The sequence below is a fragment of the Enhydra lutris genome, unplaced genomic scaffold (assembly GCF_002288905.1).
Source record: "Enhydra lutris kenyoni isolate GAN:26980312 unplaced genomic scaffold, ASM228890v2 scaffoldscaffold111, whole genome shotgun sequence".
In the NCBI taxonomy this organism is placed as follows: domain Eukaryota; kingdom Metazoa; phylum Chordata; class Mammalia; order Carnivora; family Mustelidae; genus Enhydra; species Enhydra lutris.
The window spans coordinates 1,184,821-1,256,909 of NW_019154195.1; the positions used below are offsets into that span (position 1 = coordinate 1,184,821).

Here is a 72,089-nt window from a genome sequence, read left to right on the forward strand (position 1 = left end):
GGATCCTAAGAGACTTTTGTGATTAAATGCCAACAAATTGGATAACCTAGAAGAAATGGATAAATTCCTAAAACATAACCTACCAAGACTGACTCAAGAAAGAAATAGAAAGTTTGAAGAGTCAAACCACCAATAAAGAGATTGAATCAGTAACTGAAACTTCCCAACAAAGAGAATCCCAGGACCAAATGGCTTCATAGATGAATGCTACTAAACATTCAAAGAAGGATCAATGCCAATCTTTCTTATGCACACCCAAAACATAAAAGAGGAAATACTTCGGTACTCATTTCATGATGCCAGCATCACCCCAATACCAAAGCCAAACAGAGACATTACAAGCAAAGAAAGGCTCAAGCCAGTATTACTAATGACTACAAATGCTAAAATCCTCAATACTATAAAAACCAAATCTAATAGCATGTTAAAAAGATTACACACCATAACCAAGTGGGATTTAATCCTGGGATGCAAGGATTGTTCAACAAGAACCAATCACTGTTATGCACCACATTAACAAAATAAAAGATTTTTAAAAAGCACATGATCATCTCGATGCAGAAAAAGCATTTCACAAAAACTCGGCATTCATTAATGATAAAAACACTCAAAAATTCAATCAAAGACATGTATTAAAAGCCCGCAGCTAACATCAGGACCAGTGGTTACCAAAGTATTTTCCTCTAGTTCTAGCACAGGCACAGATGCACACACTTACCTCTTCTATTCAGTGCAGTCCTGGAAGTCCTGGAAGTCCTCGACAGAGCAATTGGACAAGAAAAAGAAAAGGCATCCAAACTGGAGAGGAAGAGGTAAAATTATCTGTTTGCAGATGGTAAGATCATATATATAGAAAACTCCAAATAGACTCAAAACCTGTAAAAACTAATAAGTAAATTCAAAATGGCATGATACAAAACCAACAGACAAAAGTCAGTTGCAATTCTATACACAATGAACTCTCCTAAAAGGAAATTAGCACAACAACCCCTTTCACCCTAGTGAGAAAAAAGAATACAATACTTAGGAATAAACCTAACCAGGAAATGAATGATTTGTACACTGAAAATTACAAAACACTGATGAAGGTAAATGGAAAGACATTTTATGTTCATTGATTGGAAGAACATCATTAATTTCCATACTACCAATGTGATCAAAGATCCCATGTAAACTGTAAAAATAAACCAACCAAAAAAAACAATGGCATTCTTTAGAGAAGCAGAAAAACAATCCTAAGATATGTGTTGAACCATAACAGACCCAGAATAGCCCAAGCTATCAATAAAGAACAAAGCTGGAGGCATCACCCTTCATATCAAAACATATTACAAAGCTACTACAGTTACAACAGTATGATACAGACATTAAAACAGCCCTAAGACGAATGGAACAGAATACAGAGCCCAGAAAATGAAGCCACACACTTAGGGTCAACTGATTTTCCACGAGAGTGCCAAGAACGCACAGCAGAGAAAGGGTTGCCTCCTCACTAAATGGTGATGGGAAAATGGAAAAATGAAATTAGACTCTTAGCTCATACCACCTATAAGAATCAACTCAAAATGGTTAAAAGACTTAAATGTAAGACCTGAAACTGTAGAACTACTAGAAAAAAAACACAGGGGATGAAAGCTCCCTGACACCAGTCTTGGCAATGATTTCTTGGTTATGACACCAAAAGCACAGGCTACAAAAGGAAAAATAGACACTGGGAGTGTATCAAGCTAAAAAAGCTTTTGCACAGCCAAGGAAATGATCAACAAAGTGAAAAAGCAACCTACAGAATGGAAGATGATATTTGCAAACCATGCATTTGATAAAGGGGTAATATCCAAAATAGATACAAAGAATTTTTATATCAACATGGAGGAGACTGGAGGAGATTATGCTGAGTGAATTAAGTCAAGCAGAGAGAGTCAATTATCGTATGGTTTCGCTTATTTGTGGAGCATAAGGAATAACATGGAGGACATTGGGAGAAGGAGAGGAGAAGTGAATTGTGGGGAATCGGAGGGGGAGATGAACCATGAGAGACTGTGGACTCAAACAAACTGAGGGTTATGGAGGGGAGAGGGTGGGGGGTTGGGTGAGCCTGGTGGGGGGTACTAAGGAGGGCACGGATTGCATGGAGCCCTGGGTGTGGTGCATAAACAATGAATCTTGGAACACTGAAAAAATAAAAAAAAAAGACCTCCACAACTCAGTAGCAAAACAAACAAAACAAAACCCCCAAATAAACTGATTTAAAAATGGGCAAAGGATCTGAAAAGATACTTCCCAAAAAATGACATACACATGCCCAACAGGTCCATGAAAAGGTGTTCAGCATCACTCACCATCAGGGAAAAGCAAACTGAATTGGCAATGAGGTATCACCTTACCCCCGTCAGAAGGGCTAGACTCAAAAAGACCAATGACGAGCGTTGGCAAGGATGTGGAGAAGAAAGAACCTCGTTTACTGTGGGTGCAAATGTAAATTGGTACAGCTCCTGTGAAAGTCAGCCTAGAGTTCCCTCAAAAATTTACAAATAGAAATGCCATATGATCCAATAATTCCACTACTGGATATTTACTCAGGGAAACAAACTCCCATTCAAAAAGACATATGCGGGGCGCCTGGGTGGCTCAGTGGGTTAAGCCGCTGCCTTCGGCTCGGGTCATGATCTCAGGGTCCTGGGATCGAGTCCCGCATCGGGCTCTCTGCTCAACAGGGAGCCTGCTTCCCTCTCTCTCTCTCTGCCTGCCTCTCTGTCTACTTGTGATCTCTCTCTGTCAAATAAATAAATAAAAATCTTTAAAATTTAAAAAAAAAAACAAAAAAAACAAAAAGACATATGCATCCCTATGTTTATTGCAGCATTATTTAAAATGGCCAAGATATGGAAGCAACCCGAGGTCTGCTGATAGATGAATGGATAAAGATGCGGAATATAAGTATATAAATACAAATATACACATACACACAAAACATACAAAAATACACACGAAAACATACATACACATACAGAAAAACATACACACAAAGATATACAAATATATAAATACAAATATAAAAATAAAAATGAATGTAATGGATGTTATTCGGCCATAAAAAAGGATGAGATCAGACCATTTGGACAAGATGGATGAACCTGGAGGGTATTGTGCTAGTGAAATACCTCAGAAAGACAAGTATCTTCAACTTATTTTTATGGAGTACATAGGCGTTAGGATACAATTTTGAAGGGGAAAAAATATCTGCTGTTATGGGGGTTATATTCTAGTGGAAAGAGACAATAGAATTATATGGCGTATATTAAGATGAGGAAAGCGTTAGGGAAAAATAGCACAAAGGAAGATGGGAAAGTCTGCAGTGTTTGAGTGGGTCTTTTTTTGTATCTTAAAGTCTCACTTGATATCCGTATTTATGGGAAAGTATCATTTGGAGAAGATTGTGGGTTTCCAAGCACAGGAAGTTTTTGACTTAATTTAAACTGTAAGAATTCTGAATAAATGAATCCATTTTCAAATTAAGAAAATGGAGGGCAAATAGGAAATGAGTTACCATCTCTGTACTCGATCAGTGGATAAAAATCCAGGATGGTTGTATTTGGTCTCTAGCTGAATGTTCAGTAACCTAAATATTATTTAGAAAATAAGGCAGTTCATAATAGTCTCATAAAACTCCTCAAAGAAAACCTGGTGGTAGGTATTAACGAGGGCATGGATTGCATGGAGCACTGAGTGTGGTGCATAAACAATGAATCTTGGAACACTGAAAAAATAGAATTTAAAAGACACACAAGAAGACATAGGGAAAAACTTCTTGACATGTACCTTGGCAAGAATTTTATGGATGTACCACTAAAAGCACAATCAACAAAAGCAAAACAAGTGAGAATTCATCAAACTAAAAAGCTTCTGCAAACAAAGGAAACCATTAACAAAATGAAAAGGCAACATACAGAATGGGGTGCTCACTTCAGCAGCACATATACTAAAATTGGAATACAGAGAAGATTAGCATGGCCCCTGCACAAGGATGACACGCAAATTCATGAAGCATTCCATATTAAAAAAGATAAAACCATACAGAATGGGAAAGAATACTTGGAAAGGGGTTAAAACCCAAAATATATAAAGTTCTCATACAATTTAGTAGCAAGAGAAAGAGAATCCAATTTTAAAATGGGCCAAGGGGGGGCGCCTGGGTGGCTCAGTGGGTTAAGCCGCTGCCTTCGGCTCAGGTCATGATCTCAGGGTCCTGGGATCGAGTCCCGCATCGGGCTCTCTGCTCAGTGGGGAGCCTGCTTCCCTCTCTCTCTCTGCCTGCCTCTCTGTCTACTTGTGATCTCTCTCTGTCAAATAAATAAATAAAATCTTAAAAAAAAATAAATAAAATGGGCCAAGGACCTGAATAGACATTTTTCCAAAGAAGATACTCAAATGTCCAACAACTACACGAAAAGGTGCTCAACATCACTCATCATCAGGGAAATGCAGATCAAAACCATAGGGAGGGGTCACCTCACACCTTCAGAATGGTTGTCATCAGACACAAAAGGACAAGTGCTGGGGAGGATGTGGAGAGAAGGAAACTTTGCACATTGTTGGTGGAAATGTAATATGGTACAGCCATATGGAAAACTGCATGGAGGTTCCTCAAAAGATTGAAAATAGTTACCATATGATCTAGTAATTCTGCTTCTGGGTATATGCCTGGAGGAAATGAAATTAGAATCTCAGATATTGGGGCATCTTGGTGGATCAGTTGGTTAAGTGTCTGCCTTTGGCTCAGGTCATGATCCCAGGGTCCTGGGATCAAGCCCCGCATCAGGCTTCCGGCTGGGCAGAAAGCCTGCTTCTCCCTTTCCCACTCCCCCTGCTTGTGTTCTCACTCTCACTCTCAAATAAATAAATAAATAAATAATCTTAAAAAAAAAAAAAAGCAGCGCAGATACCTGCATTCTCATGCTCGTTGCAGCATTATTTACATTAGCCAAGACAGACAGACAACCTAAGTCTCCATCAGGGGATGAATGGATAAAGAGGACATGGTAGATCTCACTCTCTCTCACCAAACTATGACTCAGCCATAAAGAAGAAGACAATCTCCCCTTGGTGATAATGTAGATAGACTTTGAGCTCATTATGCTAAATGAGATAAATCAGAGGAAAGCAAATACAGTATCATCTCACTTATATGTCAAATCTAGAAAAGCGGAACTCACAGGAACAGAGTAGCTCGGTGGTTGCAGGGGTGGTGGGTGGAGAGATGGATGAAGATGGTCAAAGAGTATAGACTTCCATAAGATAAGTTCTGGGGGGTGCAACGTACCACAGAGGACTATAGTTAGCAATACTGTGTTGTGTACTTGACATCTGAAAGTTCTCAGCACAGATGTACCCCAGCTGTAAGTATGTGAGATGTTGGACATGTTAGCTTACTGCGGCAATCAAGTCACTAGATACGTGCACTTATGTAGTCATTACACTGTATACCTTAAACTTGTACGATGTTATATATAAATTATATCTCCATAAATCTGGGAAAAATAATCTTGAGCCAACAAAAACAAACAAAAAGAAAACAAGGCAGATAGAAAGGGAATGCTAAACATTGTTATATTTCTCAATATTGGAAAAAATGTGAATGTAATTGTGGTTGGCAGCTCCTAAGATGCTTTCAAGGACCTTTACCTGTGACAGTCACTCCCCTGAATGTAAGCGGCACCTGTGGTTTACTCCTAGGTGAAATGATGAGATGCCACTCTCTTGAGTTTGCACCAGATTGTGACTTCCGCCTTGCTAACAAATCCTATTGCCTTGCAGAATTTGATGAAGGGAGCTGCCATCTGTGAGAGGCCCACATGGCAAGGAATTAGGGTCCCTTCCAGCCAAGGGCCCTCTGGCTACTAAAATCCTCAGTCCAACACAGCCCAACAGGAACTGAACTTTGCCAACAACCATGTGACCTTTGAAGCAGATTCTTCCCCAGTTGAGCCTTCAGATACGACCCCAAGCCATGGATGACGTGTAGACTGCTCCCTTGTGGGAGACCCCGAAGACGACCAGATAATTTGTGGCTGGACTTCTGGCCCACATAAACAGAGTTAATAAACGTGTGCTGTTGGAACCCCATGTTTGTGGAAGTTTGTCATGCGCCAGCCATTACCTAATACAGAAAGGAAGAGAATCTTTGCTTTACGAGAATAAATTCAGAGGCCCAGGATTTGGAGCTACATGATGACAGGCTGTGAACTGACCTTTGTTCCTCTGCTAGTAATGAAAGACATGCCCACATAGGAAGAAAGAAAATACCTAAATATGAGAACAAAATTATCTCTTAGTCTGTGTCAGGTATGACAATACCAATGGTCAGTTTTTACTTAGCACTGACTAGGTCCTCTGCTGATAAGAATCACTCTGCTGATTCTTACTTTTTAGAGATTTTAAGCAGCAAAAGGATTTATCATCATTTCATTGGTCCTAGACCCTCTCAACGCAGAATTGTCCTCGACACCAAGAAAAATGGCATCCAGCTGACCCAGCTGTCTGAAGTGTACAGTCTGGGGCCCCACGCTCTCAAAAAGCTGCACGGTTCCTTCATCACCCAACTGATTTCCAAGCAGACAGAGATTTTTCAGTTTCTCTGCTGCCAAGAACCAAGGCAAGAAACCCACAGCAGATGCTGGTTAACCTACACCCTTCTAGCCTGTAACAGAGAAGCACAGGGAGGTAGGACCCAATCCCTGGGGACATGGGACAGAGCATATGGTGCATAGCAAACTCCTCCTTCACAAGTTCTCGACAAATGAATCTGCCAACCAACAGAGCAGCATTTTGGATACCACACCATTATGTCTGAGGGCTTTCACTCTCCCACCCGCTTTCTTGTACACTTATCCCTTCTTCAGCTTTCCTGAACTCCAGACAGGGAGCTCTCCTCACCAGGTACCTACCCAGTGCTCTCTAGCTCGCAGCTGGCACATTTCAAAGTATTGCACGCAGCTCTGTTCCCACATCCCCTATATTATTCCTCCCCAGGTCCAGGCTCCTCAGGTTTGGATTATCAGTCAGAGCTGATGCAGTATCTCAAGAGACATCACTGGTAACAACAACCAGACATCCTGAAAAGAAATAGGAGTTACAATCATGATCACCTGTCTCAAAGGTTTTATTCCATGAAGTGGCATTTTTGGACCTGTGTCCTCGTGTCCATGAGGAAGGGACTCGCTTTTGGAGTAATGTTGACAGTGATAACATACCAGATGTCATTCAGAGCCCTTAGTGCAGATTAACTCACACAGGTGTCACAGTGCTCTTATCATCCTGGTTTTACAAACAGGAAAACCAAGGCAAGAACATTTACAAGCATTTTTGTCCAAAGACACCCATAACTGGATGTAGATTTCTAATCCATGTTTTTGTGATACTGAACTTGACTATGAAGAATTATTTTAGACAAATTCTTCTGGTTCATTTTTCTACCTTCCAGTACTTAGGTCCCAACATCACTGAGAAGAGCCATTATACTGTTTTCATAAGAAAGAATTCTACCTTATGGTTCTTCCTCTCACTCAAAATAAAGTCCTTACCAACTTCCCAGATGCTCTCATGTGATCTGCCACCTTGTTTCACCTCTCCCACATCATCTGCTACTGCAGTTCTACTCACTGTCCCACCACATTGGCCTTCTTACTTTACCTTTAGCAAAAGAGCCCATTCCCATGTTACCACATCTACACTGTTTTTTTAAAAATTTTTCAGTGTTCCAAGAATCATTGTTCATTCACCACACCCAGTGCTCCATGTAATCTGTGCCCTCCTTAATACCCACCACCAGGCTCACCCAACCCCCCACCCCCTTTCCCTCCAAAACCCTTGGTTTGTTTCTCAGAGTCCACAGTCTCTCATGCTTCATCTCCCCCTCTGATTTCCCCCAACTCACTTCTCCTAATGTCCTCCATGTTATTCCTTATGCTCCACAAGTAAGTGAAACCATATGATAATTGACTCTCTCTGCTTGGCTTATTTCATTCAGCATAATTTCCTCCAGTCCCATCCATGTTGATGTAAAAGTTGGGTACTCATCCTATCTGATGGAGGCATATTCCATTGTGTATATTGGACAGCTATGCATGGAAGAATGAAACTCGACCATTCTCTGACACCATACACAAAGATAAACTTGAAATGGATGAAAGACCTCAATGTGAGGCAGGAATCCATCAAAATCCTAGAGAAGAATATAGGCAGCAAATTCTTTGACATTGGCCACAGCAATTTCTTTTAAGACACGTCTCCAAAGGCAAGGAAACAAAAGCAAAAATGACCTCTTGGGACTTCATCAAGATCAAAAGCTTCTGCACAGCAAAGGAAACAGTCAACAAAACAAAGAGGCAACCCACAGAATGGGAGGAGATATTTGCAAATGACACTACAGACAAAGGGCTGATAACTAAGATCTATAAAGAATTCCTCAAACTCAACACCCAAAAAACAGATAATCACGTCAAAAAATGGGCAGAAGGCATGAACAGACACTTCTCCAAAGAAGACATACAAGTGGCTAACAGACACATGAAAAAATGTTCATCATTAGCCATCAGGGAGATTCAAATCAAAACCACACTAAGATACAACCTCACACCAGTTAGAATGGCCAAAATTAACAAGAGAGGAAACAAGTGTTGGGGAGGATGTGGAGAAAGGGGAACCCTCTTACACTGTTGGTGGGAATGGAAGTTGGTGCAGCTACTTTGGAAAACAGTATGGAGGTTCCTTTTTTTAAATTTATTTGACAGAGCGAGAGATCACAAGTAGGCAGAGCAGCAGGCAGAGAGAGAGGGAAGCAGGCTTCCCGCTGAGCCGAGAGCCCGATGTGGGGCTCGATCCCAGGACCCTGAGATCATGACCTGAGCCGAAGGCAGAGGCTTAACCCACTGAGCCACCCAGGCACCCCAGTATGGAGGTTCCTTAAGAAATTAAAAGTAGGGGCACCTGGGTGGCTCAGTGGGTTAAAGCCTCTGCCTTGGCTTGGGTCATGGTCCTAGGGTCCTGGGATTGAGCCCTGCATCTGGCTCTCTGCTCAGCAGGGAGCCTGCTTCTCCTCTCTCTCTCTCTCTGCCTGCCTCTCTGCCTACTTGTGATCTCTGTTGTCAAATAAATAAATAATTTTAAAAAATCTTAAAAAAAAAAGAAATTAAAAAGAGAGCTACCCTATGACCCTGCAATTGCACTACTGGGTATTTACCCCAAAGATACAGATGTGGTGAAAAGAAGGGCCCAATGTTATGAACATTATGAACAGCAATGGCCACAGTCGCCAAACTGTGGGAAGAAGCCCTTCAACGGATGAATGGATAAGAAGATATGGTCCATATATACACTGGTTATTCATTCTGCTTGAAAACACCCCAGTATTAATCTGTATGATTCAGTCTCTTACTTCCTCCAAGTCTTTGAAAAAATTTTGGCTTGTCACTGAGGGTTACATTGACTGATTTTGCCTAAGATGGTCACAACCAACCATCAGCAGTCCTGACCACATATCCCAATCTACTTTAAAAACAGAAAAAGATTCTATAGCAATTTTTACTGTCTGATGCAAGAGTCAGCAATTTTTTCCTGTAAAGAGCTAGATGATAAATACGTTAGGCTTTATGGACCACACACTCACTGCCACAATAACGGAAATTTACCATGGTAATGTAAAAGCATTCATAGACAACATGTAAATGAATGGTTGTGTGCCAGTAAAACTTTATTTACAAAAACAGGCAGAGGGTCAGATAGTTTGCTAGCCCCTGGTCTAACACAACCTATAGTTTACTTATGTCCTTGCTTCTTTTTTTCACATTTTCCCCAAAGCCAGTGCAAAATCCATTAGGACACAGATACTTGTTTTAATCACTGATGTATCCCAACCACCTAGAAGCGTCCCTGACAGCGCACATTCAGTAATTATTTGTGGAATACTTAGATACTGAAGCAGATACTAGAAAATCTCAAGCTTATCTATTTAGTAGTTGTGGAGCATTAATCATGTGCCAGTGACCATGATAATTTTAGAACAATGATAATCTACATCTGTGCTTTCAAACTTCGCATCAAAGCGTGATAAACAGTGCAGCATTTTATATCCCTACAAGAGCTCAGAGAGGAGACCTCAACACAGGTTGGTGTAGCAAGAGAGGAAATGGAAATTTAAACTCAAAGTGATTTTTGAAGGATGACAGAAGAGTGTCTAGAATCTACAGCAGAGGACAGCAAACTACAGCACGTCAGCCAAATCCAGCCAACTTCCTCTTGTCAATAAAGTTTTATTGAAACAGAGTCACACACATTTATTTATGTATCACTCATGGCTGCCCTCGAAGGACAACAGCTGGGGTGAGTAGTTAAAACAGAGACCAAGTAGCCAACAAAGCTCCAAATATTTACTCTCTAACCCTATACAGAATAAATTTGCTGGACCCCTGGTCTATAGTATTGAGTTCATTTATCTCAAACCACAGAGCACAAAATAAGGGTCAAGGAAAAAAATGTTATTTTCTCAAGGGCAGTTTCTTGTTTCTAGGAAACAAGATTGTAGAAGGAAAGTTTCTCCCCAGAATTTTCTGTTTTCCTTGACTTGTCTACCCCCACAAAAGTCAAAAGAACCATGGATGTAAATTATAACCACAAGGTAGGAAGAAGTTTGAGTAAAACAGTTATATACTATAATGTTGGTTATTTTGTGTGTGTGTGTGTGTGTGTGTGTGTGTGTGTGTTCCAATTAAAACTTTATTTACAAAACCAGACATCAGGCTGGACTTGGCTGGAGGGCTGCAGTTTGACAACCCATGTTTTAGAACACAGATAGTAGCATCACACTGGGCAAGACTGAATAGCAGCTCAGCCCCTGACTAGTCCTGTAAATTTGCTGGTTATTTTTTTTTTTTAAAGATTTTATTTATTTATTTGACAGACAGAGATCACAAGTAGACAGAGAGGCAGACAGAGAGAGAGAGGGAAGCAGGCTCCCTGCTGAGCAGAGAGCCCGATGTGGGACTCGATCCCAGGACCCTGAGATCATGACCTGAGCCGAAGGCAGCAGCTTAACCCACTGAGCCACCCAGGCGCCCCTGCTGGTTATTTTTTGATACAAGTCTACTAAACACTTCACAGGAGCTCACAGTCAATAGAGTAGCTATTTTATGAATAGGAGACACTCTTATGTTCTAGATTTACCCTATTTATGACCCCCTCAAAACAGACATTTGAGGCGGAACACTTTCCAAGAATAAAAAAGTTAATTTTTTTTTCAGACCAGGGACAGCTCGGCATCCCTGAGGAATCTAAAAGAGCATGTTACTTAGCATCATTAAGGAAAGACACTCAGAAAGTTATAGAAGGTTATTGCCTATTCCCATGTCATTACCTATGTTTGGTCAAATGCCATTCCCCTACAACTGAGTCAGCTCAGTGGAGAAGCTCAGTATCTTTGGCCCATACCAGTGGCTCAGATAAGACCACCTCCCCCAGCTCTGCTCCCACACACCTTTTCCAGTAAGGCTATTTCTCAACACAGATGACCCCACTATTGCCTACCGCCCAAAAGATTTTCCCTTCCCCACAAATGTGTATGCGAGGTCAGGGAAGAATCTCTGGGTCCCTTTGCTGCAGCATTTTTCATCATATTCCAGCTGGGCCTGGCCCAGACACACCTCTCTGTGATGCCAGAGATGAGGGATTTGGTAAACTCTGCTTCTTCTCAGTTAAAAGGTTTTGCCAAGAAATCTTACCCTGATTGTGTGCTGCCTGTTGTTGAGAGCACATATTCTCATAACCCTTGTACACCACTACCACCACTGATATCGTTGTTAAAACCCTTATTTCTGTGGTCAATCCCACCATCCAAACCCTTACACTACATGATCATCCAAGAAAGCCTTGGCAAGACTTACTCTAGTTCCTGTAATTTACAGACTGGAAACATCCAGGGCAGAGTTCAAACCAGTGCTCCATGATTTTGCAGGTAATTCATACCCTGGTCCAGATGTTTTAGGGTTTTGCTGAGTATAAGCACTCCCCCAGTGAAGCTCCAAGTTTTAGGAAGACAACAGAAGAGGAATCTGCATGGAATCAGAGAAAAAAGCAGAGTCAACACCATATTTTAACTGCCTGAAAGAGGACCATACATGAACCCCATCCCAATTCTACACAAGTCTAGGCTGCTTGTTCCAGTCCACAGTCTCCTGCCATGACTTCCTTATTGGAAGAGGGAATAAATGGTACCTGAAATAGTGCAGAGGATGAAATACAGAACAGAGAACATGGAAGAGCGCATGAGAACAACCAAACTTCCATTTCCACTGACTGGATCCTGATAGCAAGGATGGCTCGACGTGTCCAACTCAATCAACAGGATACGTCACATGTACTTCTACAACTTGGTTTCCTCATTGCCTGGCTAAATTTAATCCTAAAATTTTCAGTTGTAAACTTCTGGCATTCTAAAGGAGTTGCTTTGCTGATTACATTGTAGGAACTGCTGAAAATTTTTAATTTTTTTTGTTATGTTATGTCAGTCACCATATAAGTACATCATTAGTTTCTGATGCAGTGTTCCAAGATTCATTGTTTGCGTATAACACCCCGTGCTCCATGCAGTCCATGCCCTCCTGAATACCCATCACTGGGCTCACCCATCCCCCTACCCCCTCCCCTCTAAAACCCTCAGTGTTTCCCGGAGTCCAGAGTCTCTCATGTTTCATCTCCTCCTCCGATTTACCCCCCGCCTTCCCTTCCTTCTCCTAATGTCGTCCGTGCTATTCCTTATGACCCACATCAGAGTGAAACCATATGATAATTGACTTTCTCCGCTTGACTTACTTCATTCAGCATAATCCCCTCTAGTCCCGTCCATGTTGATGCAAAAATTGGGGATTCATCCTTTCTGATGGCTGAGTGATATTCCATTGTGTATATGGACCACATCTTCTTTATCCATGTCTTTTTATCTTTATCTTTTTATCTTTATCCATGTCTTTCTTTATCCATATCTCATGTCTTCTGCCCATTTTTTGACTTATTTGTTTTTTTGGGTGTTTAGTTTGAGAAGTTCTTCATAGATCTTGTATTTATAATTACAGACTTACATAAGACTTATGTAGACTTATATGACTTATATACATTTATAAATGAAAACAAATCAAATAAAATACATTTAAGTCTATATAAAATTACGTATGTATTATAAGCATATTTATTGCTATAAAATCAATATCAAATAGACTTATATAACATGTAATATATAAACTTAAAATTATAAATAGGTAGTTATAAATTGAAACTATAAAATCTAATATCAAACACATATTTATAATTTGTTATATTTGTAATTATAGACTTGTATACTTTATTACATATTTATAATTATAGATTTAAATGTATATACATGTGTAACATAATTACATATTTATAGAAGCATAATTATATGTAATTATATTTCTAGAAGTATACTTATAAATATAAATTATATGTATTTTTCTTTTATCTGATAAATATTATTCTATTAGGTAACAATATAATGAACCTTAAACACCTCTATTTTCCCATTCTTCAGGCCTCTCTGAAATCACGCACAGTCATAGGTACTTACATGGCCACTCATTTCTTGAAAGGGGAAGTAGATGTTGTAGAAGTCCAACACTAAGACCATTACCATCTTTTCCAACTCCGAAGATATAGGTCCACTTCTTTAAAGCCCCTCCTTGTAAGCCTGCATCTAGAAACTTCTGGTGCCTCGCACCCTGTCCGCCTCCTGCCTTGTGTGAGAGATCCAGAGCACAGAGTGCGAGAGGGCATGCTCGGCAGTGGGACGACTTGGATTGTCCATCATTTTCCCCAGCCATGGAATTCTAGCTTTTTCACGTTGAGTCTTGCCGCCTCAGGCAAAGCATTGGTCTTCTCCGAAGAGCTCTCTTCTTTCTGCAAAATGGGGGCAAGGATTTGATTTGACAAAGTACCTACGAAAATACAGATGTCATAAAAATACGGAGCTCCGTGAGTTTCTACATACCCTGTACCCTCCCCAACTGTGGAGAGAAACAGGCACAATGGTGAGGCAAAGCTGCTCAGGACAGTTGCAAACAGACATCCACGGAAGAGCACTGACAGGTGAGCCTTGGCCCTCCTGCTTAATTCAGAGCAACAACATACTGCCTTGTGTTGAGTACGGAGGCTACAGAACCACAATGCTGAGGTCTGGATCCCGTTCCTACTGCTCCATGGCTGTGTGACCTTGGGCAGTGCATTAACTTGCTTAGCCCTCCTTGTCTTCATCACAAATCAGGTCAATAGTGGCATCTCATTAGGTTCTGACATTCTGAGGAGATAGATACCTAAAACCCACAACAGAAGGCTAGGACCAGGCACTTGGAAACTATTACTTTTTTTTTTAATTTCCTATTCCTCTTTATTTTTTTAATTTTCAGCATAACAGTATTGTTTTTGTACCACACCCAGTGCTCCATACAGTCCGTGCCCTCTCTAATACCCACCACCTGGTTCCCCCAACCTCCCACCCCCCCACCTCTTCAAACCCTTCAGATTGTTTTTCAGAGTCCATAGTCTCTCATTGTTCACCTCCCCTTCCAATTTCCCCCAAATGCCTTCTCCTAACTCCCCATATCCTCCATGCTATTTGTTATGCTCCACAAATAAGTGAAACCATATGATAATTGACTCTCTCTGCTTGACTTATTTCACTCAGCACTAATTTATCTTTTTAAAGATAAAAAGTTTGTCCCTCTCCTACGCTTCCTGTCCCAAACCCTAGTGTTCAGGTGGAATCAGGGCTTTCTATCAGACAGGACATTTGTTCTGTCCAGTGATGTGCTGGAGACCCCTCCTACCAGATCACAATAACCCCGTGTTAGCTCTTCCTCCTGCTGTGTTTAATGACATGAACTTGGCAGCTTAAAATTGGCCATGGTTGGTAATTTACACCTCAGAAATGTGCAGAGCTACAAATCAGGGCTTTTCCCCCTTCCACAAGCCAGGTGCTAAACATTTATAAGCACACACACCCCTATAGATACGTCTTTCCCAGTGGAGGTAACACCAGGTTGTTCTAGGCTTGTTCCAGGAAGAAATGGAGAAAAAAGAGCTACAGAGAAGAAACTAAAGAGGTAGAAATTCAAGAGAGCCCTTTTCTATTTTACAAAGCTGCAAAAAAACTGAATTTGATGAGGAAACCCAGAGATTTCAGACAGCTGCAGAAGAGCAAGATCTCATTCTTGGCGATTATAGGTGACTGACGGAACAGAGACAGGATGGTAAGGCAGCAGGCAAGCTGGACTCCTCCTGACCCAAGGTCACCTGCAAAGAAGTTACTGGAGCCCTTATTTGCGCCTGGTCTGTCCCCAGGAGTTAGAGTTCCTGACACGGATGTAAACCCTGATTTTTCTGGCCCCTCATTTGGATACTTCATCGACTATGTTTATATGGTTTTAATTTGCTTTGTGGCCTTGGGCAAGCCACTGAAAGCCTGCCAAGGTAAAGTTCCCATCCTGTCTCATGACAACACTTTTAAACACTTGATAAAGTCTTAGATCTTAAACATTGTAAAACAAGTCTCCAAACAGGGAGAATTATTCCATAAAAATGGGAATTTATTCCCAAGTGAATTTTAGAGACCATGATCCTTTTTCTGCATGTTTTGGGCAGCATCTGGACCCAAAGTCTAACTTTTCTGTTCATGCTGTTGGCGTCTCAACTCAGGCTTTTTCTCTTCTCTTGCCTCATGATGGTATTTGGAAAGTACTTTTTTTTTTTTTATTAATCAGAGAAGTACAAACCATCCATTGTCCTCCACCTACAAGTACACATAAAGGTAAAGATCTTTCTGACCACCCATCCTGTCTCATTCCCCTCTTCCTATTCCCCACAAGAAATCCTCAGGAGACTGACCTCTCCATTCCTTTAATCCCCTATATTCGAGTGCATTCATCAAAAATACAGCATTGACTTTTTTTTTTAAAGATTTTATTTATTTGACAGAGAGAGAGATCACAAGTAGGCAGAGAGGCAGGCAGAGAGAGGAGGAAGCAGGCTCAGTGCTGAGCAGAGAGCCCGACGCGGGGCTCGATCCCAGGACCCTGAGATCATGACCCGAGTCGAAGGCAGAGGCTTAACCCACTGAGCCACCCAGGCGCCCCAACTTTTTAAAATTACATAAAGATCCCACATTAAATGCATTCTGTGTTTCATTGTTAGTCTATCCATATTGATAAACATACGATAAACATAATACGGATAGACTGAAAATAATGCATGTCATGTAATATACACGTATAACAGAATGTGTGCGTATCTCAACATGGATAGATAAGTGTAAACACGCAGGAAGCACATGCATACAACATTGTGTGCACATGCACCACGTTCTGTGGTGAAATCTGTGTGCAGGTGTACGCGTGTCCACACATACAAAAAGGTTGAGCTACATCATAGGTATGTAAACCCTATGCATACATACTTACCAATGTCTAAACCGTCTTTCTGTAATCTGATACAATAGCTTTGTATATATGTATTTCATTGAAATGATCTATTGGTAGGCTTTTAGGTGGTTTCTAATATTCAATGTTATATGTATCACTACAACCTACAACCTTGTCAATCTCTTCTCATACATGAGCCTTGGTATTTAACCAACTAGAGATGTCCGTGCACCATGTGGAGCTACAGGGCAACCAGCAGAAGGGTAACACTGTAACAAGAGGGAGGCATCTGGCATGGGCATGGAGAAATGAGCTCAACATCCAGCACAGAAAGACTTTAGTAGACAATGTCCAAAGTCTCTATGACTAACACCAGCAAGATACGCTGCTGGTCTCAGTGTCTACATGGGGCTTCAGGAAGGATTACTCTACCAGCTGAGCGAAGCCTGTACTTATCTTCATCAGTAAAACCTCCAACATTTGATTCTCTTTTGATGGGAAGGCTCTGCTGACCCCAGGAAAGCTGGCTTCATACACCCGGATTGGGTGGTGCAGATCCTGAGTCTGTCACCCCGCCAGTCAAGTAACGATTTTCCCCCTCCCTGGCCTTTCCTCTTTCTGAACACATCCCTTCTCAGGATTCATGGCTTCCATCTCCTAGTTCAGGAGGGCGTGAAGTTCAAATTGAGTTTTATGGCACAGGGCTAGATTGTTAAATTATTGACACTGAGACTATTACATGATAAAGAAATGGCCCAGAACAAGTACTTAACCAGGTGCAGGAAAAGATTTCACACCGGAGAGTAAATCTGAACATTCGGGCTAAAACAACGCCTTATGATTCTGTCTCCTGAGTCGTGCTTGTTCAGTGGAATACACCGAAAAAGTAGAAGCACAAGATTAAATAGTATGTGAACCCCAGAGAAGACTCCACAAGTCGGCCTCTGCGGAGCTACAAAATCACCCCGTCAACAAGAGCTGCAAGGATGGCACCGTCCCCAAAGGAACACCTTAGTAATTCTCTCTTGCCATCTTCCAAGCTTGGGGTCATTTCTCCGGCATTGCTAATCTTATGTCCCTGCATGACCCGTCACGTCTCCCCCATGGTTCCCCAGATTCCCTTCTGGTCCTCCTCTTCCCGTTGCAGCCTCCGGCTAAGACCCTCCATTCTTCTTTCCCTTCCTCCAAATGAAGGCCTCCAGCCCCGTAAACGAAGACGGGGAGGGGAAGTGGAAGGAACGCTTAAGGAGTATTTCATTTCTGGGTTCCCATGCCATCCATTTAGGAGTCAAGATGAATAAAATCACCAATTCAGGTGGCCGCTGACAGAAGAATGGATGAACACAGTGTGGTCTGTCCACATGATGAAGTAAGATTCAGCCTTTAAAACAAGGAAATTCTGACACCTGTGTGTCATAGATGAACCTTGAAGATATTATGCTAAGTGAAATAAGTCAGCCAACAAGAGGATAAATACTAGATGATCCTACTTTTTTTTAAAAAGAGTTATTCAGGGGCACCTGGGTGGCTCAGTGGGTTAAGCCTCTGCCTTCAGCCCAGGTCGTGATCTCAGGGTCCTGAGATCAAGCCCCGCATTGGGCTCTCTGATCAGCAGGGAGCCTGCTTCTGCCTCTCTCTCTCTGCCTGCCTCTCTGCCTACTTGTGATCTCTCTCTGTGTGTCAAATAAATAAATAAAATCTTTTAAAAAAAACAAGTAAAAAGAGTTATTCATTTGAGAGACAGAGAAAGCATGTACAGGGGTAGAGGCAAAGGGAGAAGCAGGCTCCCCGCTGAGCAGAGAGCCTGATGCGGGGCTTGATCCCAGGACCCTGAGATCATGACCCCAGCCAAAGGCAGATGCTTAGCTCACCGAGCCATCCAGGCGCCCCTGTGTGATCTCATTTTTTAAAAATTCATTTATTTTGACAGATCGCAAGTAAGCAGAGAGGCAAGCAGGTAGAGAGGAAGGGAAGGAGACTCCCTGCTGAGCAGAGAGCCTGATGTGGGGCCCGATCCCAGGACTCTGGGATCATGACCCGAGCGGAAGGCAGAGGCTTTAACCCACCGAGCCACCCAGGAGCCCCTGTAGGATCTCATTTTTTATGAGGCACTTAGGATGGTCAAATTCATAGAGATAGAAAGTAGAACAGTGGTTGCCAGGGGCTCAGGGAATGGAAAATGGGGAGTTAGTGTTTAATGGGGACAGAGTTTCAGTTTGGGACAGTAAAGGTCCGTGGATGGATGGATGGTGGTGAGGGCTGTGCAGCAGTGTGAAGCTCCTGAATGCCACAGAACTGTCCACTTTAAAATGGCTAAAGAGAGACACGTGGAGGGGGGTGGCTCAGGTGGTTAAGTGTCTGCCTTGGGCTCAGGTCATGATGCCAGCGTCCTGGGATCGAGCCCCAGGTCAGGCTCTGTGCGTAGTGGGGAGTCTGCTTCTCCCTCTCTCTCTGCCTGCTGCTCTGCCTGTTGCTCTGTCAAAATCTTTCTTTAAAAAAATGGCTTAACAGTGAATTTGTTATGTCCACCTTACCACAAACATCACAGGAGAAAAAGAATGAGAAAATCACTTCATGTCATCTGTGGAGAAGAGGGATAACATCCTGCCAGGGTTTCTGAGAGACAGACCAGCCAGAAGAACCAAAGAACTCAGTTCCTGAGCTACATTTATGTTACGGGGACATCCATTCCCACCCGCTAGAAGACGCTCCAACAGCTTCCCTGTACTCTCAAACCTCTGTCCCTCCGAAGCAGAGGCCAGCAGAAAAGAGGGGGGAGGATGTCCAGACCAAGAACTGAGCCAGGAAGCACCTCGTGAGCAGGAAGGATCCAGAGAGGACAGGGTTGAAGGAGATTACTAACCAAAGAGCAACATTTGCAGGTGTTTACCTCACACTGTGCATTTTGCAAGTTATTTTGTGTAATTTTCGCAAAGCCCCAGATTGGTGCTATTAGACCCGTGCTGTAGTGAGAAAAATCGGCTCCAAGGGTGTAAATTGCTAAGAAACAATGGTGCCATCATGAGAAGCCACTGTGGAGGTTTCCATTCCATAGAATCTATTTGTCTCGCCAGATTCCACTCAGGGGATCCTTTTCTCAACACAGTTCCTCCATCACCTCACAAAAGGGATTCTCTCCACTCCTAACCTCAACTACACACCACCCCTGCCTTGCCCCCAGCCACTCCCTAGACTTGGCCACGTCTACTCACACTTTTAAGATGGCAAAGTAGCAGGTATGGGAAAAGAGTGGGTGGGGAGGTCTTCCAGATGAGCACAGGCTTGCACTTAGTGTGAATCTCTCCTTGCTGGGTCGCAGGCTTCATAACCCGTAGTGAGCCCGGGCAAGCAGCTCCGCCATCACAGCTCATACAGATCCCTTCCGTCCCATCTCTTCCTTTCCTGAACCCTCAATCCCCTTCCTGGGGCGGGGATGGGTGGACTTATCACTGATTCCGCTAGAAAGCCACTTTGGCATTACATGGCTTTGAAATAAAACAACACTCTTAGGCTACCCAGGGGTTAAGATCTTCTGCTGTAATTGAATTAATTCCATGGCAAATTCAGGAACTCTAGAATAAATTCCTAAAATATTATGAAAACAGTAATAGAGAATTTGTAGCTCCAACACAGGAGAATATCCCTCTGTTACAAAGAAACAAGGAACATTGGGGTCATCTTGGATTGAGGTTAAGAAGTGGTTTGTCAGATGGGGCACCTGGGTGGCTCCGTGGGTTAAAGCCTCTGCCTTCGGCTTGGGTCATGATCTCAGGGTCTGGGATCGAGCCCCGCATCGGGCTCTCTGCTCAGCGGGGAGCCTGCTTCCTCCTCTCTCTCTGCCTGCCTCTCTGCCTACTTGTGATCTCTGTCAAATAAAAAAAAAAAAAGAAGTGGTTTGTCAGATTATCAGAAATGACGTGATACCATTTTACTTAGCAGTAACTGAAGTCATGACATAGTAACTAAAGCAGTCTAAACCTTTTGTTTCTAGAAGTCTCTCCCTCAAGTTTTTCTAAGTCCATATGCCTCTCCCCACTCACGCTCTATCCCAGTTTTTATCTACAATGAATGACCAAAGTGCAGCAGGAAGAGAACCAAGAATTTCAAGGATCTAGGTTTCACTTGGATTTAATGGCAAGAACATAGAAGGATCAAGGCATTCAACTTACTGGAAAACTCCACTGGCTTCATCAGCATGCTGGCTCCTAAATGGAAGACATGTTTCCAAGTTCCATTATTTGACTTACTATTTCTGTGATCTGTTGTAAAACATTCATCCTCAGTATCTTCTTTATGTTCAGTTAGTCACTGTCTAGAACATCATTCGTTTTTGATGTGGTGTTCAATGATTCATTAGTTACATGTAATACCCAGCGTTCATCACAACACATGCTTTCCTCAATCCCCATCACCGGGCTACCCCATCCCCCAGCCCCTCTGAAACCCTCAGTTTGTTTCCCTGGGGTCCAGAGTTGCTCATGGCTCCTCTCCCTCCCTGATTTCTCCCCCTTCAGTTTTCCCTCCCTTCCCATACTTACCTGGCAGAGAAGATACCCTGATCACCCTCCATATCTTTGATTTTGAATTCATCAGGGAGGAATGTCCCCACCTACAGGGTTCTGATGAGGATTGAGACATACCACAAAGGTTTTAGAAGCTACAAAATGCAAAATAAAATGAATATCCAGCTGTTCCTTAAGACTTCTGATGGCTTTTGCTTATTGAATAAGGCAAAGGAGAGAAAATTGTAATAAGCTCCTATTCTCACATCCATTCTCATGCATGACATTAGTTTCATATTATATCCTGTGTAGGATCCATGGGTCCTGTGTGCAGGTAGGTTAAATGCACTTTAGTTCTATCACAGCCATAGATCACTGAAAGGTAGACGCAAAAGCCAAAATTGGGTCTATTTGCATGTTAGGAGTGGTTCTGGAGCTCCATCTGGCTGGTTTATCCACAGTAGGATAACTGGAATTAGAGTCACATCCATCCCATCTCTCCATCTACAGTAATGAGGCTTTAGGCTTTCTCAAGGTTTTTTTTTTTTTAATATCCTTTACTTTATTGAATCCTCTTAACATCTGAGAAAGACATTACACCAAGAAAAACAAAAGGAAATTTGAGGCAAAGCCAATGTAGGGTCTTGGGGCCAAATGTGGAATTAGACTAGGATTCTAGAGATTGGGTATTTAATATGCTGCCTACAACAAATGGCGGTAGAGCACTCTGGAGGTCACAGCTCATTTGTCCCTATGAACAGGGACACCTCAGCAATCTCCTGGTGGTTTTAATCCAAGACCCTCCCATGGTGAAGCTATGGCATCTCCTCATTGGGTCACCACCACCATTTGTCCTCAAGGTCATTGAAATCCCATTTACACTTGACTCTTAGAAAGGACCCTCTCTCCTGCAATTCCTCCAGCTCCCCCTTCACTACGTCGTACAACTCTTTCTTGAGCCTGCAAGAAAGAGAGAGAATGCTTTTAAAAATGCATAACTTAGATGTGAAGTTGATAATATAAAGTCCTGAATAATACAGCTTTTGATCAACTTCCCAAATTAGGCAAGATTCCTTGGAATCCAAGAGGATTTCTGCTAAAATGTGCCCAGTTTAAAATCTTTTCCAGGGGGTAGGGCGGTAGCCATGGCTTACCTTTCTGACCTCATCTCCAGATTACTGAATAAGGGGAAGAGTATTCTAATTCAATGCTCTATTTCAATGCCTGGAAGGAGCAATACAGAGCTTGGTAGTCCAACCTCAGGGCCTTCATACATGCTACTCCAACTTCCTTAGAACACTCTACTCTTTGTCTCTTGTCACTGTCCAGGTGCCCCTCCTGATACATAGATTCCTCCTTCCAGCCTCCCTGGGACTTAAGAACCAACGTCACCACACCAGACACACTTTCTGTCACTGCTCTGACTACCCTTGTTCTTCTACCACAGTCCAGAGTTTTCCTCACAGCATTCATGACAACACTGCTTTTATCCATCTCAGATTTGTCATCTCCCTGAGCAGAAAGAAAAGCCATGAGGGCAAGCCTCACGACCATTCTGCTATCAACCATGGCACGCTTGTCAGCATTGAAAGGGATGTCGTTGAGTGAAATATTGAATAGGTACAAGCATGAGAAAAGCAAGGGGCCTCCTCCACTTCCCCAATGTTTGTAGGACCATGCTGCCCAGCATGGTCATCACTACCCACGTGGGGCCATTTAAACTGCAATTTAAATGGAGAAGAGTAAAAAACTCGGTTCCTGGGTTGCACAAACACCCTTTCGAGTGCCCAGTTATCACACGCTGCTACTGGCTACTCTGCTGGACAGGAGGTATAAACTCCTTCCGTCATCACTAAAGGTTCCGCTGGCTGGCCCTGCTCTAGGAAATCGAATGCAGGCTGAGCCCAACGCTTGCTTTAAAATATCAGCCAACCTGCCCCCCTCTCTCAGCTAGTGCTTCCCAGTGTAAAAGTCACTGGGGTTACCCAAGTTTCTGTAGTTTGCACGTTGATTTTCTCAAGGCCTTCCACAGTATGCCGACTCCACTGGGCTGCAAGTCATTCTGCAGAAGGTTCAGGTGAACCAGGCTTTTACTGCTTCCAAGAACAGAGGAGACATGCTGGCAGCAAGCAGACGTCAGATTGCATTTCTCCAACCTAGCAGTGGGTGGGAAGGAAGTGTGAGAGATGGTTCTCCAAGACTGAGAAGTTAGAAGTGATACCGGGTCTAAGAAAAAGTACGTGGTTAAAACAAACTGGCTTCTAGTGGAGAGCTTACCACACACCGGACACTTCTCCAAATGTTTACACATAACTCGCTAATCCGTATACCAGTCCTATCATACGTAGCCAACATCTTCAACTCCATTTGCCAGCTGAGGAAACAGAACATTAGCCTGTCCAACCATCAAAGAAACAATATTCAGCCTTAAAAAGTGGTGTGAATTTATTTATAAGATCCTTGAAAGGACTAAAATAAGACTACAACCCTTTCCTTACACTTTCATCTTGTTCCTAATTTCAACACAACAAAATCTGTATTCCTAGTAGCTAGCCAACCATATGTTCAAAGACAAAAGTGACAGTAATATCACTTTAAGGTAGTGGAAATTTCCATCTAAGCCTATAAAGAAATGTGATAGGTGTCCAGACATGGAAATTTTGATACATCAAGAACAAAGGGAAAGAAGGTTTCCTTAGGAAGATGTTAGATGTTCGGAGATATGGAAGATGTTGGGTAGGATCCAGAGAATGCTTCAAGGTAAAGGCACTATTTGGTGGACAGGAAGAGGAGGATATGAGAGAAAAACGGTTCCAACATCACCCAAGTGTGTCCTGTCTCTGGTCTAGCGCCCCCTGCAGGGCCTTTATCACCATGTTACATATTATTGACCTCCATCATGTACATTTACTAGTAGTATTTCCCAATGAGGGGTGGTCTTCCCTCCCCCCGCCCAGAGGAGACTGAGCAATGTCTACACATGAGGGTGGCTTCTGGAGGGTGGGGGCCAGGGATGCTGTTCTGAAGCATACAGCACACAGAACAGCCCACAGCCAAGGACTACCCAGCCCAAGTTGTCAGTAGTGCAGAGGTTGAGAAACGCTGGTCTGATGGTAAAGGTGGAAGCCTGTGAACACAAATAAGACACTCGGGTGCCTACTTTAAAGCTTATACATTGGCGGAGTGCCCGGGTGGCTCAGTGGGTTAAGCGTCTGCCTTCGGCTCAGGCATGATCTCAGGGTCCTGGAACGGAGCCCCGCATCGGGCTCCCTGCTCAGCGGGGTCTGCTTCTCCCTCTGCCCCTCCCCACCGCTTGTGCTTTCTCTCTCCTCCTCTCTCCAAAAAATAAATAAAATCTTTTTAAAAATTGTTAAATCTACAACACTGGAGAATGAAACTGACTGAAAGTGAACCGAATATCGGGCAGGCATTCGTCATTAGAGACAGGGCAATAACTGTTGCAAACATTTTATTCATTTATACATCCGGAGAAGGTCCTAGAGAGTGAGGGCTTAAAACCAGACCAGCATTCTTAAGGCACAAATAGGACCTTGAATTACTTGCATAAGTATGACAGCTTCTCCTTTACCTATAGGATACAGAATATTGAACCTCAAGATCCTTCTTGAAGGACAGGGATGTGGTGAAAAAAAAAACAACTTCCGAGTTATTTCACTTATTAAGGGCATAAGGTCCTCAAGGTCCATCCATTTAATGGAAATGGCAGGATTTCCACAGAGAAAGACTGTGTGATCTCTAAGTATTTTGTGAGAGTGAGTAGACATGGCACCTATGTGAAAAATAGCTATCATGTAAGCCACACTTAACCAAAACTCCTATTATTGGAGTAGAAACCATCTCAGTTTGCTGAACAAACACATCACCTTACGGTTAGAATCAGACTCCCCCTTCGGTGGAAAAACTCTGGGGCAGGAAACATGGTACACCAGCTCCCACCTGCTATCCCAAAGGTACTGACCGAAATGAAGAATATCTACAATACACCACAGGTGGGGAGTGACCGGAATGAACTTCTGTTTCTGCACTTGAACCTCATCGTTAAGCCGAAGAGATTCCGAACAAGAGAACTTTGTCATTTGTTCCTCGCCTCCTTGAACCCCCAGGTGACCGTGTGTCATCCCCTCCGGATACGAGAGTAGGATGGGGGCTTCCCACAAAGAGGACTGCGTCAGCTCACCCAAGCGTGTTCAGTGCACAGCTCGGGTCTTTCAGAGCCTCACACAGGTGCATCACGCCGTCATCCCGAACATCATTGCTCCCGAGATCCAAAATTTTCACGTTATGATTATGCTGGAGGGCGTTAGCAAGCTCCTGACAGCCCCCTGCTGTTAAAGAACAGCCCGACAAACTACGAAACAAACAGAAAGGGGGAAAGAATAAGAATAAGCATCCTCAGGCTTTGCTCTGTCTACCCCAGCCCACATCACAGTCCTCCAAGGGAAAGAGATGCCGAAGCCAGACTTCTCGCGCTGAGCCCTGGGAAGAAGAGGGTGCTGGCCAGGAGGTCTGAGACTATCTACGGGTAGAAAGGACGCAGCTGACAGGACAATGCGGCTCTCTTCCCTGTACCATCTGCAGAGTTTGCGCCTGGCTTCCTCTGGACTTGACCTCGTGCATCCTCCCCTTTGCTGATTTTACTTTTCCTCCTTTCACAGAAATAGATGGCAGCCACAAATCTGACTGCATGCCACCTTCTTGAAGTCCTCTGGGAGTCATCAAACCCACAGAGTGGCCTTGGGAACTCCCAACACACACTGTGGTTGGTCCTTAGCCGTGATCCCAGTAGCCTCACCGCCCACTGCAGGCACATCCCCCCCCAACACACACACACACCTATCCCCCTACAGGAGAACCTGCAGCTCCTCTGGTGAGCACACACGTCCATACCCGGGACTCCAGCCCCATCTGGAGCTCAGGCATTTTCAAGTCAAGTCACACACTTTCTTCCCATCCTCTGAAGGACAGAGAGGCAAAGGCACTCACTCCAGGTTCTGTAGGCGGCAGTCCGGGCGGCTCAAGGCCTCACACAGAAGCTTCACCCCCTTATCTCCCAGGCTGTTCCTCCTCAGGTTCAGATGTGTCAAACTCTTGTTCTCAAGGAGCGCGTCTGATAAGTACCTGCAGCTGGGGGCCCCGAGCTGGCAGAACCAGAGCCTGCGGGGTGAGAGCCACAGAGACAGATGTTCAGGAAGGCAGCCCGAACTGAGGCCCCTGGGGATGCGAGCCTCAGGCCCCACCTGAGTTCAGCCACAAGGTCCCCTTGAGCCCCAATCCAGGATAGGTCACGTAGCCGTGCTTACTTATCCTTTCCCAGATTTATGCAATGAGCACAGCAAGAACGTTCTGGGCCTTAGTGGTGGTCTCAGAAAAAGAAAGAAAGCCAATAGAAGGATGATGATTGGGGCACCAGGTGGTTGGGGCACCAGGTGGGCTCAGTCGGGTGAGCACCCAGCTCCGGATTACGGCTCAGGTCCTGCTCTCAGGCTCCCGGGACTGAGCCCTGTGCTGGGATCCGCACTCTGCGGGAAGCCTGCTTGAGGATTCTCTCTCTCTCTCTCTCTCTCTCTCTCTCTCTCAAATACATAAATCTTTAAAAGTAAAGGCTGATGATCAAAGCCTATCAAGTTTCAGTAACACAAGAGAAGTTCCATAGATCCCCCATGAGCATTGCGCTTACAATGAATGATCCCACATTATGGACTTAGAGTTCTCTAAGGTTTACCATTTTCTATGTAAATAGTCTGTGTTAAGTGATAGCTCAAAAAACATTAATAAGAATGGTAGAAGAGGGAACTTTGGAAGGTGATGGGTAGGTGTTAGGTCTTAATGGCGGTGATGGTCTCGAGGGTGCGTAGCTGTCCCCTAACGCACCGACTCGTGTGGTAAACACGTACGACTTCTCACATGGCAGAAACATTTAATGTGAGAGGTTTTTTGTTTTTTAAGTAAAAATTAAAAATACAAGGGGAAACACTTTAAATGAGCTTGAGGCAGCTAGGCATGAACCCAGGGCTTCGAAGCTCATCAGACGCAGTTTGACTGGTGCCCGGCCGTTACCGACTGTCGTCAGGCCTGTGGCGTTACCCTCCGTGGCCTTCACCTCTCGCTAAGGTGGAGCCCGAGCGCCCATCACGGCACTGCTGATCCCATGGGCCGGGACACGCGGTACTCAGAGCGGTGCTCAGCACGTGTGCAGTACAGACTGTAGGAGATACAGAGTACAGCAAGCGTATGCAAGCGTTAGGTGTATGTAAGTATGTGTGCTATGTGTAGGCATATAAAATACTTAGGATTACAGAATAGACATGTTAAACACACAAGACATGTATGTTACTGTGTAACATCATGAATCATAAGTTACATTTATGATTTATATATTACATTTTGGTATATATTCATGTATCTATATTAAATTACATATTAAAATATATTGCTATAAGCATAATTATTATTAGCCTACATATTAACTTACTGTAACCTGTCACAGTCCTATATACCACATTAGTTCGTATTACGTATGTATTCATTAGCTGTTCATGGTTCTTTGGGGCTCGGGGCCAAGTGAGCGCTAACCTTCTGGTCCATAGCTCAGATTCCACCGTCTTTCACCATTTACCCCTCAGATGCACCCCGTGGCCTTCTTACCCTTTTATACTCATTCACCTGAACAATATCCAGTTCCCAGAAAACCCATCTCTGCATCTATTCCAAACCTTCCAGAGAGCAGCAGGGTGCAGCTGACGTAAGAAACATCTAGGAGATCACACTTGTCACCCGCCATTGCCCGTGGACTCGTCCCCACCCAGCAACCCCCTTGATACCTGGGGTCCTGCAGATACCCGCTCAGGTAACACCGCTACGTGGCCAGTCAGTAGGCGTCTCACGCTCCACCATCCCAGACCAAACCCCTCACGCCTAAACCTCATCCCCCCAGGTCTTCCCCATGTCTGAAAAAGACCCCACCTTTCACCCAGCGGCCAAGCCCATCATCTGGAGGCATTTGGGTTCTTTCCTTCCTCAACCACATCACTGCATCAGCAAGTCCTCCTGGTCCCGGCTTCGAGTATACCCCAGACCCGACCACCTCACTCTGGTCAATTCGTGGTCATCCTCTTGCCTGGTCTACAGGCACTTGCTTCTGCCCCCATTTTTGCTTCCATTATAGTCCACCCTTCACCTGCCGCTGGGGTAATCTTTCAGAGCATGTCCCTGTACAAACTCCAGTCCTCAGACAAGGTTCCACCTCCAAACACAACAGACTCCTTCACGGCCGGGACATATTCCGGGCCTCGTCCTGCCTCTCCAGCTTCTTCTCTGCCCATCATGCCCCTCACTTGTGTTACCCCAGGCTTATTAGTGGTCTTGCTATTCCTACAACACCCCAAGAACATGCCAGTCTTGGGGCTTCTGTCCTCTTCCGTGTGTGTGGCTCCTTCAGCCAATGTCTGGTGGCTTCAGTGTCACCTCTGATAGGTTGGTGAGAGAAGACCTTACTAAGACACCAGCCCACCACTCCTTGTCTATTCATTCCTCTTCGTTTTTCTTCCTAGCAGAGCTCCTGGTCTTGTTGTTTGGTATCTCACTCATCCTCCACACAGGCGGGTGTCTGTCTTGTCCCCCACCCCAACCTTGGTGCACAGCTTGGTGTCTAGAGATAGGAGCTCAATCATCACTTGACCAGACCATAATTTCCTGGTATCCTTGTTAAAATGGAATTCCTTGGCACAACCCCCAGAGACTGATTCAGCAAATCTGGGGCTACTCGGAGCCTGAGTTTAGAATGGCGCCCCGCACAACACATGTTAGTAATCAACGGTATAAATGGGTCCCAAATGAAGAACCCACTATTCCCCCCATGCCCACGCCCAAGGAGTCACTTCCGGAAACGGAACCATGAGGAGCTTACACCAGTCTCTCTAAGGCACATTCGGGGTGAGTCAGGGAAGAGCAGAGGAGCCTCACGCCGTCATCCTGGAGTGGGTTAAACCCCAGGCACAGTCGAGTGGTCCTCTGGATGCTGGTGAGGCATGATGCCAGGCCCCGATAGATGGCCGCTGACAGCTGGCATTTCTCCAGGCTGTAGAAGGTCCAAGTACAGTGTGAGCCCCAGCTGCACCCAGTTCTTTCTTTCTCAAACTCCCAGTACCTTGGGCCACACATCTGGGACCCAAACATCATGAAACGATTAAACTGGATGAAGGACAAAGGTTTTAAGGAGAAAAAGGTGGGTCAGCGTAAGGGCTTCTCAATCTCAGCCCTACTGACCTTTGGGCTAGATCATTCTTTGTAGTGGTGTGGGGCTGGGGCCCCCCAGGGCACTGATGGATAATGATCATACCCGGTCTCCACCTACTAGATGCCAGTAGCGTCCACCCCGCCCAACTGTGAGAACCAAGAAGTGTCCAGACATTGCCAAACGTCCCCTGGAGGACAAGATCACCCCCAGCTTAAAACCACTGGGTTTTCCGTGTTCACTGTGGCGTCTGCCTCTCCCTCTCCACCCCCTCTCCTATCCGTGCTCTCTCAAATAAAATCATTTTGTCTATTAAGTTAACCGCCATACAGTGCATCATGCATTTTGAGGTAGTGCACAATAAAATCTTTTTAAAAAATTGGGCGCCTGGGTGGCTCAGTCAGTTAAGCATCTGCCTTAACTTAGTTCATGATCTCAGAGTCCTGGGATTGAACCCCAGGTCGGGCTCCCTGCACTGCGGGGAGACTGTTCCCTCTTCCCCTCCCACCTGCTTGCGTTCCCTCTTTCTCTCAAAATCTTCAAGCACTAGGTGTTATATGCAACGGATCAATTATTGGACACTACATCGGAATGTCCCATATGTTCGCTAATTGAATTTAAGTTTTAAAAATGTTAAAGTAAGAAGTTAAAATATTAAAAAATAAATAAAAAACAAAACCACGGGGTTTAGAGGAGGCTGGCAGGTAAGTCAGCCACAATTAAGGTGAGGGCAAAGCTGGCTGAGTTGGAGCCCCAGGGACACGGTGGAAAAGAGTGAAAATACTTACTTGTGGGGCATAAGGAATAACACAGAGAACATGGGGAGATGGAGAGGAGAAAGGAGTTGGGGGAATCGGAGGGGGAGACGAACCACAAGAGACTGTGGACTCTGAGAAACAATCTGAGGGTTTTGGAAGGGAAGGGGTGGGGGGTTGGGTGAGTCTGATGGGTACTAAGGATGGCAGGGATTGCACGGAGCAATGGGTGTGGTGCATAAACAATGAATCTTGGAACACTGAAAAAATAAAGTTTAAAAAGATAAAAAATAAACAAAATTTAGAAAGAGAAAAGAGTGAAGATAGGGACAGTGTCAGTGGGGTAGTAAGTACAATAAGGGATCCCCAAGGCTCCCCCAGACATGCTGCCACTGTCACCCCACCCTACCACTTAACCTTGCAAAGACGCAATTTTGACAAGACAGGAAGACTTACGACAGCTCCTGCAGGGAGGACGTTGACACCGTGGAGGGCCCCTGCAGACTTTTTTCCTCAATGCCCGAGAGATCATTGTCCCCCAGGCTAAGGAAGCGCACACTTGAGTTCTTGCGGAGCTCCAGAAAGAGACGACAACACGTCAGAGGGGTGAGGCCACACGACTCCAACCTACCAAAGGGGCCCCAAGACAGGCAGTTACTCCGGGGAGGGGAGGTCTTCATCTGGAGGCCCCCTTGTGCCACAAATGAACACTTATTTCTCCTTGTTCCTCGTCGTCTCCCCAGGCAGGACGGCCTCCAGGTCCGTGCCCCTGTCAGGGCCGCATGGCGCCTGGCCCAGCACCACCGGGCAGCCTGTTAGAAACGCCAGCTCTCAGGCCCCCAGCAGCCCTGCCGGCTCTCGGGGTGTGGGTCCCAGGACCCTGCATTTTAACCTGCCCCTTGGGCGGCTGTGGTAGACCTGAAGTATTGGGAAGCACTGCCTGGGCCCCACAGGCTTGTCCCCTTCACTCCTCTTTCCCTATGTCCTTCGGGTGCTGTGCTGAGTCCTGCCCTCCCGGCGCGTCATTGAATCTGGGGGCGACCCCGGGACACATCTGGAAGACCAGAGATTTACCACAGATACTGGAGGTTGCAGGCGGAATGCCTCAGGGTTTTAAAGATCATGGTGGACACAGGAATTCCCAGGTTGTTCGAGCTCAAGTTCAGATGGGTCAGCCTTTGGTTGCCGTGTAGGACGAGGACAAGCTCCTTCAGAACCCGCACAGGACTTACCGACTTGCACCTGAGGAAAACAGGAAGTGAGGAGGCTGGCCTCATGGGAGGGGGTACACCCTCCTCTTGCCTTTCTCCCCCACCCCGTCCCCCCACACGGACCGCCTCCCTCAAGGATATCATCTCCAAGAGGAATCGGAAACTTGAAGCCCGGCCGGATGTGTTGCACCAGGAGTGTATCCCCTCCCCCATCGCGTCTGCCAGAGGAAACCCTGGAGCCCCTGCTCTTCTGGGCAGGGGTGACCGCCCCCAACCCAGAAAGATCTGACGAGAACACCACTCTTCTCTTGTTTTCTCTTCTTTTTCTCCACGTCTTTAGGACTAAGTGATAAGACCAACGCAGCGGGGAGGGAGGGAGGATGCAAACACCGGGTCCTGGTAAAGGGACATTTGAGGCTGTGTCCTGTGCGTCTGACGCAGCTCACACAACACACGGAGGTTCGAGGACCGTCGCTGCTGCCAGGTCTTCTGCTCTAAGCTCCCTGCAGCAGCGCGCGCATCCAGGTTCCAGACCTCAGGGCAGCCCCGAATCGCAGAGGGACAGTAGGACAGAATTAGTTGGCGTGGACCCGAGAGCATCCGACCCAACACCTTCCCCAGCCCTAACATGTGGTCTCTCCTCCATCAGGTGGCTCTTCCCTGGCTTCTTCAACGGCCACCTCCGTTGCCCCTACCTGTGGAGCCTGTGAGCTCTGCTTACATCACGCAAGGGGTTTCGGTCCAAAACGATGTGTCAGCTCCCATGGGCAGGTCTTTACTCCAACACCTTTTAGACAGGCGAGGCCCTTCTGCTTTCTCTGTCTCCCAACATGAAGCCTCCCCCTCCATGCCGAGTCCCCGAACAGATCTCCTCCTGCTCTGGGAGGTCTCCATGTCGCCTCTGCTGTGCTGGCCATCTAAGTGTGTTCCTCCCACACGGGCAGCCCCGTGCAGGCGGGAGTTAGCCTTTCTGTTCCCGGCGGTAACCGCAGAATGAGGAGATGCTCGTTAAATACCCACTGAGTGAAGAAATGCCCGAGCACGAACTCCCCACCTTCCCTTAAGGCCCAACAATTCATGTGGGGTCCACATAAAGTCGCCTCTCAAGTGCTTTGTCCCAGCCACGTCCTCCAAGCTTCCCAGTCCTCCATAGTCCGCTCAGAACAGCAGCCTTGCGCAGAGGTCCTGGGGGCAAGGCCGTCCGTGTACCCGCACCTCTCACGCAAGACCATGCGACGGAGTACCAGGTCTTCGCCTGAACGCATACCAACGTGTTTGTTATCCCAAGCACCCGAGCTTACCTTCTGAAAAAGAGATCGTCCCTGCAGTAACCAGGAGAAAAATGCCGGATTGTTCCCCGTTGGAATTTCGCACACCATGTGCACACTTACGTCAGTCTCTGGAGCTGGCATCTCGGGCTTCTCAGCTCGTAACAGAGTTTCTTCATGCAAGAAGCGTTAAGCTTGCTGTTACTCAGGTCCAGCTCCCTCACATTCCCATGGCAAAACACGGAGCAAACATCCTGCCACTGATGTATCTTGGAGTGCAGGCTTGTCATTTAGGAGAGAGAAAGAAGGTTACTGAGGTGAACCACACCTGATGCCCAGAGTGTGGCCTACAGGAGACAAAACCAGACCCATGGGAAGTGAAGGAATTCACTGGCATACTGGGCAGGAAAACCGGGACCACAAAAGTATTAGTTCTTTAAGTCCCAGATGTTTTATTCCAACAATCCTCACCGTCCTTCTCAGAGGAAAGCAGCGGTAAGGGAGGGGAGGTGGCCATTGGTAGGATCCTCACACGTTCAGGCTTCAAGTCGAAGAGGCTGAAGGTGAACTCAGAGCTGTGCTACCTATGATTTAACCTCTGTGCTCCAATTTTCTATCTCTAAATGTATATACTAACTTACTCTCATAAGATATTGTGATTTTAAAAAAGGTTTATGCAGATATCTAGAACTTAGGAGGGTTATTAAAATTCTACACATACGATGGAATATCACTCAGCCATCAGAAGGGATGGACACTCACCATTTGCATCAACAAGGTTGGAACTGGAGGGGATTATGCTGAGTGAGGTCAGTCAATCAGAGAAACACAATGATCATATGTTCCTCCCATGTGGAAGATAAGCAGTGATGTGGGAGACCACAGGGGAAGGGAGGGAAAACTGAATGGGAAGAAATCAGAGAGGGAGACAAACCATGAGAGACTCTGGGCTCCAGGAACCAAGCTGAGGGTTACCAAAGGGAGGGGTGGGGGAGGGGGTAACGGGTGATGGGGACTGAGGGGAGCACGCATTGGGATGACCACTGGGTGTTACACACGACTGATGAATCATTGAACAGGACATCAAAAATGAGTGTTGACTAGATGTTGGCGAACTGAACATAATAAAAAAGATTCTTATTATTTAGCATTTCCTTAATGTGGCAGGCTCTCAACATTTATGAGAGTAAACGAGCATCCAAGTCGTGAATTAACCTTTTCATCTCCAGTGAAGAAAGTAAAACAAAGAACCCATTAAAGCACCTGAAGGATATAAAGTTCTACATGGAGAACCCAGAATTACAGCGTTGGAGCGGCTGTTTCTGACCGTAGCGTGTGTTTGTGTGTGTGACACACACACGTGCCCATGTATTCATATGTTTAACACCCCAGTTAATTCGGAGATACAGACAGAGGTAAAAGCCACTGGGTAAAGGGAGCTGTAGTGTAGAGAAACAAGGACTGGCCTTCACTTCAGAAGGTCTGTTAACACCATGAGGGAAGACAAGAAATCTCCTTCAGCCTCAGGGTGATCATGTGTAAGTTGGGGAACGGGGTTGATGGAGTATTAATCCTTACAATAAATGGTATTATCCTGGGGAAAACATGTGGTAGCCAGGACAGTTACTCACACGACCCAACACTGAACACTACCTACACAAAGTCCCTGTTTAGGTTCTGGGGAATCTAAGGCCGGAAATAAATGACAGCCAATATGCATTGAACTTTCAGGACTCTGAGACCCCAGGACCAAACATCTTACTAATATTCCAGTCTGGATAAACACAAAGAGATTAGTCTTCTCAGAATTTCTTTTTGTACAACCAAAATTGAACTGGTATTTTTTGTAGGTTTGAGGGTTAAACAAATGATTTGTTAACACATAGCAGCCCCTGTCTCAAGAGAGGAGTTTAGAAAACACCCTTAGGGCCTGAAATAATTAGGACACTCAGACCTCCTAGGCTGGAAGTCAACAGTGTCAGCAATGGGAAAAAGTTATAGGATAAGAACCAAAAGCGGTTTAAGTATTTCTGGGATTCTTCTTCCAGGAGACAAAGGGACAAACTAAGTTCAGGATATAGTTGACACCACTGGACCCAAGCCCACCTCAAATTGTGCTCAAAGGATGGGCACCAGCATTTTGAGCTCTGGAGCTGTGGAAGAGGGTGGGGCATTGACCCAGTCTGAGCTGCTTAGTGGCCACATGGGCATAAGCAAATTCTGTTTTTATTCAGTTTTCTCATCTATGAATGGCAGTAACTCTCCACCCTCCATTCAACAATGGATGTCAGTCAGATACGAGTGGAGGTCTCAGCACAAGGCTTGGCATGTACATCTTCACTATGCAGGGCCTGAGAAAGAAACCCTACCTCGAAGGACATCAGCAGAAGCAGCCAAGGAATACTATAGGACACCTAAAGGGAAATGGTCTCCTGGATTGGAGTGACCCAGAAGGTTTGGTCAGTCATAACCAATGATAACACAACACATCCCCGGTTCTTCATGGGAGAACTTGGGCATAGCCTGGGAAGAAACCTCGGGGGGGGGGGAATGGTTTGCATTACTCACTCCAGAGTTTCCGTGGTGAAAGTCAATTCCGTTTGAGGGATGGGAACGGTGACAGAAAGCCTTAGCTTACTTAACCTTCGACAGTGCTTTAGGCAAAATGAAGCAACTTGGAGTTGTAGATTCCCAAAAATATCTAGGTCAGCGTCGAGGAGGGGACTCAAAATCTGCCTTACAAAGTTTTCCTCCTGAGTTTCATACAAGCACTCAAAAAAGTGTAGGAGTTCAAAACGGCTGGAGACAATGTCATAACTTCCTAATTCCTCTGCCCATTCTAGTAATTCATCCGTTATCCTGCGACTCACTTTACAGCGCAAAGTGGCTTCCAGTTCTCCTGCTAAGTTTCTTTGCAAAAGACCAAAGAAAAAAAGAGCCATCTGATTCCAGTAGAAGTTTGTGTCAGCCAAAGCATCCGTCAGTAGCACCTTCATCTCTGCGTGCTTTGCAGGACTGCCCATGGAGCCTTTTGTTCCCCCCAGTGCATAGAACATGGCCCCCAAGAACACCTGGAAACTCTGATGAGTGAAAGTCACACACCCGTCACAGTCACTGACCTTTCGAAGGATATTCAAGCTGAGCAGAGTGTCAATGAGAGGTGCTTCCAGGCGCCTGTGCTGGAGGTCCTCCTTTGCAAATGTGAAATTCCAGAACCACATCCCCTCTGCAGCCAGAGAGCAGAGCGCTATCCACTGCTCTGGCCAGCTCTGGGCCGACAAACTCACCTCTGCTTTGGCAAACAGGCTGGAGAAGAAGTAGACATACAGACTGGTGGTCGTCTGGGTGCTCAGCTGGAAGCAAGGACTTCTTGCCATCTGCCGCTTCAGGCAGGAGCACACAGCCCAGCACACCATGGGCGCAGAGCAGAAATAAAACAGGTTTTCATTTTTTCTTACCCAGCGCAAGATTTTCTTCGCTTTGTTTTGGTCACCAAAGTACCTGATGAAATACTCCTCCCGGTCTCCCTCTGTGAACCCTGAGATTTGTACAAACCATGGATCCAGTAACAGCTTTTTAAGATCCTTGGTTCTATACTCCTTGGTTGTGATCAGCAAAGTGGCCCTGGGAACCAGTTCTTTTCTCAACAAGTAGAACAGGATTCTGTGGACTGGGAGTCGCTGAAACCAGTCTGTACATGGTGGGCTGGCGTCCAAGTTGGAGGGCATGTCCATTTCCTCAAAGCCATCGATGACAAACAGGAGCCTCTCAGGGTGACTCATGAGCTCTTCAAAGGGGGGCTGAGAGTCTGGCCAGTCCCAGGAAAGCAAGCCAGCGAATGTGGCATCCTCCACCTCTTTAACTTTATGGCAGCTGATGAAGAAAACATAGGAGAACCTCTGCTGAAAGAGAAAGCCCTCTGCCCAATGCAGCATGGCCTTCATTGCCAGGGTGGTTTTCCCGACCCCTGCTACTCCCTCCAAGACAATCGTCTGTGGCTGGGCTCCCGTCCTGTTGGGATACAGGAGGCTCTTCAGTTCTTTGTGTTCCTTCTCAGTCACGTTGCGCAGATATATGTGGCCTTCAGGCCAAGGCATGTTGTCCCACATCATCAATATTTTAGCCTTCATCCTTTCTCTGTATCTTCTTCTGTGAACTAAAACAGAGAAGTGAGGCAAAACAGAACACAATGGTCAGAATGAATTTTGGCCTTAGGAATAGTAAGTTCTTATATAAAGCCCTGAACAAGACAAACAAGTTCTGTCTTCAAGGGTCCAACTTTTGGGAGGAGCGGCATGGTGGGATAAAACAACAAAGGTAGTAGAATAGTTTGAGGATACACAAAAATAAATACGGAGAATGCAAGAGAGACCGAGCATCCCCTTTGAAGGTTGAGGCTTCATCCCCTTGGAATCCTCTCTAGAGGCTTCTGTGGGGGAGTTAACACCATAATCTTGAGAAGCTGCCCGTCCAAGATATAGGAAGAGAGACTTTCAGGCAGGGTAAGGAGCTAGTGCCAATGCCCTGAGACAGGAATAGGAACATTCTAGAACAGAGTGAGCAAAGTGCCTGACAGGGGGGACTCAACCGTGGGGAGGGGCTGGTCATGAATATCTCTTTTCTGAAGGGAGAATAAGCCTTAATCTCCATTTTTCAAAGGTCACCATTGCTTGGAGAAGGCCTATTATAGTGCAAGAGAGGATCAGGGAGTCCACGTATGCTGCTGCTTCTGCTTTTTTTTTTTAATTTCTTTTAAAAGGGTTTATTTATTTATTTGACAGATAGAATACAAGTAGGCAGAGAGGCAGACAGAGGGAGAGGGAGAAACAGGCTCTCCACTGAGCAGGGAGCCCAACGACTGCTTCTGTTTTCTAAGTGAAACTGGGTAGGTTGGTCAAACATATCCACTGATAACATGACAGCAACAATAATTGGTCCCTGGTTCTTTGTGGAAACACTCGAGCAGAGCCTGTGAAGAACTAGAGCATAGTACTAAAAATAAGATAGCTGGACTTTGGGTATATATTGAGAGTAGAGCCAATAAGATCACTAATACTTTCTAATTAGTGAGTGCGTGGTGAAATGCTAAAGAAAATAGAGTTGTTCACGCATTCTAGGTTTGTGCCTTAAATATCTTGGTGGATAATGATTCCTTTTACTACACACACACACACACACACACACACACACACACACACACACACACACACACAACACGTTTCTGGTGGAAAGAATAGTATAGTAGGAATCACACAATAGTGACACTTAGGGTTACAATGCTTTGTGGATACTTCAACTTCTTTGAACCTCAGTTCCCTTGTGTAAGTCCCAAATAAGCAGTAAAGAATGGAAAACCATTTTTCTTTTATCCACCAGAAGGGAAAGTTCATCTTCCGGAGGTGGGGTCCTTCCTGTTCAGATCATCGAAGGTCTCTGAAAGCTGGCACTCCTCAAATACCCAGCCTTGCAGAGCTTTACCCCATCTCCAAACAAGGACCATTGTTCTGGACTGATTAAACCCCAAGACTTGATCACACAACCTTTAAGAAATGGGTCTTATGGACCAAAGGTGGGACATATGTAGGACCTTCTTCCTCAGAACAAGACGATCTACCTCACCCAGCACTCTGTTCTCTCCCACGCAAGAGCTAGAGAACATGTGATCTACGCTCAGGTGGCAGCCATCGCAGGGGTACCCTTCCTGTTCCCCGCCCCCACCTAGCCAAGGGAAGAAGGAACCTTGCCATCCAGAAGATACAAAGCAGAACACAAACAACACGTCAACTTGAAAGAGAAAAACAATATGAGGGAGAACACTTGCCATCTACGGGACCCACCAAGAGGTCATTCATTTTCTATATGCAACGTGTTCTTATGAGTCAATGAAGAGAGCAAGCACCCAGAAGAAAAATAAAAGGGGAGAATAAACGGTCATTTTGCAAGAAATAAACAGGCTAAAAGCAATTACAGTTTTCAACTCACTCACACAACAAATGCAAACCAAGTATTAAATCAGGGCAATATTTTTATCAAGTTGGCAAATTTTTAAAAGAATCTGTTGAGAGCAGGACAGTAAAACAAACACCTAAAGTGTCATTAGGGACACAATGTTATACCTTTGTAGTATAACTCTGTGGTATACCTTTGTGGTATACCTTTGTGGCCTTTCAGAAGACCAGTTTAGCTGCATCAAAGTTTCAATTCTGTACGTGCTTTGACCTGGGAGTTCTAGATTAGGCTCATCTTCTACAGAAATACTTGCAGATGCACACTCATGGATGTTTATCAGTGTTATTTAACGCACACACACCCATAAGCCTAAATTTCTACCAACAGGACAGAGCAAGCTACAGGCCATGATATACGCACGCAACGGTATATTAAATAACTATTAAAGAGGGAAGCTGATAGGGTTTTTTTTTAAGATTATTTATTTGACAGAGATCACAAGTAGGCAGGGAGGCAGGCAGGGAGAGAGGAGGAAGCAGGCTCCCCGCTGAGCAGAGAGCCTGATGCGGGGCTCGATCCCAGGACCCTGAGATCATGACCTGAGCAGAAGGCAGAGGCTTTAACCCACTGAGTAACCCAGGCACTCTGGAAGCTGATAGGTTTGTATAAAGATATGATCAAGGTAACTAATGACAGGCAGCATAAATGGATATATATAATCTAATTCATGAAGAAAAGCTGGAAGAACAAATACCAAATTTTGAAGCTAGCTACCTTTGTAGAATTAATTGATTATATAGGAGGAACTTTGAAATATTAAGCACATTGTACCATTTATATTTGCTTGTACAGTCACTTTACTCTAACCAAGAAACATGTACCTCCAGGAACCAAAAAGTGCTCCAAAAATTGAAAAAAAATTCAAATTATATTACATTAAAAAGAATACTAACAAGCAGAAATAGAGTTAAGAGTTTTGATACACTGAGCCTGGGTGGCTCAGTGGGTTAAGCCGATGCCTTCAGCTCATGTCATGATCCCAGGGTCCTGGGATCGAGCCCTGCATCGGGCTCCTTGCTCAGCAGGGAGCCTGCTTCTCTCTCTGCCTCTGCCTGCCTCTCTGCCTGCTTGTGTGCTCTTTCTCTCTGACAAATAAATAAATAAAATCTTAAACAAACAAACAAAAGAAGAGTATTGGGACACCTGGGTGGCTCAGTGGGTTAAAGCCTCTGCCTTCGGCTCATGTCATGGTCCCAGGATCCAGGGATCGAGCCCCGCATCGGGCTCTCTGCTCAGCAGGGAGCCTGCTTCCCCCTCCCTCTCTCTCTGCCTGCCTCTCTGCCTACTTGTGATCTCTGTCTGTCAAATAAATAAATAAAATCTTTCAAAAAAGAGTTTTGATATTAAAAATATTATTGATGGGGACACCTGGGTGGCTCAGTTGGTTAAGCTCCTGCCTTCAGCTCAGGTCGTAATCCCAGAGTCCTGGGACGCTGGGATCCTCCCTTGCTTGGCAGGAGCCGCCTCCTCCCTCTGTCTGCTACTCCCCCTACTTCTGCTGTCACTCTCGCTCTGATAAGTAAATAAAATCTTAAAACACAGCCATTGTTTTTAAAAATAAAATAAAATATTATTGATGAAATAGGCTTCATGGAAGGTATGGTAGAAAGTTGAAGTAATCTTTCAAATGGCTTTAACAAAAACAGATGGTAGCATGGGATTAAAATGTTATGATTGGGGGGAATGGGCAAAATGGGTGAAGGAGGGATACAGGCTTCCAGTTACAGAATGAATGAGTCACAGGAATAAAAGGCACAGCACAGCACAATGATACTGTAATAGCGATATAACGGACAGATGGTAATGACACAGGGAACACAACATAGTGTATAAACTTACTGAATCTCTAAGTTGTAAACCTGAACTTAATGTAACATTGTGTCAACTATACTAAAAAAAAAATCAATTTCATTAAAAAAAGTTATGATTGGATAGGAAACACAACACCTAATTAGAGTTGTAGAAAAAGAACAGAGAAGAAATGAGTAATGCCAAAAAAGATAACTCAAGGCTATTTGAGAGCAGAAGAGCACATTTTTACATTTAAATGTCCCGCTTAGCATCCAATCTAATCAAGAGGGTAAAGACCACAAACCTAGTTACCCAGTGACACTTAGGAACACAGGAGTGGAGGACCCCACAAGCTTTCATAGTGTAAAAGATAGGTCACGGGTCAGATACAATGTAAAAAAAATCACAACTTATTAAGATTCGTCAACACTGGGCACTAGAGGATATTGGAATACCAGAAACATTGAGGAGAAGGACTCTCAAATTGGTTACACCCAACAACCCCAAGCTGTTCATCAGTGGTGCACTAGAGAAATCATCAGGCAAGCTTTCAAAGAAATTTCCTCGTACTGACTTTTCTGAGTTACTATAACATCGGTCCCCTGAAACAGTGGTGAGAAAGACAGACGGACGTAAAAGCTAGGGAAAAGAGGGGATGACAACATTTGAGATTAGAACATGGAATTTGAGATTAAATCAAGTCCCAAGATGGGAAATACATGCAACTGGTACTGTCTAGGAAAAGATGTACAGCTTTCAGAAACAGTCTAGAAGTTGTGGCTATAGAGCTGATGGGTTCCTTGTTACATACGATTACATTAGACTTCCCAAAGATTTTAGAGATACTAATTGCATGGAAAGTTAAAAAGGAATTGTTAACTCAAACAAAAACAGGCAACGATTCCCCCAAAAAGGCATGTGTAATGGGCTGAAAGTGACCCCCACACACACATATGTCCACGTCCTAATCCCTAGAATCTTGTGTAGCAAACATAAGGACCGTGAGCAGAGGAACTTATCCTGGATTGTCCTAAATGCAGTCAAATGTATTCTCACAAGAGACAGAATTCTGACACAAAACAGGAGGTGGCCATGTGACCAGAGAGGCAGAAACTGGAGGGATGCGACCACAACCCCAGGAATGCCACCAGAAGCCAGGTGAACAAGGAAAATGCTCCCTGTGAGCCCCAGGAGGAAGTATGACCCTGCTAACACCTTAATTTTGGACTAATCCAGAGCTGTGAGGGAGTGAATGTCTATTATTTAAGCCACTCAGTTTGTGGAAATTTATTACAGCGGTTCTAGAAAAGAAATACAACATGTATTCCTGATGTATCATATGGTTCAGCACGGATTTATATCCATGACACTGAAAATGGATTGCTCCACAAAAATAACTGGAGATATATTTAGCTACCATGATAATTGAAAAACCAAGAGGTTGGAGGAAGGAGCAAGATGGATGAGGAATGGGAGACTGAGATATCATCAGGTCCCAGGAGTCCAGCTAGGTAGTTATCAAACCATTCTGAACACCTACAAACTCAACTGAAGATAAAAGAGAAGAGCAACAATTCTAGGAACAGAAAAGCGACCACCTTCTGGAAGGTAGGACGGATGGAGAAGTGAATCCAAGGCAATGGGAAGATAGATTGTGGGGGCAGGGCCAGCTCCCGGCAAGCAGTGGAGCAGCAGAGCACAAAACCCAACTTGTAGAAGTCTGCTCCACTGAGGGACGTTGCTCCAGAGGCTAAACAGGATGTGGGGGAGTGTGGAGCCCTCATGGGGACAGTGTGGCTCAGGACCCATGGGGTCACAGAAAGATCCAGGGTGCCTGAATGCAGCACAGCCCCCAGGTATTGGAGTGGGGAAGCTGACAGCAGAGACAGAGCTGAGGAAGGGCCCTCAGCTCAGGGTTACCTTAAACCGTGATCGGTGGCACAGTTGGCCCACTGCTCTTCAAGCAGGGACACCACAAGCAGCAGATCCAGGGAAATCCTCCTTCCTCTGGGAGGAATGGCTCAGGAGTGCATGGCAGGAATCTGCTGGGTTTGGAGACTCCAAATGGGGCCACGTGCCAGAGACAGAAATGCTTGGTCACAGGCCAGGTGAGGTCGGAGCACAGCCAGAGACCAGGGAGACAGGAGGGATTGATGGCTTCTGACTGAGGTGCACTGAGGAGTGGGGCCTCGAGCTTTCAGCTCCTTCCAGCATAGATTGGGAGGCTGCCATCTTCATTCCTGTCCTCCAGAGCTCTACGGTAAGCGTTCAGGGGGAAAAAAAAGCTCCGGAGTATGAACTGGACCAGATTACTTAGCCCAGCTCCTGGCAAGGGCAGCACAACTCCAACTTGGGCAAAGGTATTTGAGAATCACAGCAACAGGCCCCTCCCCCAGAAGATCAGCAAGAACATCCAGCCAAGACCAAGTTAACTGATCAATGAGAACCACAGAACTTCAGAGCTAGGAGATCAAAAACCTCTCAAAAAACAAGAGCCCAGGACCTGACAGATTCCCTGAAGAATTCTACCAAACTTTCAAACAAGAAATAATACCTATTCTCCTGAGCTGTTTCAAAAAATTAAAGAAGAAAACTTCCAGACTCTTTATGAAGCCAGCATTACCCTGATCCCCAAACCAGGCAAAGACCCAACGAAAAAGGAGAATTTCAGACCAATATCACTGATGAATATGGATGCCAAGATTCTCAACAAGATCCTAGCTAATAGGATCCAACAGTACATTAAAAAGATTATCCACCACGATCAGGTGGGATTTATCCCTGGGTTGCAAGGGTGGTTCAACATTTGCAAATCAAGGTCATAGAACAAATCAATAAGAGAAGAACCACATGATCCTTTCAATTGATGCAGAAAAAGCATTTGACAAATACAGCATCCGTTTCTGATTAAAACGCTTCAAAGTATAGGGATAGAGGGAACATTCCTCAACTTCATCAAATCTATCTATGAAAAACCCACAGCTAATATCATCCTCAATGGGAAAAAGCTTGCAGCCTTCCCGTTGAGATCAGGAACATGACAAGGATGCCCACTCTCACCACTCTTGTTCAACATAGTATTAGAAGTCCTAGCAACAGCAAACAGACAACAAAGAGAAAGAAAAGGTATCCAAATTGTCAATGAAGAAGTCAAACTCTCTCTCTTCGCAGATGACATGATTCTTTATATGGAAAACCCAAAAGACTCCACCCCCAAACTACTAGAACTCATACAGCAATTCAGTAACGTGGCAGGATACAAAGTCAATGTACAGAAATCAGTGGCTTTCTTATACACTAACAATGAAAATACAGAAAGGGAAATTAGAGAATCGATTCCATTTACTATAGCACCAAGAACCATAAGATACCTGGGAATAAACCTAACCAAAGAGGTAAGGATCTGTACCCAAGGAACTACAGAACACTCATGAAAGAAATTAAGAAGACACAAAAAGATGGAAGACCATTCCATGCTCATAGACAGGAAGAATAAACATTGTTAAAATGTCTATACCGCAGAGCAATCTATACTTTCAGTGCCATTCTGATCAAAATTCCACCAGCATTTTTCAAAGAGCTGGAACAAACAATCCTAAAATTTGCATGGAATCAAAAAAGACCCTAAATTGCTAAGGAAATGTTGAAAAAGAAAAATAAAGCTGGGGGCATCACATTGCCTGATTTCAAGCTTTATTACAAAGCTGTAATCACCCAGACAGCATGGTACTGGCACAAAAACAGACACATAGACCAGTGGAACAGAGTAGAGCGCCCAGATATGAACCCGCAAGTCTATGGTCAAATAATCTTCGACAAAGCAAGAAAAAATATACAGTGGAAAAAAGACAGTCTCTTCAATAAATGGTGCTGGGAAAATTGGACAGCTATATGTAGAAGAATGAAACTCGACCATTCCCTTACACCATACACAAAGATAAACTCGAAATGCATGAGAGACCTCAACATGAGACAGGAATGCATCAGAATCCTAGAGAACATAGGCAGTAACCTCTTTGACATTGGGGAAAGCAACATACAGAATTCATGGCTTTTCCCCCATGATCCTTCAGTCTTGCAAAGTTAACTTTTTTTAATTTTATTTTTTTCCTATTATATTTTTAAAAATTTTTCCTCTTTCCTATTTTAACGTTTTCAAACTATTTTATCTTATCAATACCTTTAAAATAATCTTTTAAAATTTTCATTATTATATTCTATCCCTTCATTGTATTTAACCTTATTTTTTTTATATACATATAGGTTTTTTTCTTTAAAATTTTGGGATACAGGGGCGCCTGGGTGGCTCAGTGGGTTAAGCCGCTGCCTTCGGCTCAGGTCATGATCTCAGAGTCCTGGGATCGAGCCCCGCATCGGACTCTCTGCTCAGCAGGGAGCCTGCTTCCTCCTCTCTCTCTGCCTGCCTCTCTGCCTGCTTGTGATCTCTCTGTCAAATAAATAAATTTAAAAAAAATCTTAAAAAAAATTTTTGGGATAAAATTTCCTCTAATAGATCAAATATACCCTAAATATTGTGAATGGCTTTGTTCTAGTCTCCAGCCTGATCACATCCTTTCCATTTTTTTTCCAACCAACTTTTCTTATCAATTCCTTTTATAGGAGCTTTTTAAATTTTCATCTTTACAGTCTTATTCTATCCCTTAATCATGTTTACCCTTATTTTGTGTATATATATATTTTTTTTCTTTAAAATTTTGGGAGGTAGTTTCTTCTAACAGACCAAAATACAACCAAAATTAAGTGTGGCTCTGTTCTATTCACCAGTCTAATAAATAAATATTTATTTATTTATTGTCCCCCACCCTGCTTTCTTCTCCCCCTGGTTTTGGGTCTCTTCTGACTTGATTAGTGTATATTTTGGAGGGGTCATTACTACCCTTTTAGTATTTTGTTCTCTCATTCATCTGTTCTTATCTGGATAAAATGACAAGGTGTAAAAACACCACAAAAAATGATTTTGATGAAGTCCCAAAAGTTTATTTTTGCTTTTGTTTCCTTTGCCTTTGGAGACATAGCTTGAAAGAAGTTGCTGTGGCTGATATCGAAGAGATTACTGCCCATGTTCTCCTCTAGGATTCTGATGGATTATTGTCTCACATTGAGGTCTTTTATCCATTCTGAGTTTATTTTTGTGTACAGTGTAAGAGAATGGTCGAGTTTCATTCTTCTTCATCAAAATCAAAAGCTTCTGCACAGCAAAGGAAACAGTCAAGAAAACAAAGAGGCAGCCCATGGAATGGGAGAAGATATTTGCAAATGATAGTACAGACAAGAGGTTGATATCCAGGATCTATAAAGAACTCTTCAAACTCAACACACACAAAACAGATAATCATATCAAAAAATGGGCAGAAGATATGAACAGACACTTCTCCAATGAAGACATACAAATGGCTAACAGACACATGAAAAAATGTTTATCATCACTAGCCATCAGGGAGATTCAAATTAAAACCACATTGAGATACCACCTTACACCAGTTAGAATGGCCAAAATTAGCAAGACAGGAAACAACAAGTGTTGGAGGGGATGCGGAGAAAGGGGAACCCTCTTACACTGTTGGTGGGAATGCAAGTTGGTGCAGCCACTTTGGACAACAGTGTGGAGATTCCTCAAGATATTAAAAATAGAGCTTCCCTATGACCTTGCAATTGCACTACTGGGTATTTACCCCAAAGATACAGATGGAGTGAAAAGAAGGGCCATCTGTACCCCAATGTTTATAGCAGCAATGGCCACGGTCGCCAAACTATGGAAAGAACCAAGATGCCCTTCAACGGACGAATGGATAAGGAAGATGTGGTCCATATACACTATGGAGTATTATGCCTCCATCAGAAAGGATGAATACCTAACATTTATAGCAACATGGACGGGACTGGAAAAGATTATGCTGAGTGAAATAAGTCAAGCAGAGAGAGTCAAGTATCATATGGTTTCACTTATTTGTGGAGCATAACAAATAGCATGGAGGACAAGGGGAGTTAGAGAGGAGAAGGGAGTTGGGGGAAATTGGAAGGGGAGGTGAACCAGGAGAGACTATGGACTCTGAAAAACAATCTGAGGGGTTTGAAGCGGCAGGGGGGTAGGAGGTTGGGGGAACCAGGTAGTGGGTATTAGAGAGGGCACATATTGCATGGAGCACCGGGTGTGGTGCAAAAACAAGGAATACTGTTATGCTGAAAATAAAAAAAAATTTTTAAAAATGAACAAGAGGCAGTACTGATGGCTAGGGACCTAATCAATATGGACATTAGTAATATGTTAGAACTCGAGTTCAGACTGATGATTATCAAGGTGCTAGCTGGGCTTAAGAAAACCATGGAAGATACTAGAGAATCTCTTTCTGGAAAAAAAGAAGAACTAAAATCTAACCAAGTTAAAATTAAAAAAGCCATTAACAAGGTGCAATAAAAAATGGAGGGTCTTACTGCTAGAATGAATGAGGCAGAAGAGATAATATAGAAGACCAAATGATGGAGAATAAAGAACTGAGCAAAAGAGAGACAAACAACTACTGGACCACGAGGGGAGAATTTGAGAGATAAGTGATACCAGAAGACGAAACAATATTAGAATAATTGGGATCCCAGAGGAAAAAGAAAGAGAAGGGCAGAAGGTATACTGGAACAAATTATAGCAGAGAATTTCCCTAATTTGGATAAGGGAACAAGAATCAAAATCTAGGACACACAGAGAACCCCCCCTCTCAGAAATCAATAAAAATAGGTCCACACCCCATCATCTAATAGTAAAACTTACAAGTCTTAGTGACAAAGAGAAAATCCTGGAAGCAGCTCAGGACAAGAAGTCTGTAACATACAATAGTAGAAATATTAGATTGAGAGCAGACTTATCCACAGAGACCTGGCAGGCCAGAAAGGACTGGCATGACATATTTAGAGCACTAAATGAGAAAAATTTGCAGCCAAGAATACTATATCCAGCTAGGCTGTCATTGAAAATAGGAGAGATAAAAAGCTTCCAGGACAAACAAAAATTAAAAGAATTTGCAAACACCAAACCAGCCCTACAGGAAATATTGAAAGGGGTCCTCTAAGCAAAGAGAGAGCCTAAAAGTAGTAGATCAGAAAGGAACAGAAACAATATACAGTAACAGTCACCTTACAGGTAATACAATGGAATTAAATTCATATCTCTCAATAATTACCCTGAATGTAAATGGGCTAAATGCCCCAATCAAAAGACACAGGGTATCAGAATGGATAAAAAACAAGACTCATTAATATGTTGTCTACAAGAAACTCATTTTAGACCCAAAGACACCTCCAGATTTAAAGTGAGGGGGTGGAAAACAATTTACCATGCTAATGGTAAATTCAAAAGTAAATTCAAAAGAAAGCTGGGGTGGCAATCCTTATAACAGATAAATTAGATTTTAAACCAAATCCTATAATGAGAGATGAGGAAGGACACTATATCATACTCAAAGGGTCTGTCCAACAAGAAGATCTAACAATTTTAAATATCTATGCCCCTAACGTGGGAGCAGCCAACTATATAAACCAATTAATAACAAAATCAAAGAAACACATCGATAATAATACAATAATAGTAGGGGGGACTTTAACACTCCCCTCACTGAAATGGACAGTGAGTTGATCTTCAAGCAAAAGATCAACAAGGAAATAAAGGCCTTAAATGACACACTGGACCACATGGACATCACAGTTATATTAAGAACATTCCATCCCAAAGCAACAGAATACACATTCATCTATAGTGCACATGGAACATTCTCCAGAATAGATCACATCCTGGGTGATAAATCAGGTCTCAACTGGCACCAAAAGATTGGGATCATTCCCTGCATATTTTCAGACCACAATGCTCTGAAACTAGAACTTAATCACAAGAGGAAAGTTGAAAAGAACCCAAATACATGGAAGCTAAAAAGCATCCTACTAAAGAACGAATGAGTCAACTGAGAAATTAAAGAATTTTAATAAACAATGGATTCTGAACACTGAAAAGAAATTAAAAAAAATAAAAAGTTAAAAAAAGTTAAGGAAGATAAAAAAAATTCATGGAAACAAATTAAAATGAAAACACAGTTGTTCAAAATCTTTGGGCTATAGCAAAGGTAGTCCTGAGAGGAAAGTATATAGCAATACAAGCCTTTCTCAAGAAACAAGAAAGGCCTTAAATATAAAATCTAACCCTACACCTAGAGGAGCTGGAAAAAGAACAGCAAAGGAAGCCTACACCCATCAGGAGAAGAGAAATAATAAAGATCAGAACAGAAATCAATGAAACAGAAACCAAAAGAATAGTAGAACAAATCAATGAAACTAGGAACTGGTTCTTTGAAAGAATTAATAAGATTGATAAACCCCTGGCCAGACTTATCAAAAAGAAGAGAGAAAGTACTCAAATTAATAAAATTATGAATGAAAGAGGAGAGATCACAATCAACACCAAAGAAATACAAACAATTATAAGAACATATTATGAGTGACTATACGCCAGCAAATTTGACAATCTGGAAGAAATGGATGCATTCCTAGAGATGTATAAACCACCAAAACTGAACCAGGAAGAAATAGAAAACCTGAACAGACCCATAACCAGTAAGGAGATTGAAGCACTCATCCAAAATCTCCCAACAAACAAGAGCCCAGAGCCAGACGGCTTCCCAGAGGAATTCTACCAAACATTTAAAGAAGAATTAATACCTATCCTCCTGAAACTGTTCCAAAAAAATAGAAATGGAAGGAAAACTTCCAAACTCATTTCATGAGGCCAGCATGACCTTGATCCCGAACCCAAAGAACCCAAAGGAGAATTACAGACCAATACTTTTTAAAAAAATTTTTAAATTTATTTTCAGCGTGATAGTATTCATTGTTTTTGTATCACAGCCAGTGCTCCATGCAATCCGTGCCCTCTCCAATACCCACCACCTGATTCCCCCAACCTCCCACCCCCCGCCCCTTCAAAACCCTCAGATTGTTTTTCAGAGTCCATAGTCTCTCATGGTTCACCTCCCCTTCCAATTTCCCTCAACTCCCTTCTCCTCTCTAACTCCCCTTGTCCTCCATGCTATTTGTTATGCTCCACAGACCAATACTCTTGGTGAACATGGGTACAAAAATTCTCACCAATATACTAGCTAATAGGATCCAAGAGTACATTAAAAGGATTATTCAGCATGAAAAAGTGGGCTTTATTTCTGAGCTGCAAGGTTGGTTCAACATCCATAAATCAATCAATGTGATATAAGACATTAATAAAAGAAAGAACAAGAACCATATGATACTCTGATACTGAAAAAGCATTTGACAAAGTACAGCACCCTTTCTTGATCAAAATTCTTCACAGTGTAGGGTAGAGGGTACATACCTCAATATCATCAAAGCCATTTATGAAAAACCCACAGCGAATATCATTCTGAATGAAGAAAAACTGAGAGCTTTTCCCTAAGGTCAGGAACACAGCAGGGATGTCCACTATCACCACTGCTATTCAACGCGGTACTAGATGTCCTAGATTCAGCAATCAGACAACAAAAAGAAATAAAAGGCATCCAAATCAGCAAAGAAGAAGTCAAACTCTCACTCTTTGCAGATGATATACTTTATGTGGAAAACCCAAAAAAATCCACTCTAAAACTGGTGGGACTCACACAGAAATAAAGTGTCAGGATTTAAAATCAACACACAGAAATCAGTCACATTTCTATACACCAACAGCAAGGCAGAAGAGAAATTAAGAAGTCGATCCCATTTACAATTGCACCCAAAACTGTAAGATACCTTGGAATAATCCTAACCAAACAGGCAAAGAATCTGTACTCAGAAAACTATAAAGTACTCATGAAAGAAATTGAGGAAGACACAAAAATGGAAAAATATTCCATGCTCATGGAATGGAAGAACAAATATTATGAAAATGTCTATGCTACCTAAAGCAATCTACACATTAAATGCAATCCCTAGCAAAATACCATCAATTTTTTTCAAAGAAATGGAATAAATAATCCTAAAATTTTTATGGAACCAGAAATAGCCAGTGGAATGTTGAAAAAGAAAACCAGGGGCTCCTGGGTGGCTCAGTGGGCTAAGCCTCTGCCTTCAACTCAGGTCATGATCTCAGATCCTGGTACTGAGCCCCACATAGGGCTCTCTGCTCAGCAGGGAGCCTGCTCCCCCGCCCCACTCTCTGCCTGCCTCTCTGCCTACTTGTGATCTCTGTCAAATAAATAAAATCTTTAACAAAGAAAAAAGAAAAAGTTGTTGACATCACAATTCCGGACTTCAAGCTCTATTACAAAGCTGTAATCCTCAAAACAGTATGGTACAGACACATAGATTAATGGAACGGAGTACAGAGTCCAGAAATGGACCCTATCTCTATGGTCAGCTAATCTTCAACAAATCAGGAAAGAATGTCCAGTGGAAAAAAGACAGTCTCTTCAACAAATGGTGTTGGGAAAACTGGATAGCCTAAAATTGGACAGCATAATGGAACAGGACCATTTCCTTACACCACACACAAAAATAGACTAAAAATGGATGAAAGATCTCAATGTGAGACAGGAAGCCATCAAAATCCTTGGAAATACAGACAGCAACCTCTTCGACCTCAGCCACAGCAACTTCTTCCTAGAAACATTGCCAAGGCAAGGGAAGCAAGGGGGAAAATGAACTATTGGGACTTCATCAAGATCAAAAGCTTTTGCACAGCAAAGGAAACAGTCAACAAAACCAAAAGACAACGGACAGAATGGGAGAAGAAACTTGCAAATGACCTATCAGATAAAGGGCTAGTATTCAAAATCTATAAAGAACTTATCTATAAAGAACTTACCCAGAACAAATAACCCAATCAAGAAATGGGCAGAAGACTTGAACAGACGTTTTGGCAAAGAAGAGATCCAAATGGGCAATAGACACATGAAAAAGTGCTCAACATCACTCGGCATCAGAGAAATACAAATCAAAACTACAGTGAGATACCACCTCACACCAGTCAGAATGACTAATATTAAAAAGTCAGGAAACAACACATGTAAGTGAGGATGCAGAGAAAGGAGAACCCTCCTACACTGTTGGTGGGAATGCAAGCTGGTGCAGCCACTCTGGAAAACAGTATGGAGGTTCCTCGAAAAGTTAAAAATTGAGGATGTGGAGAAAGGGGAACCCTCTTACACTGTTGGTGGGAATGCAAGTTGGTGCAGCCTTTGGGAAACAGTATGGAGATTCCTTAAGAAATTAAATATAGAGCTACCCCATGACCCTGCAATTGCACTACTGGGGATTTACCCCAAAGATACAGATGTAGTGAAAAGAAGGGCCATCTGTATCTCAATGTTCATAGCAGCAATGGCCACAGTTGCCAAATTGTGGGAAGAACCAAGATGCCCTTCAACAGACAAATGGATAATGAAGATGTGGTCTTCATTCTGGAACACTGAGAATAAATTTTTTTTCCTTGTATAAATACACATTTATTTATTTTTATTAATTTCTTTTCAGTGTAACAGAATTCATTGTTTTTGTACCACACCCAGTGCTCCATGCCATACGTGCCCTCCATAATACCCACCACCTGGCTTCCCCCAACCTCCCACCCCCCGCCCCTTTGAAACCCTCAGATTGTTTTTCAGAGTCCATAGTCTCTCATGGTTTGTCTCCCCTTCCAATTTCCCTCAACTCCCTTCTCCTCTCCATCTCCCCATGTCCTCCGTGCTATTTGTTATGCTCCACAAATAAGCGAAACCATATGATAATTGACTCTCTCTGCTTGACTTATTTCACTCAGCATAATCTCTTCCAGTCCCATCCATGTTGCTACAAAAGTTGGGTATTCATCCTTTCTGATGGAGGCATAATACTCCATAGTGTATGAGAAGAAATTTTTAAAAAAATAAATAAAATGTTTAAAAAATAGAGCTACCCTACAACCCAGCAATTGCACTACTGGGTATTTACCCTAAAGATACAAATGTAGTAATCTAAAGGGTCACGTGCACCCAGAGGTTTATAGCAGCAATGTCCACAATAGCCAAACTATGGAAAGAACTTAGATGTCTATCAACAGATGAATGGATAAAGAAGATGTGGCTTATTGGCACCTGGGTGGCTCAGCTGGTTAAACAACTACCTTCAGCTCAGGTCATGATCTCAGTGTCCCGGGTTCGAGTCCCACATCAGGCTCCCAGCTCCATGGGGAGTCCACTTCTCCCTCTGACCTTCTCAGCTCTCATGCTCTCTCTCACTCTCTCTTTCAAATAAATAAAATCTAAAAAAAAAAAAAAGATGTAGCGCGCGCACGTGCGCACACACACACACACACACACACACACACACACACACACACACAAAATGCAATACTATACAGCCATCTAAAAAAATGACATCTTGCCACTTGCAATGACGTGGTTGGAACTAGAGGGTATTACGCTAAGTGAAATAAGTCAATCAGAGAAAGACAATTATCATATGATCTCTCTGATATGAGGAATTTGAGGGGCAGGGTGGGGGGTCATGGGGGTAGGGAGGGAAAAAAATTAAACAAGATGGGATTGGGAGGGAGACCAACCATAAGAGACTCTCAATCTCATGAAATAAACTGACGGTTGCTGGGGCGGAGGGGGTTAGGGAGAAGGTGGTTGGGTTATGGACACTGGGGAGAATATGTGCTATGGTGAGTGCTATGAAATGTGTAAGCCTGATGATTCACAGACCTGTACCCCTGGGGCAAATAATACATTATATGTTAATGAAAAAAAAAAGAAAAAAGAAAAACTGAGAGGTTGCAGTGTATGTTATCCCCTTTATGAGCATAGAAATAGTGAAGTGGCAGCCAAGAGTAGCATATAGTTGCTTCTACAGAACTCAAGGGTTGAGCAATGGATTGATGTTTTTCATTACAAGTTTTAGGTTTCTGGGATTCTTTCTGGATTATACACCAGTACATATATTTGAGAAAACCAAGCCTGTTCCATAGCTGCACGTATTACTTTGTCAACATGAAAATCTCCAACAATCAACTGGTACCCAAAAAATACAGTTACCTGTTAATGCAACAAAATCACAATGTCCAGAAGCAGACACTGGTATCTAAGAACAGACAGTGGAGTCAGAAATTACCCAGTTTACAGCAACTTATTATTCAATAAGCAGCAATGCAAGAACAGGTGGGGAATGGTATAAATTGAAGAAAATTTCAGAGGTGATGACAATTAGAGACCCAACAAAATGGATGACCCATCAAGCAATTTTGTCCACAATCACCATAAAGTAGCATACAAACCTTTTTCTTCTTCCAGCATCTCTGCTGCTTCTTGGTTTGGATCTTGGGGTTCCCATGATTGTGTCATCTCTGCAACAAATAGTGATAGTGGTATATTGAGATACCCAGGCTGAAAATAGCCAGTGATGGATGCTCTCTGCGGAGCCAAGGACTGCCCTGACAAGCCTGAGACTGAAGACAAAGGAATCACATCCCCCAGCTCCATCAACTCAAGTTCTTTAGGTTCAGCCATCCCCCCATCAGGAACACTGTCTCCCCACACTCATATGACCCACTGTCTCTTCTCCCAAGTCTTTGCTCAAATTTTAGTTCAATGGTGCTGGGCAGTCCTGATTAGCACTGCACCTGATCCCTACAACACACACCCAAGACTCTCCCTATTCACCTTTCTCTTTCCATTCCCTTTGTTACCTCCTAACACACCATGTAGTGTACTTATTTCTTACCTTCAGTACCTCTCTTCACCCCACTGAAGGAGGGACACAATGGCTAGCCTCTGTTTGCTTACTTATCCCAAGTATGTAGAATGCCCAGCACATAGAAAACATTCTATTTCTGCACACTAGAGCACCATAAAAATAAAAGCACGAAGAATTGGGTTCTAAACCAAGACCCTCTCTATATATATTCCACAAAACCACTCTGAATGCCCCATTCCTCATGAGCTGAAGGGCCCCTTCCATGTCTGACTCACACAGCAATAACTTATTCTACTGTTCAGTGCTTAGCTGCTACGAGCCAATGTCCCACAGGGATAACAGCTCTAACGGAGACATGGCTCTAACATTCATAATTCCACTGGTTGTTAAGGTTTGCAGGACGTGATCTGGGTAGCTAGCTGGGACCTGGGCTGCTTCTTCATGCTGCATGTTCCTTTGAACCACTACCACCCATCACTCTCTACCATGGTGAACTTGGCCAAAAAAAAAAAAAAAATCCAATTTTGAGGAGCCTCACAGAGCCTACCTGTGGGGTCTGTCCAGGGTTGGGTCAGCTCTCCTAAAAATAGGGAAACTGAATGGGGAATCTTAGGAGCATAGCACAATAAGCTAAGATCATCCCCTCATCACTAGCTCCATTTACCTGTACATCAACTACATGACACATTGCATTCCTCTGTTGCACATAAACCCAGTGAGGGGATCCCTCCAGATTATAGCCTTGCTGCCACACTCTATATCTAGATACATTAAATTGAAGGCTCTAGATCTATCTGGGGCCACTTACGAAAAGAGCCAACACCATAGCCTAGAATTTAAGTACAATTCCTTTTTTAAAAAAATCCCAGTCCTAGCCATCAGGGAGATTCAAATTAAAACCACATTGAGATATCACCTTACACAAGTTAGAATGGCCAAAATTAGCAAGACAGGAAACAACATGTGTTGGAGGGGATGTGGAGAAAGGGGAACCCTCTTACACTGTTGGTGGGAATGCAAGTTGGTGCAGCCTCTTTGGACAACAGTGTGGAGATTCCTCAAGAAATTAAAAAGAGAGCTTCCCTATGACCCTGCAATTGCACTACTGGGTATTTACCCCAAAGATACAGATGGAGTGAAAAGAAGGGCCATCTGTACCCCCAATGTTTATAGCAGCAATGGCCACGGTCGCCAAACTGTGGAAAGAACCAAGATGCCCTTCAACGGACGAATGGATAAGGAAGATGTGGTCCATATACACTATGGAGTATTATGCCTCCATCAGAAAGGATGAATCCCCAACTTTTGTAGCAACATGGACGGGACTGGAAGAGATTATGCTGAGTGAAATCAGTCAAGCAGAGAGAGTCAATTATCAAATGGTTTCACTTATTTGTGGAGCATAACAAATAGCATGGAGGGCATGGGGAGTTAGGAGAAGGGAGTTGGGGGAAATTGGAAGAAGAGGTGAACAATGAGAGACTATGGACTCTGAAAAACAATCTGAAGGTTTTGAAGAGGTTGGGGGGTGGGAGGTTGGGGGAACCAGGTGGTGGGTATTAGGGCACGGATTGCATGGAGCACTGGGTGTGGTACAAAAAACAATGAATACTGTTATGCTGAAAATAAATTTAAAAAAATGATTAAAAAAAAATCCCAGTCCTGACTTCCCTTTTGCAGGGAAATAACAGATTCACATACCCAAAATCTGTTGGAACAATCTTGGGTAGGGTGGAAGATAGGTTCCGTGCGGGGACAAAGACATTCCCAGTTCTGATACAGGCCATCTGGCATGGTCTCAAACTAGCACCTGGAATCCAGAGAAAACTACCCCAAAGATAAACAAATGTGTGAAAACTTTCTCATCTTCTAAGCATTTCATCCTAGAAATGCAGAGGTAGGTACAGTTGGTCAGGTTTTCAAGAAGAGAGAACAGAGAGCTCAGTGGTAAGCCATTTGCCCGGAGTTATCGTTGGTTAGACGGGCGAGGCTTTGAATCCTGACATTCTGACACCAAATCTAAACCCAGGGCCCCTGAAAGATAACACACACACACTTGTAGACACACACGCATTCACGTACTCATAACACAGCATCGTTCAAGCACAGACACTCTCATTCTGCCGTATTTCCTAGAAGATGGAGCCAAGGGGAAATGGAGGCTATCCTGACCTGCTGGATCTTTGTATCATCGCTCACATTGCCAGGACATGATGTGGTCTAGGGCTTTTTCCTGCTGGCGAGGGGTCCTCCATATGCCACACCCCATCCACAGGTCACCTGGGAGCCAAATAAGGACGAGGAAGAATGGGCTCTTCCAATGTGCCAGGTCTGGCTCTACAGCACTCATACAGGACCAGTGGCCAGGAAGGAGGTCCTTCCTTAAATGACATTTTCCTCTGTGCACACGCCTCCCTCTGGGATCGCCAGTCAACAACAGGATTTAAGGATTCTAGGTGCCACTCTCTAGCTCTCTGCTCAACACCTGCCCATTCTACACAAGAGTAAATGAGGGATTTCAAATGAAGGGGGAAGACGGGGAGCGGGGAGGGAATGGAGAAAGGGTGGTGGGTAGACAGCGAAATCTCATCCCCACCCCATCCTCCTGCCTACCTGAAGATCCATAGAGCCTGAATTTCCAAGACTCGGAATCTCCAATTTGGGAAATATCATATTGCCAGCTCCCATCCCTACTGCTTAGAACTCATACCCTCATTCTGGGGCAAGGGAAGCTGTGTACAGTCAAGCACAGAGCCTCTGGAGATCCACTACCTGGGTTCAAGTCACCAGCTCTGTAACCTTGGGCAACTCACTTGAGCTCTGGACCGTTTCCTTGTCTGCAAAAGTGCGACAACACGACATCTTATGAGCATAGTAAAGACTACGTACAAATGCACAGGAGGCATCAGGATCGATGCCTGGCTCATAACAGATACCACCAAAAGTTAGGACGATTTTGTACCGGTCTCAGAGACAACTGGTTCTGCCATCAAGTGGCATATGCGCTCCTAAGGCTCACTGCAGAGAGAAAACGGGATAAAAACCACATGGGTTTTTATTTTACAGGAAAATGAGATCAGTGATACATTCAGAAAAAGGATTCCAACAAAAATAGTAGCACAGTTTCATACTTGCTAACCGGTTATGAAACACATCACTGTCCCAGTAAATAACTACCCAATACAACAGCACACCAGGCAACTAGCTAGCCACTGCAGTGCCTCCACGAACACAGCACGCACTTTACCTTAAAAAAATAAAAATAAAATAAATTAGGTTTATTCCAAGGTATCCTGTGGGTTTTGGTGCTATTGTAAATGGAACGGATTCTCTAGTTGCCCTTTCTACAGTTTCATTGTTAGTGTATAAGAAAGCAACTGATTTCTGTACATTGATTTTGTATCCTGCCCCATTACTGAATTGCTGCTGTAGGAGTTCTAGTGGTTTGGGGGGGGTAGAGTCTTTTGGGTTTTCCACATCAAGTATCATATCATCCACAAAGAGAGAGAGTTTGACTTCTTCTTTGCCAATTTGAATACCTTTTATTTATTTGCCAATTTATTTATTTTATTTTATTTGCCAATTTGAATACCTATTTTTTAAATTTATTTCTTTTCAGCATAACAGTATTCATTGTTTTTGCACCACACCCAGTGCTCCATGCAATCCGTGCCCTCTCCAATACCCACCACCTGGTTCCCCCAACCTCCCCCCCGCCCCGCCCCTTCAAAACCCTCAGATTGTTTTTCAGAGTCCGTAGTCTCTCATGATGGAGAGAAAGAAGTTGAGGGAAATTGGAAGGGGAGGTGAATACCTATTTATTTCTTTGTTGTCTGGCTGGTGTTGCTAGGACTTCTAGTTCTATGCTGAACAAGAGTGGTGAGAGTGGGCATCCTTGTCATGTTCCTGATCTCAGTGGGAAGGCTGTCATTTTTCCCCCATGGAGAGTGATATTTTATGCAGCCAAATACTCTCCCACTGAGCTATACCCCTGAGAATGGTATTTTATGGAGAATGGATTTTAAGGAGGGCATGGATTGCATGGAGCACTGGGTGTGGTACATAAACAATGAATTCTGGAACACTGAAATTTTAAAAAAACTAATGATGTATTTTATGGTGACTACCATAACACAATCAATCAATCAAACAATAATTTAAAAGTGCCTGACATTTGCTTGCAGGTGTGGGAAGTGTTACAGCTTGTGAGGATCTGTGAAGGTGAACGAGCAACCTAAAATCAGACAGTAAGTTTTGGGTGAGTGTGGCTTGTGCTAGGGTAGCTGGTAGATGTTTGAGGTGTATATGTGCATGTACATTTTGTATATTCCTTCATGGCTTGGCTCAGCTGGATGCATTTTTTAAATTTTTATTTTTTTGACAGAGATCACCAGTAGGCAGAGAGAGAGAAAGAGGTGGAAGCAGGCTCCCTGCCTAGCAGAGAGCCTGATGTGGGGCTTGATCCCAGGACCCTGGGATCATGACCTGAGTCAAAGGCAGAGGCTTAACCCACTGAGCCACTCAGGCACCCCTTATTTTGTTGTGTTGGCATTTACCTAGTGTTTCCCTTGTAGGAAAAACAATCCTGCGTAAGCAAACATGAAATTCCTGTTACACTTCAATCATTCCCTAATACTATAGCTGCATTGGAAGAAGTATTTTCTCTTTTTTTAAATTTAAATTCAGTTAGCCAACATATAGTACATCATTAGTTTCAGATATGTGTTCAATAAGTTACCAGTTGTGTGACACACCCAGCACTCATCACAACATGTGCCCTCCTTAATGCCCATCATGGAGTTACCCCATCCCCTCACCCACCTCCCCTCCAGGAGGTAATCTGTATTTTCAAAAGAAGGTTTGCAACACAACTGAGTATACCTCTCAGTTTCCGCTTTCTGCTTAGAATCACCATTCCCTTCCAGACTAGAGCTCCCAATCATTGTAGCCTTCATACCTTTACCTGAAACTTTCATAGCCCAGCAGGGGGATTTTTCAGGCGTAGCAATTTGGCATGGCCCCGTAAAAATCCAACAATCTCCTTGCTCGTATGAGCACAAAGCAGATGTCCCTCTGTACCCCCCCATCCCTCCATCCCTCCTGTGGACCCACTCACCATTCAGTATTGCTCTAACTTCCACACACAATGAAGTCAGATTCATGTTCTCAAAGATGCTGAGGGTCACTTCCCATATCTGCCTTTCTGAAAAGTATTCACCCAACAGACTTAACAGATTAACAGGATCACTGGCTTTCAAGTTTGCCCAGGGGATCTTCTGGAAGTTCCCAAGCAGCAGCTCTGGGGACTGGAGGCACAGCTTGAATTCCTCCAGCTGCGACTGATCTAGGCCCATCAGGTAAGACAGCAGCTTCATCAGGTAAGACAGCAGCTTATCACAGGAACCATTGTTGATGGAGACATTCACAGAGGAGCTCATCTTGCCCAACACACAAGACTTCTAGCTCCGCCCAGGGACTGTTACATCCACAGAACAGAACCTGTAGAGAATAGAGTTGAAACCATAAGCCAGGATGTCACCACCTCCAAAATGCATCTACACACTTGTTCTGCTTTCTCCCAGTAGCACCTGTTTCTGCTGCTACCAGTGTTTGTACACTTCTCTCTCTCTCAGCTGTGCAAGAATGTAAACTCCTTGGGACAGAGACGGTATCTGTTCTGGGCTGCACCACCAGTGCTTAGAGCAGCAGCTGGTGCAGGAGAAGGAAAGAGCAGCTTACTCTACACTGATTGGTCACCTCACTGCACTCTCTAAAACACAAGAGACACACAGGTACATTATCTGTTGTACAAAAATGACAATGAAATGACATCTTTAAATTGCTGCAAAGAAAAAAAAAATACACTGCCCACCTAGATTACATGTCCAGTGAAAATATCCTCTAAAAATGAAGAAATACAGATGCTTAACTATTGAGAACAGACTGATGGTAACCAGAGGGGAGGTGGGAGGGATGGGAGAAATGAGTGATGGGTATTAAGGACTGTGCTTCTTGTGATGAGCACTGGGTGTTGTATGGACATGTTGAATCACTATATTGTATACCTGAAATTAATATTATACTGTTTGTTAACTGCAATTTGAGAAACTTTTAAAATGAAGGTAAAATAAAGATGTTTCCAGGGACTCCTGTGCGATCAGTTAGGCAGCTGCCTTCAGCTCAGGTCATGATCCCAGTGTCCTGGAACTGAGTCCCACGTTGGGCTCCTTGCTCAGTGGGGAGACAGTCTCTCCCTCTGCCTACAGCTTCCCCTGCTTATGTGTGCATGCACTCTTTCTCTCTCTCTCTCTCTCTCTCAATAAATAAAATCTTTAAGAAAAGAGGTTTCCAATCCCACACCGAGTTGCCAGGGGCTGGTGAGATGTTGGTCTAAAGCTACTAGCTTTCTGTCACATGATGAACAATTCTGGAGATCTAATGTGCAGCATGGTAACTTTAGTTAATAGTATATACTTGAAATTCACTAAGAAAGTAGATTTTTAAAAAAGATTTTATTTATTTATTTATTTGTCAGAGAGAGAGAGAGAGAGAGAGAGAGGAGTGAGAGCGAGCACAGACAGATTGACAGGCAGAGGGAGAAGCAGGCTCCCTGCCAAGCAAAGGAGCCCGATGTGAGACTCGATCCCAGGACGCTGGGATCATGACCTGAGCTGAAGGCAGCTGCTTAACCAACTGAGCCACCCAAGTGTCCCAAGAAAGTAGATCTTAAGTGTTCTCACCACTCGGGGAAAGGTAATTCTGTGAGGTGGAGGTGTTAACTTGATTGTGGTTATCATTTCACAGTCAATATGTACATTAAAACAAAGAGACAACCCATGGAATGGGAGAAGATATTCACAGAGGACACTACAAAGGACTGATATCCAAGATCTGTAAAGAACTTCTCAAACTCAACACCCAAAAACAGATAATCAAGTCAAAAAATGGGCAGAAGACATGAACAGACACTTCTCCAATGAAGACATACAAATGGCTAACAGACACATGAAAAAATATTCATCATCATTAGCCATCAGGGAAGTTCAAATCAAAACCACATTGAGATACCACATTATACCAGTTAGAATGGCCAAAGTCAAGACAGGAAACAACCAATGTTGGAGAGGATGTGGAGAAAGGGGAACCCTCTTACACTGTTGGTGGGAATGCAACTTGGTGCAGCCTCTTTGGAGAACAGCGTGGAGATTCCTCAAGAAATTAAAAAGAGAGCTTCCCTATGACCCTGCAATTGCACTACTGGGTATTTACCCCAAAGATACAGATGTAGTGAAAAGAAGGGTCATCTGTACCCCAATGTTTATAGCAGCAATGGCCACAGTCGCCAAACTTTTACCCAACTTTTGTAGCAATGTGGACGGGACTGGAAGAGATTATGCTGAATGAAATAAGTCAAGCAGAGAGAGCCAATTATCATATGGTTTCACTTATTTGTGGAGCATAACAAATAGCATGGAGGACAAGGGGAGTTAGAGAGGAGAAGGGAGTTGAGGGAAATTGGAAGGGGAGGTGAACCATGAGAGACTATGGACTCTGAAAAACAATCTGAGGGGTTTGAAGCGGCAGGGGGTGGGAGGTTGGGGGAGCCTGGTGGTGGGTATTAAGGAGGGCATGTATTTCATGGAGCACTGGGTGTGATGCAAAAACAATGAATTCTGTTATGCTGAAAAGAAATTAAAAAAAAAAAAGTATGGCAGAACACAAAGAGGGACACTGAAATGGTCAATGTGGGGATGAATGTGCAAAAATATTAACACTTGACAACATATTGTATTAAAATGTTTTGTATATTAATATATATTAACACATTATAACATATGTGGTAAAACACAGAAATGGTGACACAGGTGACAAAGGATGAGAAGTCAAGAAAGCTCAGCTGCTCCTTGATTCTTGTATTGATCAGTCATGACATCATCTCAGGCAAACCACTAGTCAGAGATAAATACTGAACTCTCTACAGTAACCACTGTAACAAGAGAATGTAAAAGAGAAAATACTCAATTTCTTCGAAAAACGACAAAGGAAGAGTAAAAACACGGAAAACAAAGAGCAAGAGGACATACCAAAACCCCAAGGTGTTGGCAATCATAGAAACATAAATGGGATAAATACTAACTCAAGAACATGGTCAAACGGGATTAAAACTGAAAGGCACATGATAAGTATCACGGCATAGGACATTTAGAGTAAGTTAATGTGAAAAAATGCAGTGTTCACACCCTAACCAGAACAAGCATAGCTATAACATTATCTAAGTACATTTAGAGACAAAATTATCACTAAACACAAAGGACATTTTATAGTAGGACTAGTCCAGCAGGAAGATAGAGGAGTTCTAAAATTTTATGAACCTGGTAATACAGCTTCAAACTACATAAAGCAAAAATAGAAATAAAATGGGGATTAACTGGAGATTTAAGATTTAAGGGAACAGGTAGGAAAAAAAGTATAAAACATAGAACATTTGAACCACATCATTAGCAGCTTGACCTAACTGAGGTATACAGAACACTGCCCCCAACGACTGTTACAAAAACATCCTAGTTGTACCAATGCTTGGAACACTTCGAGAGGCATATCACACATGAGGTTCTCCAGATGGCCCAGGAACAGGACTCGCCAGAAAATTTCCACTAGATCCACAGGGGAAGAGTTCTATACCCCAGCAGGAAGAGCTACAATGGTAAGGGCGGTCATCTAGTGTTGTCACCAATGTGGAACTAGAAAAACCACACCTTCCCTGGAGGAGTGTGAAAACATACAACCGCTGTGTACAGCTGCCTGGCCACAAATCCTAGAGCTACACATGCACAGATCCAGCAATTCCCCTCCCAGGCACACATCCAAAAAGACATGAGCAAGAATGTTTATGGCAGCTCTAGCTGATGATAGTCAAACACGTGGAGGCAACCAAATGTCCAGCAATGGGGAAATGGGGAAACACTGGCCTTCTAGACAGAAATAGATATAGAAACAACCAACCTGTGCAACACTATGGGTCAACTTCATAATTGTTAGGTCGAGCAGAAGAGACCAGGTCACAACAGGCACCACTGCATAGTATCCTTATATGAAGTTCGGAAATTAAGCGAACATGACAGAACCTAGAATAGAGGTTAGTGCTGGGGGAGCCTGGGAGAGGCACTGGGAGGCATTCTGAGCACTGGAGATATTCAGGGTCTAACAGGGAGAGGATGCATTGCGATGTACACAAAAGGCATTAAGCAGCTATCAAGACAAGTCTGAACCAAAAGTTGATAAGGAGCGGAGAGGTCCTTCAACAGAGGAATGGATAAAGACAACCTGATGTGACAGGCACTGGGTGTGATACACAACTAATTAAACATTGAACCCAACATCAAAAAATAATGATGCACTATATGTTGGTTAATTGAATTTACATTTTTAAAAAATTCTACTCAGCAAATTTCAATCATACAGTACAGGGTCATCAAGTACAAGCACTGTGTACATTAGATCCTCAGATCCTATTCATCTTAGGTAAAGGTTGGTAGAAGGGTACAACTTTTAGCTCTATCTCCCCCATCTGCCAATCTCCTGCCACAAGAATTTGCCTGGAAGACATTTTGCTAAGTGAAATAAGCCAGACAAAGACAGACACCACATGGTATCACTTACATGTGTAAACTTAGTTTATTTTTTTTGTAATCTTAAGTTTAAAAAAAAAGTCAAAAATCATAGCAGGAGTGTCCACAATCGCCAAACTGTGGAAAAAGCCAAGACATCCTTCAACAGACAGATGGATACAGATGTGGCTCATATACACAATGGAATATTACACAGCCATCAGAAAGGATGAATACCCAACTTTTGTATCAACATGGATGGGACTGGAAGAGATTATACTGAGTGAAATAGAGTAAATTATCATATGGTTTCACTTACCTGTGGAGCATAAGGAATAACAGGGAGGACATTAGGAGAAGAAGAGGAGAAGTGAATTGGGGGAAATCGGAGGGGGAGATGAACCATGAAAGACTGTGGACCCTGAGAAACAAACTGAGGGCTTTGGAGGGGAGGGAGGTGGGGGAATGGGTGAGCCTGGTGATGGGTATTGAAGAGGGCACAGATTGTGTGGAGCACTGGGTGTGGTGCATAAACAATGAATCTTGGAGCACTGAAAAAATAAAATTAAAAAAAAATTTATTTGTGGAGCATAACAAATAGCATGGAGGACAAGGGGAGTTAGAGAGGAGAAGGGAGTTGAGGGAAATTGGAAGGGGAGGTGAACCATGAGAGACTATGGACTCTGAAAAACAATCTGAGGGTTTTGAAGGGGCGGGGGGTGGGAGGTTGGGGGAGCCAGGTGGTGGGTATTGGGGAGGGCACGGATTGCATGGAGCACTAGGTGTGGTGTAAAAACAATGAATACTGTTACGCTGAAAAGAAATTAAAAAAATAAAATAAAAAATGCAAAAACAATTAAAATAAGATTCTGGAGAGCTAATGTACACCATAGGACCTATGGTTGACAATACTGCATTTGTGCTTACAATATGCTAAGAGGGTGGGTCTTAAGTGTTCTTATCACAAAAATAAGGTGGGAGGAAGCTTTGGGCAGGGAAGGATGTTTATGGCCTCGACAGTGGTGCTCATTTCAAGGTATATACCTATCCCCAAATGCATTGAATTGTGCACATTAAACATGTATTATTTACAAGTCAAAAATGCCAATATACAAGGGTGGTCTATCTCTAGTTCTATTTAGTTCAATCTTACAAATGGGGCACCTGGGTGGCTCAGTGGGTTAAGCCTCTGCCTTCAGCTCAGGTCATGATCTCAGGGTCCTGGGATCAAGCCCCACATTGGGCTCTCTGCTCAGCAGGGAACCTGCTTCCCCCTTCTCTCTGCCTCTCTGCCTCCTTGAGATCTCTGTCAAATAAATAAAATTAAAAAAAAAACAAAATATCTCGAAGCCTATACACAATATTTATGCCCCTCCCCCCAAAAGACCTACTGCTATTCCCCTCGGAGCTTGGTCCAGCCCAGACACTGGTCATCTCAAGTCCCAGGGAGCACTGAAGGCAATAAAGAACAGGCCTGAGGCAACTGGTCTGCAGACTTGCCTCTCTGACAACGATATCCTCCGGATCAGGTGGCTATGAAAACCCATCCCAAACAAAAGCAAAAATGAACTTTGGGGACTTCATCAAGTAAAAAGCTTTTGCACAGCAAAGGAAACAGTCAACAAAACTAAAAGGCAGCCCACAGAATGGGAAAGATATTTGCAAGTGATACTACAGACAAAGGGCTGATATCCAAGATCTATAAAGAACTATCAAACTAAAAAAAAAAAAAACCTTATCAAACTCAATACCCAAAAAAACAATAATCAAGCCAAAAAATGTGTAGAAGACATGAACAGACACTTCTCCAAAGACCTACAAATGGCCAACAGACACATGAAAAAGTGCTCCACATCACTCGGCATCAGGGGAATACAGATCACAACCACAGCGAGATCCCACCTCTCACCAGTCAGAATGGCTAAAATTAACAAGTCAGGAAATGACAGATGTTGGTGAGGATGTGGAGAAAGGGGAGCCTCCTACACTGTTGGTGGGAATGCAAGCTGGTGCAGCCACTCTGGAAAACAGCATGGAGGTCCCTCAAAAAGTTGAAAATAGAGCTACCCTACGACCCAGCAATTGCACTGCGGAGTATTTATCCTAAAGATACAAATGTAGTGATCTGAAGGGGCACCTGCACCCGAATGTTCATAGCAGCAATGTCCACAATAGTCAAACTGTGGAAGGAGAGATGTCCTTCAGCAGAAGAATGGATAAAGAACATGTGGTCCATATACACAATGGAATATTACTCAGCCATCAGAAAGGATGGATACCCACCATTAACATCAACTTGGATGGGACTGGATGGGATTATACGGAGTGAAATTAGTTAAGCAAAGAAAGGCAATTATAGAGTTTCGTTCCTATGCGTAGTAGAAGAAAGAGCTCAGAGGGTCATAGGGAAAGGGAGTGATAGGGGAAGGAATGGAAAACGGAATGGGAAGAAATCAGAGAGGGAGACAGAGGAGGAGAGACTCTGGACTCCGAGAGACAAACTGAGGGTTGCTGGAGGGGAGGTGAGTGGAGGGATGGGATATCAGGGTGATGGGCATTAAAAAGGGCATGAGAGGGGTGCCTGGGTGGCTCAGTTGGTTAAACTTCTGGGATCAAGCCCCGAATCAGGCTCTCTGCTCAGCGGGGAGCCTGCTTCCCGCCCCCCTGCCTGCCTCTCTATTTGTGATTTCTGTCAAATAAATAAAATCTTAAAAAAAAAAAAAAAAGTTCATCCCATGAGATGGGATGAACACTGGGTGTTATACACAATCATGTGAACAATACACATGAAACAAATAATGTACTATAAGTTGGCTAATCATATTTAAATTTTTTTTAAAAAACTCCAGCAGCCCAAATTCACAGGACAGCACTGAAAATTGTTGGGAGCTCCTGGGGGAAAGCCCTCTGAGGTATTAAGAGGGAGGAGAAATATCAGTGGAACGTCTGAGCTTGGAAGGGCATCAGACCATCAAACAACTAGAAGGAGCCAGGGCACGCGCTGTGCTAGAACCAGCGACCCAGCCTTGGCCGGGCAGATTGTACGAGCTTACAAACCGGCCATGAAAATGCATGTTGGCAAAGTCTGTGTGTGTCTTGTTGACCCACTCTCCTAGTAAATGCGTACCATCTGCTGTTGTAGGCGCAGTCCGTTCTTGTTTGCAGTCCTTACGTTCTGAAACGTCACCAGGAACACTGAATCAGCAATTACTAAACCAGGGCTGAGGCAGCAAATACAGGGCTAGCGTCCTGTAAGCCTCTGGTCACAGTTTTTTGTCAAGCCATCAATACATATCAGTATCAATACTGTTTTATGTACGTCTGTTTTGGACATCTTATTCAACACATACCGTTGATTCATCTAGACTGACCTCATGGCCCACAGTCCTATTACGCCTGAAGGAAAAGCACCTGACACAGGTGTTTCTCTGTAGGGCACAGTACCAGGCTTCTCGAGCTGAAGAACACCAAATAGCATTTCACCAGTACACACAGGGCCTATTAAAGAGTCCTGTTATCTCAAACGAAAAAGCACAAAAATGCAAAAGACATGGCACCAAATGGACCAGCTAGAAGGACATCTGTGTAGAGGAGAGCTGAAGCAAGAATGCAGAGCATTGGCTTGTCCAAGCCCCCATCTGGGAGCATTTCTCAAATCTTTCATGCTCTGTGCATGTCCAAGAAGGACCAGAAGAAAACATAGCAAATACTGATTTAGCCGCAGGGGGAGGTTATAAACATTTTAGCAAGCAGGTGAATTCACAGATGCAGAATCCGTGAATAATGGGGAACGACTGTAATTAATATTACAGTGTGCTGAGTCTGAGACAGGACCCTACAAGGTGCCACGAAATCACACAGCCAATGGAACAAGCAAGAGAGGAGGAAAGGGAATTGTAGGAGACTTGAAGACTGCATCAGACTGAACCAAGGAGGGGAGAAGGAGATACGGAGCCATGGTCAGTGAAAACCACAGGAGCAAAAAGCCCTGGAGGGAGAAGGTACTAGAACAGAGGAACCCAGCAGGAAGTTGTCCAAGAACTAAGGCATCTCCTGGGTCTAGAGAGACGCATCAAGTCCAAGGACAGAGGTGCTGCAGACTGCTGCTGATTAAGAAAGTGCCCGCAGGGGTCATGATCTCAGGGTCCTGGGATCGAGCCCCACATCGGGCTCCTGCTCAGCGGGGAGCCTGCTTCCCCCTCTCTCTCTGCCTGCCTCTCTGCCTACTTGTGATCTCTGTCTGTCAATTAAAAAAAAAAAAAAAAGAAAGAAAGTGCCCGCAGGACACCCTGCCCCGCTCCCAGTAAACCACCATCCTAGTCTCTGCCTAAGTCTGACTCTTCTAGATACTTCTTAGTCGTGTAATCACGACAGTCCCTCTGGGGCTGGCTACCTTCTCTTAGCGTAACGTCCTCCAGGTTCATCCACGTTGTCCCAAATGGCAGGATTTCCTTTTTTTTTTTTTTAAGATTGAGTAAAATTCTATATTGTAAAAAATATATCCCACAGTCAAGTATCAGTTATGCAAGACAGTTCTAGAGGTCTGCTGTAGTCCGCAAAGTACACAGTCAACAATCACGCATTGTGCACTTAGAATTTCACTAAGAGGGTTCATCTTCAGTGTTCTCACATCATGGGCACACACACCAAAGGGCACAAACCTTTGGACGTGATGCACACTCTACTACCTTGATTGTGGTGATTGTTTTAAGAGTGTATGCCTCTGTCCAAACTCCTAAAATTGTACTTGTTAAGTATGTGTAGGTTTTTTTTTTGTTCATTTATCTATCATACCTCAATAAAGCAGATCTTTTAAAAACACCCACGGGATCCCACAGAAGGAGGAACAGTAGACAAGGAGTTCTGGAGCCATGGAGAGAGGAGACATCACTTACCGATCAGACTTGTAATCTCAGGCAACTTCCCAGATGGCCCAGTTCAGAGAACCTCCAAGAAATAGCCAGCTGCACCCACTCCCCAGCCTGTGATTGGCCCTCAGGCCGCTCCTCAGCCTATCAGGTCTCTCTCCAAGCTCCTAGTTTACGGCTTCCTTCTGATTCCCCCTAGCAAGATCGAGAAGCCACTTAGGACCCGGCTGCCACACATAATCTCCAACGCCTTCTTCAGGTGCAAATCATCACTAGCTGGGAAAGGGGAGGCACAGGTGTGTTTCTAATTAAAACCTGTGCTATCCTGGCGCCTGGGTGACTCAGTGGTTTAAGCCTCTGCCTTTGGCTCAGGTCATGATCTCAGGGTCCTGGGATCCAGCGTCAGGCTCTTTGCTCAGCGGGAAGCCTGCTTCCTCCTCTCTCTCTCTGCCTACTTGTGATCTCTGTCTGTCAAATAAATAAATAAAATCTTTTTAAAAACCTCATGCTATCCTGACATGAATGGAGTCTTCTCCTCCAGCCAAAGGCCATTGATGTACCTCTCCTGCCATCTGAGAGGTCATGTAAAACAATGAGATATAAGGGGAAGAAAGAGCCCATAAGGCCTTAAGATAAAAGCACAGATGCAACCACATCTAGTGACCAATTCTTCTCCCAACACCAGGAAAACCACCTGCGACAACGTTCCATCACACACGTGAAGGCTCTTCCACGGAGTCGGGAGCACATTGGGACAGGTTTTATGCCACTGCAATTAACATCGTCTTGGTGGCATTAGATTGAATTCAAGAATTTAGCTATTTTAAATTTAAATTAGCAATTGTAAATTGGAGATTAGGAAGCACTTAGAGAAAGGTGTAAGAATTGGAAAGAAACAGATAAAACCATATGTGCAAATGACTTGACAGCATATCAGAACACCTGAAAGACTCAATGGGAAAACTACTTGAAGCACATATATTTATGTCATTTTCCTACATGCTCTGTTTCTGGGTCTCTCTTTCATAGAACCCCACACTGGGTCAGGGTGAAACTGAGACCTCCCGTTTGCGCCAATTCCTTTCAAGTAGGGGACATGGACAGGTACAAGATCATCCAATAAATCGCTCTAGATGTTTTCTTTCTTTTTTTTTTTTAAGATTTTATCCATTTATTTGACAGAGAGAGAGAGATCACAAGTAAGCAGAGAGGCAGGGGGAAGCAGGCTCCCCATTGAGCAGAGAGCCCAATGCGGGGCTTGATCCCAAGACCCCAAGATCATGACCTGGGCCAAAGGCAGAGGCTTTGACCCACTGAGCCACCCATTCGCCCCTAGATGTTTTCAAAGGGGAAGCAACATGCTAGGACTGTCTCCAGTATCAGCCCTTTCCAAAACCATAATTTTCTGAAGCGGCTTATTCTTCTGAATCTAAGAGGTTGGGGAGCATTTCCTTCTCAGATTGAAAGCACCTGTGGGGAACAAGTCTTACAGCCCATTACCTGGGACCTGGGATGCTAAATGCTTTCCAAGCTGTGCGGTGAAGGGGATGATGGGACATGCCAGCCCCACCCAATGGGAGGGATGATGTTCACCGGCTGGAACCACAGAGCCTATTAGGGCTGGGGGCAGGGCAGACCCAGTGCTTTTCTTTCTGCTTTGGGAGATGGGCTTGACAGGAAGGAGCCAGGGAGCCTAATTCCCTTTGGGGTGAGTGTTGTGCTTTTTCCCTCCTGTCCCCATCATCGGCAGCTTCTCACTTTCTTAGCTACAATGACAGATACTCAGGTTCACCAAGTCCAGTTGGCCCATATCGAAAACAAAGCAAAGCTGGAGAGTCGCCTTTGAAAACAACCAGCTCTGTTTCATTGATAAAATCCTTACCACTCTCTGAACCCAGTCTTCCCGTCCCTGAAGTGAAGTCCTAGGTTCTCAGTCTTTATTTTCCCAGTTATTAATAGCTGAGGGCCAAGAGACTGTCAGAGCTAGCAGAATCCTGAGACCAGAAGGAAATATCAGAAGGTCTCCAGGGACTCCGTGGTCCATGGTAGCCATTAGCTGATAAGATTAGAAAATAATAATAATGATAACCAAAAAAAAAAACAACACAAAAAAGCTGTAGTCACGAAGAGGAGACCGCTTTGACACCACCTCCCCATCTCCCCCCAGGTATTCCTTTTCAATAAAGACCATTATCATTCAACCATTCATTCTCCTTCCGTTTAGGAAGGAGACTTGATTCCAACTGCTGGTTTCTGTCAGTTTTGGCCAATTTAGCTAACCTACGTAAAGCTCATTTTTCTCCTTTGTAAAATGGAGGAGAAAGGATCTACGTGATAGACTACAGTCACCATCTGTACATTAAATTCCCCCAAACTAAACTAATTCATAACTGAAAGTTTGTACCCTTTGGCCAAAATCTCCCCATTTCCCCAGGCAACCCTTATTCTACTCTCTGGTTTTATGAGTTCATCGCTTCAGATTCCACAGATGAGTGAGATCACGTAGTATTTACCTTTCTGTATCCGGTTCATTCATAGTGTTGTATGTTGTAAATGGCAGGCCTTCCTACTTTTTAATGGCTGAATAATAACCCATAGTATATAAACCGCCTTTTCTTTACCCATTTGTCCATTGATGGGCATGTAGACTGTTTCCATATCTTGGAATTACTGCGAATAATGTTGCAGTGAACATGGGGATGCAGATATATCTTCAAGATACTGATTTCATTTCCTTTAGATGCATACCCAGAAGGGGGATTGCTGGATCATAAAGTAGTTCCATTTTTTAATTTTTTGAGGAGCCTCCATACTGTTTTCCATATTGGCTGTACCAACTTACATTCCCACCAACAGTGCACCAGGGTTCCCTTTTCTCCACATCCTCACCTGTTGTCTTTTGCCTTTCTGGTAATAGTCATCTTAACAGGTATGATATATCTCGTGGTTTTGTTAGCATTTCCCTAATAAGTAGTGATGTTGAGCATCTTTTCATGTATCTTTTGGTCATTTCTACATCTTTGGAGAAATACTAACTTAGGGCCTTTGCCCATTTTAATGGGGTTTTTGCTTCAGTTTTATGTTGTTGCTGTTTGTTGTTTTGTTTTTGTTTTTCACTGGGTTGTATGAGTTCTTTATATATTTTGGATGTTAATCCTTATCACATTTATGATCTGGAAATATCTTCGTCTATCCTGTAGGTTGCCTTTGCTGTGTGTACAAGCCTTTTAGTTTAATATAGTCTCATTGTTTTGTTTTTGCTCTGTTGCCTGAGATTTGCCCAAAATCATTGCCAAGATTCATGTTAAGGAGACTTTCCCATACGTTTTCTTCTCAGAGCTTTACAGTTTCAGGAAATACATTTAAGTCTTTAATCCCTTTGGAGTTAATTTTTGCATATGGCATATGGTGTAAGTAAGAGTCCAATTTCGTTTCTTTGTATGTGGGTATCCAATTTTCCCAGCACTTATTGAAGAGATTATCCTTTCCCTATTGTACATTCTTGGCTTCATTTTCAGTTATTAGTTGACCATATATGCATGCATTTGTTTCTGGGCTCTAGATTCTGTTCTACTGGTCTGTGACTGTTTTTATACCAGTACCATACTGTTTTGATTACCATAGCTTCA

At 43.7% G+C, this 72,089-nt stretch overlaps 1 protein-coding gene across 1 annotated transcript; it reads right to left on the bottom strand.

Annotated features, from left to right (window-relative positions):
- Positions 1–22,958: 22,958 nt before the first annotated feature.
- Positions 22,959–59,422, bottom strand: LOC111139603 (NLR family pyrin domain containing 13). The gene is made up of 8 exons (XM_022491923.1): positions 59,101–59,422; positions 35,034–36,621; positions 32,589–32,747; positions 31,061–31,228; positions 28,905–29,075; positions 25,982–26,152; positions 25,176–25,346; positions 22,959–23,133 (listed from the first exon to the last, which is right to left on the bottom strand). The coding sequence occupies exons 1-8, from the start codon at positions 59,420–59,422 to the stop codon at positions 22,959–22,961; spliced, it is 2,925 nt and encodes a 974-aa protein (XP_022347631.1).
- Positions 59,423–72,089: the final 12,667 nt, after the last annotated feature.

Bases quoted from the DNA above. Each gene is read 5' to 3' on its own strand.
- LOC111139603 (XM_022491923.1), bottom strand. From the start codon at position 59,422: ATGAGCTCCTCTGTGAATGTCTCCATCAACAATGGTTCCTGTGATAAG. The intron at 29,076-31,060 runs GTAAATCTCTGG...GACCTTCTACAG, and splicing joins TGCAACCTCCAGTATCTGTG to CCTGGAGAAATGCCAGCTGT. The intron at 23,134-25,175 runs GTGAGCTGACGC...ACCCACTGCTAG, and splicing joins TGTGCACTGAACACGCTTGG to GTTGGAGAAATGCAATCTGA.